At 44.4% G+C, this 67,308-nt stretch overlaps 1 protein-coding gene across 1 annotated transcript; it reads left to right on the top strand.

Moving 5' to 3' along the window:
- The first annotated feature begins 13,205 nt into the window (after positions 1 to 13,205).
- On the top strand, positions 13,206 to 38,223 carry LOC146175997 (uncharacterized). Its single transcript, XM_084581235.1, has 5 exons — positions 13,206 to 13,446; positions 18,687 to 18,820; positions 18,886 to 18,989; positions 23,847 to 23,936; positions 38,075 to 38,223. Exons 1-5 carry the CDS (start codon positions 13,339 to 13,341, stop codon positions 38,221 to 38,223), a joined length of 585 nt encoding a protein of 194 aa, XP_084437361.1. The 5' UTR covers positions 13,206 to 13,338.
- The last annotated feature ends 29,085 nt before the right edge of the window (positions 38,224 to 67,308 follow it).

Genomic DNA, 67,308 nt, shown 5'->3' with positions numbered 1-67,308 from the left:
GCGTGCGTCGCTAACTTCTGGGGAGGGACGCCGTAAACTTACTGCAAATCCAATTCGTCTCTGTCTACCAGGCACCCAACTACAGGAAAGTCCGAGTGTAAAAGTTCTGGGCTTAACGATTTACCAATCAGGATCAGCGACTGCTTCCATTTCTCAGGCAAAAAAGCAAGCTATTCAGACTATGGAATTGCTTAAAAGATGTGCGCCTAACTGTTGCACGCCAGTTGGTGAGGGCGGTGCTGCTGCCACGTATTGTTTATCAAGCCCAGTTCCAAAATATTACAAGAGCACAATGGGATCGCCTTGAATCCGTGAACCGAGAAGCTATGAGAAGGATTATGTCTTCCACGAATCACTCCGGTCATAGCATTACAGGAGAATGCGCAGCTCAACACAGTCGATGAGCTGGTGCAGCAGAGCCGTGATGCGCGCAGGCTTAACTCCTTATCACATTCCATGCAAGCATTGAGGGCGTATGCAACTTCGCATATTATTCTTCATCCACCTGCGCCAGTTCTCTCTCCCTGGAAGTTTGTAGAGTTAGGTGACAACAAGCCAACAGATAACCACCGTCCAACGTCTGGCAACTAGGCATCGTCCCTTTGCCAGAGATTTGAATAGCAAGATGCTCACTTGCCTCAAGGATCCATTGTAGTGTACGTGGATGCAAGCATACAAGGCTGTGAAGAAAATACAGCAATCTACTGTCCGTGGAGACCTAGCCGGAATCCGACCTCTGCATTTAAACTTTCGGAACAACCTACATCTTTCTGCGCTGAGCTCGGGGCAGTTCAAGAGGCGCTCTGCTCCATGGCCACCATTACTACGCTCCCTACAGCCCAAGTTATCATCCACACTGACGCACTTCAAGCGTTACGTTTGCTTCGACGTGTCAGCCGTTTGCCCAGAAATATGTCAAGACATTCACCAGCTTGCGGTGCGTATCCCGCAGTCAGTACGTATTGAGTGGGTCCCACGGGACCTTCTGTCTTCCCAAAGTCACGCAGATTTAGCGACGCGCCTCGTTAACCAAAACTCGTCAATACCACGGCTCCTTGATGCGGACGACGCTATCCTTATTTTATCAAGAAAGAAACCCCTCCCGCGCCGCACACGTGCTCTAATCCCTCCGTGTGCGTTATCCCTCCCCCGCGGTCTCACCCGTACAGAGGAGGTTGCGCGTAGGGGGATCCTTGTCGGGGTGGCCCTAATACCAGCTGTCACTTGGACGTGGTCTCACTTCCGATACTTATAACCTCGCCCATGGTGTCCGATATGTAAGACGAAAATGTTGAAGCCGACATTCACCATTTGCTGCGGGTCTGCCCAGCTCTGAAACCAACATGAATCCGGCACTTAACGATAGCTGGCCTTTCAGCAAGCAATCCTGACTCGTATCTCGCTTGGACGCAGAAACCACATCATTGCTCTCTCTTGGAGTTTATGTAATCAGCCAGCCTTTTTCCATTCATTTAATCAATACCTAATTCTTCATCTCCTACCCTACCGATGCCCTGAGGCAATAAATATCATTAAAAAAATAAACACAGCTTTTTTTCTCATTTCGAAGGCACGAGATCGTCGTTTGGGATGTTTATGGGCCCGTGTAGATTTCTTCTCTAGTAGCAAATATTTTTCAGTTGCTTATGCGTAATTTCCCAGCTGCACCAATTTCCTGACCCGCCAAAGCACGGTGTTTCTCCCTGGCCTTCTAGTGAACGCGAGATTTTCAGATTAGCAATGCAAGGCCTTCTTACCTCGGAGAAATTTCAAATATATCTAACGCTGTAAACCGGATTTAAAGGCACTCGAACAAGATCTGTTTTTTGTTCAACACTTATGGCTTAACTGATTAGAGAAGCCGAAACTCTTTCGCTGGCGCTACTCGCTGCGGCAGTTTTTGTTATTAGACATTTCACTAACTCTTACACCTTGAATCCCGCAGAATGGGCGAATCGACGACAAAACATGTGACAGACAAAGGATATTTCCTCTTCTAATATTTTTTGGATGAATGAAGAGCCAACCATTTCTTTGTCTGACCAGTATATTACTCATAGCTCACAGCACGCCTGGTTGGATAATGTGGGGAGTGTTTGTACACATCAACCGGATTCATGTGGCGGGTGATGCAAGCAGCACTACTGCGTCTAGTGATACGAACGGAAGAGCAAAGCCATGTTTCTGAAGCTCTAAACATAGTGCAACTCTAACAGCGCACAACAGAATTTTTCCGTCCCTCTTATGGTTGATTATTATCCCAGCGCGCTCGATAGCACAAAGACGACCTATTGTAACCCAAAAACATAAAAATGAACTCAAGGAAGCTGCATCCTAAGCATGTGCAGTATGATTGGCATCATGCGTAGATTGATTTGTATCTTGAGATGTACTCAAACAAAAGAGCCTGGTTTTTTAAAGCACTTTCTACAAACATACTTATATCCATAATCAGCTAGCCTTGCAACACCATAAGATTGTGTCTCTCAAAAGTAGGAAGGCGTCTTTTCCTTTTATTACACGTCGCACCACACTTCAGCGCAGTTTATTCTTTTGAAACATGCTAAGGTCGAATTCCGGCATGCTCAAGCAAAGTATCTGTTATTTATTTTAGTCTACTTACGCACCTAGTCGCTCACAACGTTGGCATCACAAGGATGAACAATGAAAGTGATATATGCGCGTCTATTGATTTCTTAATGATAAGAGCATTTTACGTAGAAAAGTAAGCAAAACTTCAATATCGTTGCATTGTAGGCTTGAACAAGTATGTTGTTGACAACACTCCCGACGCATTGTTCTAGCTTATTCATGGTAAAGTAAATATCAAAACCACGTGAGGGCCGAAATATGCGCACAGTTGTGTGTGGAACATGAGTGACGGAAAGTGCCCACGGTGTCGTGAAAGTAGACGGGAATGAACGCAAGGGTCAGTGCAGGGATTTTACTCTCCCTGGTAACACTTCACCGCTTAGTGTAGTGCACTAATAGATAGATACAATAATGAGTGTGTTCAGGTAATAACGATAATTGAGGAGTTCAGCCTTCAAAGAATACTCTGCGAAAAACAACGGCCCCAATTGAGAGACCCAAACCAACGTGGATTTTATAACGTAGGGGCGATGGTGAAAGTGCCTTCTTAGAAAAAAGGTTACGAACAATTTTTTTTCTACATATTCCTAGCAACAACATTTGCGTTTTCAAGTGGTGTGTGTATGAAAGAACAGAGCACGACTAAAGAGCATGAGTCAAAACAACACACAAACAGAGGTGATGTGAGAAAAGAAAACATAGAAAAATGTAGCACAGTGTTAAAACAATGCAATGAAACGACAAGAAAGTCCAAAGATAAACATGACAGAGTATTTAAATACTTTGCAGCGTTGCTTCAAGAGTGGGTATGACAGAGAAAGTAGCTATACAGTCGTCACGTGGTTGACTTTCGAGGTGAAAGCCTTTATAGGCTCATGAGTGTGGACAGGACTTTTGCGTCCGCGGATGGTGTCACATCGTCATTGTCGAGAAATGCTTTGATTGATCAGTACAAGAATAGCTGTTTGAGGTAGACGGTGAAATATGTGTCTGTGTGCAAACGATGGTTCATGTGGAGCTATTAGTAGAGCCAGAAACTTCAATTCGACGTAAAAATAGCCAAGGACGTCAATATAGTGCGCAGATGTCAAAACATCCGTGGGCTATGCAATTGGGAAAAATACGTCAAATATTTGCAACAAAAAAGCGCAAAAACGTTATTAGGCTAAGGCCTTGTCATTGTGTTGCATTGCGTTACAACATCTAAAACCGTCAATCAAGAGCGAAAGAGGAAACAGTAAGCAGTAAAGGGGAAAAAAGAGAAACACGAGGGAGAGAGAAAGTAGGAAGAGTAAAAAGAAAAAAGAAACAAATGAGTGGAATGCGGCAAATGAGTGAAAAGAGCCGCAGGAAAGGCTTTCGCCTTACTACACATAAGAGAGATATAAGTGCATCCAACAAATTTTGGATTCTCGTTTTGCCAGTGCCTTAGGAGCAGTTCCTGCACAGTCGGCAAAAAAAAGCAATGAGAACGGCTCAACGCTGCTGAACCGAATGTGAAGCGAGGAATTAGCTACGGGTGACCGAGTGCTCTTCTTCCTTTTCTCCTCCTTCGTCGTCGTCTTCTTCTTCGTCGTCTTCTTTTTCATCATCTTCTTCTTATTATTCGTCTTCTTCTTCATCTCCTCCTTCTTCATCATCTTCTTCGTCTTCTTACTTGTCGTCGCCGCCCTATTCGCGGCTGTTCAAGGTCATTCTTGGCCGCGGTCACGGCATACGCGACAAGCTCAAAACCTGTGTAATGTTGCTTTCGCAGCTATTGAACCTGTAGTCCACCTACGTTTATATATATGTTGCAATTTCGCTGCTCCACCGGTCATATTTCGTAAATATTTTTATTTTAACCACATGACAAATTGTTTGCTATTATCGAAGCCTCGACATCATTTTGAATTCTCATATTTTGCTAGTCAGAAGCACCATTCAGACTATTACAGATTCAAGAAAAACAAGTACATGACGGAACAAAACTGTGGTTTTCTATGAGCTGTGCTCTAACGCCTAACATTAAAGCATGCAACCTCGAATGCACTCCCAATATCGCTTACGTATAGGTGGTGTTATACCATATTTAACTAGTACTGTGCCTCTTCCGCAGCGCTGCATGAAAGAGGGTAGCTCTGTTTTTTTCCTCGGCTGCTATGCCTTGGGCTCTTTATTCTTTGGGCTGCTAGTCGCCGCGCCGTTTCTTGTGCGTTGTTCTGAAGTGTGTGGATTTGTGATGTGCTACCTCATCACAAATCTGTGAAGATTGCTGGAAAACGTATCAACAACCTTAGATATGCGGATGATACCACTTTAATGGCAGAAAGTGAAGTGGAACTCAAGAGACTTCTGATGCGCGTACAAGAAGAGAGTGAGAAGTTTGGGCTTAAACTGAACATTAAAAAGACAAAGATCATGGCGTCTTGCTCTATCAAGTCCTGGAGCATCAAGGGACAAGAAGTGGAAGCTGTGACAGATTTTCTCTTCTTGGGCTCCAAGATTACCTCGGAAGGAGACTGCAGCCATGAAATTAGGAGACGCCTGCTTCTGGGAAAGAGAGCAATGGTTAGCCTTGACCGCCTAGTAAAGAGCAGAGACATTAGTCTGCCAACCAAGATCCGTATAACTCGTGCTATGGTCTTTCCAGTTGTGATGTATGGATGCGAGAGTTAGACTGTGAAAAAGACTGACCGCCGAAGAATTGACGCGTTTGAATTGTGGTGCTGGCGAAGACTCTTGAGAGTTCCTTGGACTGCCAGAAGATCAAATCAGTCAATATTGTCGACCATAAACCCTGACTGTTCATTGGAGGGTCAAATTCTAAAGTTAAAGCTCAGCTACTTTGGTCATCTGATGAGAAGAGAGGAGTCGCTGGAGAAAGATTTGATGTTGGGAAAGGTTGAGGGTCGTCGGAGAAGGGGTAGGCAGCGAACGCGATGGTTAGATGGCATCCTCGAGGCACTGCAGATGAAGTTATGTGATGTCAGAAAGATAGTGAGAGACCGGAAAGCGTGGCGTGACATGATCAATAGGGTCACGAAGAGTCGGACACGACTGAACGACTGAACTGAACTGAACCTCATCATACCCCCGAAGTAGCAGGGTAATAAAGAGCTGCGAAATTATAATTGACGAAAATCTAGCCGAAAGCGTTGATGCTCCGCACGTTGGTAACATTGAATACCATAGGCCACATTCTATAAATATCCGTTGCCTACTTTCCAGTTCTGGTTCATTTCATCTTCTTTCATTTGGCTGTATGGTGCTCATAACATAACAAAGGGGCGCAAGCGTTCATGGGAAACGAAAAGTATATCGCATCAGAAGGCCATCTTGTGTGTTGCGAAAGGTGAAGGCTACCTCGGATGGGGAGGAGGGGGAGGGCGCACATATTCTCGTTTCCGTGATTTGTGCCTTGCTGTGGTCATGTGAAACTGCCGTACCGCTAATGCCAAAATCAAAGAAATGGAACATGGGTATCCCAGTGTAAAAGGTGTTCTTAAAGAAAACGTTTCTAGCTGCCGCTCTACCGCAGAGGCACGCACCACTTAGACAGTATGTGTGGGTGCTTTTGCACGCAATTATGCACAGTCCCCTGTAAAGTAATCAATACATGCATTAGGTCTTATATCGCATACTCACCCACTATATATTAATATGATGCACTTAGGACTAACGTGCCTGTGATTTTACTAGTAACTTGTTCTTACTGGCGTCTCAACACCACACAAACACCGAGTGCTTTTGAGAATTCACCAGACAGTAGAGCGCTGTACTCACGGCAGACATTCTGATGCTTTCAATGAAGCAAAAACAACTTAAAGCATGGGGTTCCGATGGCCCTTTTGTGTGGGCTGTAATAGTGACACGTTCGTGACTAAGTACCCACAGTACAATACACACTAGGATCAGAAATTGCGCGAGCTTTAAGTGCCGCAATATATGATAAAACCGTGCCTACCTCAATATTTTACCACCGTGCAGGATTGCACAAAGAGGGCAGATTGGATGTTTTAGCTTAAACAAGTAATAAAATGAAATTGTATCATAACAATGTACTATATGAATCCTTGATTTGTTGTGTGATGTGTAGCATGAGGTGAGCACTGACTTAAGCACACGTTTTCTAGTGCACTTTCCACACCAACTCATGTAGCTGCTTTAACTGCATTTATGAAATGGAGAAGGAAGCTTTCTTTTGCGGTACTCGTTTTCACACATAAGTATGGCTCATTGTTTTTAATGATTCTTATGCTGCAATGTTTACTTGCTCGTGAGAAACATTTTTGTTTGGTTTAGAATAAACTTTCGCGCAGTCGCTCAGAAATTCCTTGTCACAGGGAGCTATATATAAATGAAATATGCGCTTATTGACCTCTTGGCAACTGTTATTTTCTGCATGCGTAGGCAAGTAAAGCATCATTATGAGTGATCTGTAGAGTAGAATTGGCTTTCTGTTGACAGTAGTCAAGACAAAATTTAGTTTTTGATGCTGAAGCACGTGTCGAGACAACATGAGACATGAGCTATGCGCAGCTGGGATGCAAGAGGGATAAATGAACACAATGGCGTCAAAGTGAATGGCAACGACCGTGTCGATCCTTACGAAAAGCTTGCTGTACCTTGTAACGGTTTACTACGTAGCAGTGTGTATAACTTGATATATATGGAAGAATCCAAGTTTTGCCAAGAACAATAGATGCATTTTGATTTGTTTCGTTTTTTTCTGTCGACGTGCAACAGTGCTGCAGTCAGGTTCCGCGAGAAACAGAAGCAAAGTCAAACAAAAATGTAACCAGTGCCGCTAGTGGCATTCGAACGCACGTCTTCTGGATTTTGCATTCGATGCCCTTGACTACTCGGCTACAGCGAAGCTTTCTTTTTTTCTTTATTGCATGGGAAAACTTCCGTAAAAGAAAAAAGAAAGACTCCGTTATCAATGTCTTACATTCTTCGATATTTATACTGCTTGCTGCTGAACGTTGCCAGTATTCACTTCAGCTAGCTTCCAGAATATCGGTGGGCATAAGAAGCCCCATATTATTAGCAGCTTCACATAGTACACATTTCAACAGGGATGGCGCGTGCAGTGTGATAACTGCGTTAGGCTATAAATCGGCTTAGGTCTGGCGTAACTGAGGCCCTGCAAGATATTAGTAACGCAAAGGTGAGTAAAATGACAGGCTCGTTGTGATGTATATAAAATTGGAGCCATCCGTCAGGAACGTCGAGAAAAGCGAGGGGTTCATATTTCTAATTTTTTTCTGTTTATATAGAGTAGTACTTTATTTAAATTATGGATTGAAGATAATAAATATAAACGAAAGATAAAGACTGCTCTCGTAATAGTGTCCCAACCAACGGCCTTTCAACTTCCCTAACGGTGCTATTACCAACAGAACTACAGCAACGACAGTTTAATTTTCCACCTTTCTGCGTATTCACGTTGCTTGTAATTGAACCTTGGGTTGTAATTGAACCTCGGCGGTGATGCAGGCATAGCGAAATCAGGGGGTAGACGAGCCGTACGTGAAAGTGCTGGAAGATATATATAGTGGCTGCACAGCAACCATAGTTCTGCATAAAGAAAGTAACAAAATTCTGATAAAGAAAGGTGTTAGGCAAGGAGACACAATCTCCCCAGTACTATTCACAGCTTGCTTATAGGAAGTATTCAGAGACTTGGAATGGGAGCAGTTAGGGATAAGGGTAGATGGAGAATACCTCAATAATCTGCGATTTGCTGATTTATTGCCTTGCTAAGCAACTCGGGGGATGAACTGCAAATAATGATTGATGACCTATACAGGAAAAGTAGAAAGGTAGACTTGAAAATCAATATGCAGAAGACTAAGGTAATGTTCAACAGCCTCGGGAAGAAACAGCAGTTTACGTTAGGTAGCGAAGTACTGGAAGTAGTAGGCGAATATGTCCACTTAGGACAGGTAGTAACCGCAGATCCGTACCATGAAAAGGAAATAACAAGAAGAATAAGATTGGAATGGAGCGCATTTGGCAAGCACTCGCAGATTACGACTAGCAGCTTAGCGGTATCGCTCAAGAGGAAAGTATACAGCAGTTGCATCTTGCTGTACTTACCTATGGGGCTGAAACGTGGAGGCTAACCGAGAGAGTTCTACTTAAGTTGAGGACAGCCCAGAGGGCTATGGAACAAAAAATGGTAGGGGTAACATTAAGAGATAGAAAGCGTGCAGAGTGGGTCAGAGAAATAACTCAAGTTACCGACATTCTAATGGAAATTAAGAAGAAGAAATGGACATGGGCAGGATATGTAGTGCGAAGAGAGGATAACCGATGGTCGCTGATGGTAACAAACTGGATTCCAAGGGAAGGAAAGCGTAGCAGGGGGCGGCAGAAAGTTAGGTGGGCGGATGAGATTAAGTTTGCAGGGGTCAAGTGGATGCAGCTAGCACAGAACCGGGTTAAGTGGAGAAATATGGGAGAGGCCTCCGCCCTGCAGTGGGTATAATCAGGCTGATGATGATGATGATGATGATGATGATGATGATGATGATGATGATGATGATGATGATGATGATGATGATGATGATGGTGATGAAGGTTGGGAGTGTTCAATATTTTTATTTCTTATTTACCAAGTACTGCAGGCCCTAATTATGTCCCAGCAGGACGGGCGAAAAGAATTCAATGCAGTGAAATATTAATTCATCAAAAGTAACACAAGTGACAAGAAAATTACAATGAAATATGTTCAACCCTAACAAGAAAACATACACTAATATAAAACACGACTATGGTTAACACGCCAGTGATTTATCAATAAATTCAATTGACATTATTACATCACAGGGCAGCTTGTTTCATTCTTCAGTAGTACGTGGAAAAAAAGAATACTTAAATGCATTGATTTTGGCTTGATGCGGGGTTAAAGATTATGCATGATGATGTCTTTTTGGACGTGTTGTAAGGGGCGTCAGGTAAGGTTCAGGGCTCATAGGAAGTTTGCTGTTTTTTAGCAAAAATAAATATTTTAGTCTAAATTTTTCTACGTATTTGCAGTTGTGAAATGGAGTTTTCATTCATTAAAATGGAGGGACTTTGAAAACAGGAAGCGTACGGCTTTCCGTTGGATAGCCTCCAATGCTACAATATTCTTCTTGGTGTAAGGATCCCAGATTGTGCAAGCATACTCTAGTTTGGGTCTGATAAGCCTGTAGTATGCTAAGTGCTTTACCTTGGAAGAAGCATTAAGTTCGTGGCGAAGAAGGACAAGTTTTGTGTAGGAGGATGAGCATGTATTGGCAATATGACTGTTCCAACTTAGATTGTTAGTTATGGTAACACCAAGGTATTTATATTCTGTAACTTTTACACGAGGATGCTGTGGTAGCGTGTATGGAAATGAATGTACTAGTTTGTTGATGGTTATTTTTATAAAAACAGATTTTGTGGCATTAAGCTGCATATCCAAATTACTGCACCATGTGTGAATTTTGTGAAGGTTAGAGTTGAGGAGAATGTGGTCTTTAGGGCCGTTCATTTTGTTAAACAAAATGCAATCATCAGCAAACAGCCTGATTTTGACTGGTTTGGATTAACAGTAAAGATATAATTTACATATATGAGAAATGACAACGGCCCTGGTATACTTCCCTGTGGAACGCCTGAAGTAACTTGTAATGAATTTGAATGATAACCATCAATGTTAACAAACTGTACACTGTTGGTAAGATATGACGAAACCCATGTGGCTACAAAGTTTAGAAGGCCAATTAGTTCAAGTTTATATTGCCACGTGCCTAGCGCCGCGCGACAGCCGTGTTTGGTGCCGACGACGACGAAGCGGTTTGTTGTTGGCACGAGCGGCGCGCTGGTGCTGGACTCTGCGACCGGAACGACAAGCCGACCTTATTCTCTGGTCCTCGGCTACGTGTACCTTCACGGCTCCCTGTGACTTCAGTCGTGACAATATATTAGTTTTGCATGTGGTACAAAATCAAAAGCTTTTTGAAAATCGAAACAAATGGCACCGACCTGCCATGAGCGGTTAAGCACTGTTGCAAAGCTGTGGATAACCAATATATTAGTTGGGTCACCGTGGTTAAACCATCCCTAAAACCACGTTGAACAGAAGAGAGTACACCATTGTCAAGAAATATGGTTATATAATGGCCTACTAGACATCCAATGCACCACTACCTGCGAGGAACGGGTACGAGCGCCAGAACCTTGAAGACGCGCCCTCCATTCCCCGCAACACGTCACACTGACTATAATGGCCGTCGCCAGGCGCGTGCAGAAGCACTGCAGCAGCGATGTCATCCTCCTGATTGAGGAACCAGGTTTTGGCGACGTCGGCCAAGTAAAAGACGGCGTTCAGCAGTTTGTGAGCGTCATCCCAGCGGTTAAAAGTATTGAACCTGTTGTAGTTGTCGAGCCAGTCATCGACATCTTCACCGCGAAGGCCGGCAAAGATCTGGGGATCGCGCTGGCGGCTGGTGACTGTCCAGGCAGGGGCAGCCGCAGTGGGAGCAGGAGGCGCTGGGGGTGAGCGAACACCGTTTCCCTCATCCATAGCACAGGGCCGTTGACGCAAGCGAAGGCCTGAACGGAGCTCCAGGGAGAACGGCAGGTGGGTCTAAAGCGAGAGGTGGGGATACCCCACACCTCCACCACTTGTAAGGTAGCACGTGCACGAACGTCTGTTCTTTTCTAGCACCAGCGGGCACACAGCGCGCGACGCTCCGAGCAGCAGTCAGTGATGATGATGATGATGATGATACTGATGATGATGATGGATCTATACAGATGAAAGAGGTGAAAGTTCACGCACTGCGTTCACAATATATATATATATCCTTCCACTCACAGAGAGATACCCGCACAGGAACAGTGCACAGAACACATGCACACGCGCATACACACTTAACATAGGCAGTTTAGAACGTACCTGTCTGTTGAATTCTTCTCTGCTATCTCTGAAGCCTGTTGATCCTCTGGACGCAGACTTGCTCTCTAATAGTGAGAAGGTCCCCACATTAACTTATGAGGCGTGAATCGCCGTCTAGCTCGTCGCACAGCCATTGCGGTGACAATTTCTGCAGGCGAAATGACGCATAGCTTTACATCGGTGCAATGATTTTCCGTGCCAACAAAGGTCAATTATGCGGCCACTGCCACCAAGCCTGTCCCGAATTAGACTGTGGCAGGACGCAGTCTTCTGCATAAAATACAACTGGCGCTTAATGCAGGGCCACACCTTAGATGTTTCCCACGTGTTCTGCCTGATTTACAGCCTCTATACTTGAGCCTAGATCCCCTCTAAGTTGGCCCCCTACAAAACGTGTGTCACGCTGGGCAGTGGCGTCAAACATTGCACACATTTTGCAATCGCCACATTCTTTGCTCATCTCCATAGCTTCATGTCATTAAAGATAATGAGGCCAAACTGTCAAATGAAGCTTTAATAATGCTCTATGTTATTCTCTTTGCCTATTTAAATGAAAACAAAACTTCCCAGGAGAGTGCATCGCATATGACCTTTCTGCCTTCGATTTGCTCTCTACTATGTTTGGAAGATGGTAGTTTGCAGATCACACCATCGGTACTAATAGAACGACTATTAACGTGACTTCATAAGATCACATGACATGTCCGAGTAATCTAGACCTGCTAACTCGAGTAGCTTCTCTGATAATGTAATTGGGCTCGGTAGCCTTAGATGCCAAGTCAGGTGCATTACGTTTAGGTCATGCTCACACGTTCTATATATAGATTGTTATTAAAGTGTGGCTTCATGTTTGTATCATGGGCTTTATATTTGAAAATATTGTAGTAGCTTGCGGTTGGTATGCTAAAAAGTATTAATGAGGAAAGAAAGCTACTTATAGTTAAGCCATTAGCGGAGTGCACCAACGCGAACAAGAATACACATGGAAAGCTGAAGGTTCAAAAGCTAAAGTTACGCAAATTTAAAAATGACAGAACTCGCTAGCGTGTCTGTCAAATTTCCTTTTTCTATATAAATTAGGAGCCATTTTTTGTTCTCGCTATATTTGCCATCTAAACAACATAGCACATGTTAAAATAAACGTCGAGTCGTGCATGGGAGAAAGGCATCTAAATTGACTTGAGATATACTGCAAGAAATTATTTAAGCTTTGTTGTCGTTTTGTTATGTTCTTGTGTCGCTATCACACGGGTAATTGTCAACGGCAAAAAAATTACAATAGACTACGTGTAAACATATAGTGCAGAAAAGGAGCCGAAAATAATGAACGAGCGCTTTACTTCTATTATAATTGTTCATTGTCTCCCTGTGAAAAAAAAAAATAATTCGCAAAGTGGTTACTGATTAAAAATGCATAATTCATAATTTCCGGAAATTTTAAATGGTACATTCAATGCACTTCACGATTATTCGGGTGCTTTTTTGAGCTTTGCAAAGACAAAACTGTACCGAAGTATCACTTTTCGCATATTCAATTTAATTGACAAGTCCTTGAACGATGGTGTTCAGTTGCTCTCCTTCGGCATTTTTATTGTTTTGATTCTGAGAATCTGCTGTGAAGAAGCATTTTCTAGCGTATAAAACATTCATGAGCTTGATGTGACAACCTACCTTAAAACGTCAATGCATAATATGCTCGCCGTCTCGTTTGTACACGTCAGTGAGTGCTTGTCGCAAACATTCTATCTGTTCGAACCTACTCTATGGAAGTATAAAAGAAGACAGCATCAGAAAAAGCGAGTAGTAGTGGTCCTAAACGAAAGAACACAATGGCGGTACAGCTGATGGTCCTCGGGTGCCTGTTCGTTTCGTTGTACACAACGGTGAAGTCAAGTGATGATGTAACACAACAAAACCGGGATCCTGATTTAAAGGAGGTAATGTTTGCTTTGCTTTGTTGTGGCTGAGTGGTACACATTATCTACATTCGGCATACAGCATCCTGCTTGCATTGTTTTGGCTCAGCAGTACAAATACTCTACGTTCAGCATTCAGCGTCCTGAAGCACCTTTTAGGCATGGTGAGGGTTTTTTTTCCGGCTGTTACAAGTTCAGCTTTTGGACACTGGTGAACAACATATAAACTAAAGAGTCGCTGACATTGCTGTATGCGGCTTTGTATGAGAGGCGTATTGTTTGAAGGCTTTATTGAGGGTGATAGTTCGAGAAGGGACGCGGGCTCTAATTCTGCCATTTTGCCATTCAGCAGCTCCCGGAAGTAGCTTTGCACATGTGGCCAATCAGAATTCCTCGAAGCTTTCCTGCATTTAGCTATTAAAGTGTCAAATAATGAGCTATAGTAAACAATTTGTGGATTTACATATTTGCTTTCTATGAAGTAAACGATGCACGCAAAATCTCGCCAAAACATTTGTTTAATTTTATGTTCGATTGCTGTGGGAATAATCACGACCGGCAGCGGTGTATTACTAATCAGCAGAATCCCTGAATAGTTTTCAAAATAAATTGGAACAATTCTTGTTTATTATAGGACAGCCAGATCAGGGAATGGTGTCCGTAAAAACGTTGAATGGTAAGCCGCACACGTAAAGTCGAAATTACCCTATCACGCAGACGATTGTTAAGCGCTACTCCTCGGTAAATGTTTAGTTCAACTCCGGCTTCGTATTTATCACATAATCAGCGCACTCATATACCCTTTGCTCTAGAAGAGCACTGATATCTGTGCTGGTGTCATGTGCGTGAATTTCAGTGGAGCATCGGGGATGAATTGCAGTAATATATGGCAGTGAAGTAGCCAGTCGGCGCAACATGTTGATCGCATCGCCACCTGCAGAAAACCATCCAGACAGATCGTTGCCGCTGCAAAGGATCTATACAGGATCTAAGGATATAAGGAGGGGAAGAGAAAACCTTTTTGGCATAATCAGCGTCGACCATTGGGACTTGCCAGTAAAGATGAGAAGATTCGGCACCCTGCAAACAGGTAATGGTGTCGTTGTTTCGGAGAAAGATATAGACATCCTTGCGGGTGATTTTATTTAGACGTGGTAGTATGTGGTAGGAAAATAATGGCCCGTTTAAGAGAGCGATAAAAGTCAACGCTAGCTCACATTTGTATGTTCATAGGAGGTATAATCATCCGATGGCATGTTAGAAGAGCTTTTCTTTTAAGACGGAAGATGCCCTTGCAAAGCCGGAATATACGCTCACTGCAAAACGAACCTGGCGTGGCCTTCATGTAGATCATTACGAATTAAACTCATTCACCAGTGGGACAACAGCCAATGTTTCGATCTCTTCACTCGCAGCTTGGAAAAGATTTCATGCTGTATAATGCAATGCTTCAGTAAGTGGGTCTGTTATGAACCCATAAGAAAGCTTTTTGGCGAGAAACAGTTCATTTTTATTTTCATAGGCAGGCTCCACTTTTCGAACGAACCGTTAGCCTTTTCATCTCTCATCTCATACTTCATAACAGGCAAGGAGACCAGCTTTCTTGAACAAATACCTACTAAATCCAAGTCTTTTTATTTTTTTGTGCAAATGCATCCACTGAGAGAGCGCGTGCGTCCGGCGCCACGCTCTCCTCCTAATGCCCGTTTGGGCTGCAGACCGCGTACGCTCGCGTGCGCATGCGTACTACTGCTGCTCCCGCCGCCGCCGCCGCCTAAAGTCCCTTGATAATTATCGAGGGGCTTACCGCCGCCTGGCCGGCAGCGTCCGCCGCGCGTTTCTCTCCCCAGTAGCGTTGACGGCTCACCACCAGGAGAGGCACGGTGCTGGCGTCGCGCGCCGAAACTTGAACTTGGGTTCCCTATAGGATTAGGAATTCATGAAAAAAATTTTGCTTTTGTTAGAGAACCACGTTTTCTACCAAACGAAAGGTTCTCATTTATGCCAGATCATCTTTTGACCGCTTTATTATCTCTTCAATTTAAGTATGCTGCCATTGCAAATTTATTTATTTTTTTATTTTATAGAGTACCTACAGCGCCCTCACTGAGCACAAGAAACTGCATAAATAAAAACAGATATAGAATACAGAATACGTTAGGCGAATGATGCGATTTACAATGTACACAGAAAACCCGAGAAAATCCATGCACTGTGGCAAACACACTCACACAAAATAAGAACAATTTACAATAAAGCACTGCTTTAACAATAAAGCTTTGAAAATATTCAACTTAGGGAAAATTTCTATATAGCTACAAGAAAAAAACAACCAAGCCAAAAGATATTACGCTCATATTGTGATGTGGTGAGCGCCGTGATATCACAAATTTTAAATCACGTAAGCTTGTATTCAATTTGCAAATAATAAACCATAATAAACAACGCTGAAGTAAAACAGCGAATACTTTATTTTTGCATGCCACAGCAAAAAAGTACGTGTGGCGATCGCTTAGTCTCTAGCCTGTTCAACCATCGCAAACATTGATTTTTGTGTTGTACGAATGAAGACGGTTTCTTAGATGAAAAGGTAAAGCTCGTCATTAACGTGCACGTTTTGCTGCAGTGCGATTGACCTGAACACCTTCTCGTACAGGGACCTTGTTTTACACTGTGGGCCACACAGCAGATGGGTCGATTCTAGCAGTTATGCATAGTCACGTGGCGTGCGTAAACAGCTTGTTCGTGGTTATGATTATCTTGCTGCTTAGTCATTATTTTTTATTATGTTTGCGCTGAACTCGTACAGCGGACAGCTTTTTTATCCTATATATTTGCGATTCAGCACATAAAGATTCAAAAATAACACGGCGCGACGGACGAAGACAAAGAAGAAAAAATTAGTTTTTCTTTTTTTTTTTTCACTCTTATTTGCTACGTTTCTTGTTGGTCGTCATATATCACTTCTCATGCGGTTAGTAATTATTCTTTCAGGTTTTGACGGTTTGGACTAGGTAATACGCTGGTGTAGAGGTAAAAAACAATTTTATTCGGTTGTTTTCCTCCTTGATGGCCTTGATGAACATTGAATAGGATGGTTTCTTCTCGTCCTTCACGTTGGCATTTATTCTATTCATCTGATGTTCTGCATCAGCTTTTACTCCATAAGCATGCCATAGGTGGGTGGTCGAATGTTTGATACGGCTTGGTTGACTACAAAAATACACATTTATTGCGAAATAATATTTAGTAGTTTGTGGCGCTAGTCCTGTCGTTTGGGTGCCTCTGCGTCCCCGTACGTCGCGCCGTATTATTTTTGAATCAATATATATCAACTAGCCCAAGCAAGAGTTCTACAGGAGAGAAAGGGATAACAAATTCTTTACAAATTGATACAAACAACGCATCAATCCTGACACATCTGCCTCTTGCACTTAGCCGCAGGAGAATTGGCCAGGATGGCATAAAACAAAATAAGTAGTGCACAAATGGAAATATCTGACATTATAGGGAGGTCAAATCATTGAACAAACTTAGATTTTCTCGCTCTCCATTATTTTTTGGGTACAGTTTCTTTCCTCCCTAGCAGGAAATCATATATTCCTGATTTTGCATCATTGATAGATACGGCATTTCAAACAGCTGGATAGAACGACGTGAGAATATCACAGCCACCTGGTTCCCGAATATGGTGGTGTTAATATCGCGAGCACAGAAGCGCAATGTAATGTGCTCTTAGGAATAGAGGCACTTACTTCAATGACGACTTTAGAAAAGGAGAGAAAACGTTTAAAAATGAGCCACCGTTATTTCAACACCTACTAATAAGGCACGGTTCAGAGTGAATAACTTCATTACATGCAAGAGTAAGTTAAAACGCTTAGCCCTCGCCCTCTTCATCGTAGCATAAAACATGAAGTACGACATACAAAATAAAACATTATAATATTGTACAAAAAATGTAGCCCTTACACTCTTATCGACATTTATTTGTATATTACCGATCCAATTAGCCGGAGCCTCATGACATTTGTACTGAATGTTTTATTAGTTCATTTTCTGAAAAAACGTTTAGCTGATTTGATACGGAAAGCACAACGTCAGATAAATTGTTGGGGTAAGGCTGCTTGGGGTTAGAGGATAGTTATCAAATATGAAAAAGAGATCTTAGATTGTACTTGGATAAGTGCTACTACCATCCTTTCCTCAACACTATTCTCAAACCACTCACCGCACCGCTGACCGCACAAACAATGGGAAGGCTGTCTACCTTTTCCCTGCCCGGACATCTGCACATTTATCATCCTTCCTTGTTAAGTGAGCACAGAATTGGAATGATCTGCCAAATGCAATTGTGGACGAAAACGACCCATGTTTAAAAATGTGATCTTCTGAGATTCATTCTTGCTGTGTGTCACATGAAATGGTTTCACGTAGTGTTATGATTTGTTTTCCATTCCCCTCCTGCTTGGGCCAACTCTGGTCTGGAGTATTTTGAAATAAATAAATAAAATCATCAATCCAATTATCCATAAAAACTTTCATATGCTGAATGTACCACTCCGCATGTAATACCCCTTCAATGGATCGTTTAAAGTATATTCGTAAATAAATAAATAATGCTGCTTGTCATCTTAATGAAACTGACCATTCAAGACTGCCATTATAGCCGCTTGAGAATATAATAGAGCAGATTTTTCCTCCCTTTGTTATTCATATTTCAAAAACTCACTGAGCTAAACAAGAACGGCAACCAAGTTTAAGTACAGAGCCACAGGCTGAACAAGCGCTGACATTCAAAAAGCATTATTTCTGCAACATTTTTTTCGATTGGTCTGAGGTATTGCTAATGAAAAAATTTCAATTATTTTAGTTGTTGCAACAGTTCATGAGGATGAAAAGAATTCAGTGCGGCTCAGAACATCCAGCGTAGGTGAGATTAATATGACATTAGTCTCACCTCTCACAAAAAAGCACTCGAGAAGTTACAGTGCAATTTTTTTTTCTTGCAATTTCATCATCATATGGTTCTAGATATATATACTAAATGCATAAATGCTCAATACCATATTTTTACTGTTTCACGCCTTCAGTTAGAATAAAATGCCCACGAATATGCAGGTGTTTTCTCGATGTATAAAACCGATAGATAAAAAGGCAAAAAAACCCGCACTATATACTTCTTAAGCCACACAGCATTTTGCTCATTCATGTGACCGCGCTAAGCAAAACAAAAATACCATTTTAATACTCTTTTTCAGTTTCTTAGAAGGAACTCGGAAATATGGGTGTATGAAGCAACTCGTAATCCAGTCATACAATGCGTTGTCGACAAGGAGATAACTGTAAGAGAAACGGAAGCTACATTTAAAAGATATTATCGTCAAGGAACAGGGTAAGTTTTTCGCATTTATTTAAACAAGCCAGTACATCTAAAAACGGCCTTTTGGTTCCTGCTAGGTACCCTTTTTATAATCTAAGGGGAGAATTTACTACGTCGAAAATTCAAAACAACCATGAAACACAACCTCTTTTCGATGGAATGAATGTATATAAAGTCGATGGTAAGATGCCATTTTCAATTATTGTTTGAAGCACCATTGTAACAAAATATACGTAAAATACGCCTATTAAAGACGCCTAGGGAATGATGCGCCCACTAAAGAATGTGCATTAGGCAGCATACATAAACATTTTTAATGCGTAGGCTTGAGCACTAATTTCAGTAAACGCGAATAATAATAAAACGAATTTAGGACAAAATATGGTTGATATACAATGCGTTGCCAGTAAAGGTACGGTAGTTACAAAGCAGATACTAATTATGCGACCTCGTTTTAATGCGTGGACGCACAAAGTTTCTCCCTAATTTTAACGCTATAACTGCTTACCTAGCAGTCATGAAATTTAACGAAAACAACCAGAGTTCAGTGCGCGCTATGGGTTACAAATTTTGCACAACGTATTGGTCTTTGCCGGTGAGAGCTCTATGATGCTCATTGGCCATGCGGTTGCCAACTTGTCAGTGACATAATGTGAGAAATCTACTACGTTAATTGTTGACTATGTAGTCCAGCGGATGAGAATTCACATTAACAGAGGCGCGCGCTCATATTGCAGTGCTGTTGTAGACGATGTGCCCTGTTCAGAAGTCGTTTAGTCTGATCATAGCTTTCATCTTCCTATTCTCCTAACACAATAAAGTTTGGCATGGCGTACTTGCTTCGACCTTGGCTGCGAGTAACAGTTTCATGCTAGAGTACTGCTGAAAAATATCCGCAGCCGGCTTAACAGCGGCGGGCTTATTTTCCGTTTCCTTTTCCATGCACTAAAAGCCGTCGAACCACCTTTGCGCTGCACAGAGCGCAGTGGCGCTACTCAATCTGCCGCAGGAGTTACATTTAATATGGGCCGCTCCGGTTTTTTTTTTTGTTGTTTTTTCATTCCTTTAAGTGCGGAAGCTCTTCAACACAAGAGGCCAAAAGTCGAAATCGGCTGCGTATACCCTGCTTTCACTTTTAATCGCAGTTGTGGAAATTGGTTCAAAGGAATGGGAAGGCGCGGTACCTTCGCACTTCTCGGTGGACACGGGCAAAAAAGGAAGAGAGGAAGGTTGGAGTGAAAGTAGAGTGCCGTAGCGGAGGGGTGCGGATTAATTTCTATCGCCTGGGATCTCTAAAAATCACAGACATCGCACAATATAGAAGACAGCTTTGCTTTTTTGCCTCTATTGAAGCACGGCAGCCGTGGTTGGGTTCGAACCCGAATACTTTGTTTCTGTTTGACTTGGTTTTTGTGGCTTAACGTCCCAAAGCAATTGAGGCTACGAGAGACGATATAATGGAGGACTATCGAAATTTCAAACACCTGGGGATCTTTTACGTCCACTGATATCGAAAAGCGCCAAGGCGCCTATCCGTTTAGCCTCTAACGAAACGCAACCACCAGTGGTCGGGATGTTCAGTAGCCGAGCAATTATGTATTAATTCATTCGAGAGCTACTAGCGAGATCATGTATAATTTGATTGCTCAGTTAATTACTAGCGACACTTCGTGCACTGCTCGCTCAAGCAGTTAGATATGTTGACATCATTTTTGTTTTTAATGGTGCTCCCTGATCGACATGTTATCTATGACCACTGTCACATCGTTTGATAGCCATCAATATATTTTCTTCGTGAACCATGCTAAACAAAGTTACACACGGTATGACACGTTCGACCGAGTTTATATCCACCAATTATTTTAGCGAATCGCTAGTCTGTTCGCCAAAGTAGTGAATAAACCACTTCATGCTTAACCGTTTACAGTGCTAGCACGAGATTCTTCTCTTGAATTCGCCAGTGTAGAAGTCTACATTTCAGAAGCTTACTGATGAGCATGCAGTGAAATATACCGGTTAGATTGCCTTGAAATTGAATTTATATTTTCTCGATTATATTGACTGTTTGCCTTGAACTAAACTGTCCACAAATGCCCAGCGTGAATACTCGCTGTTGTTACAATGTTCGAATTTATTGTGCGCCTCCTCTGTTTACAGTGCATGCCGCCTAATGCCTGGGAGTTCTGGAATATGTGCTGCCATTGATTTCAAACTGATGCTGGGAAAACATCATACGATTATTATTTTTAATCTGCGGAATATGAATGTTTGCTCACTCTAACACCGAAGTCACACCAACCCTGTACATCGCAAAGCATACTTGAGGCGGAGGAGGGCTAGCTTCACCGAACATAAGGGACCTCTTGTCTGCTTACCGTTCGCGAGTGCCGGCGTGGCGACGGCAGTTATAAAATACAGTGCGCCCTTATTTTCACTTGTTTTCGATACGTTAAATGCACGAGGAGCCACAGCTAGCTGTCCACGTTATTGGCTCATTGGCGTGAAATTTTCAATCACTAATGAATCTGCCGAGATACGGCGGAATAAATTCACCTAACTCTTCTGTCGGAGCCGCTCACTGAAAGCTTTCGATCCTACGAGAATATCTACTCATCAATTTTACTGCCTTATGTTTATCACTCTAATGTGGCCATTAAAGGTTTCGATGAGTGTGACAAACCGGCGCTTTGACAGCCGATCGCTCACTCCGACGCCTTGGCCACTACTGAGTGTCGGGAGGTGTGTTCTGTGACGTCATATTATTTTATACAACTCTGGCGGTGGCGGTCAGTTCACTCTCAAATTCTTGCAATTTATTATTACAGAGCTAGATAGTTGTTTTGAAGTTTCACTTGGGCACGAAACGAACGGCTGTGGGGCATAGTTATGCCGAAAAAAGATGGCGAAAGCGGCCAATATGCGCGAGTGCCCAATAACCGCTTGCCGTTTCCCGAGTTTTATCCGCTGCACTTTGGGCGATGAAATATTCGTCGATGTCATGATGTCAAGAAATGGCAGCATGTTCTAGAGATGCATTTGTAGCAAAAGTAATAGGTCGCAATGCCAGCTTTTCATTTAATAAAACAGTAGCAAAAATAAGGCAAAATCTTCATTTCAATGCTGATAACCAGCCTAAAAAGTTACACTGAATATGTTTCCATGTTCCGCGTTGGATTCCATTTCTCACGACACATTTAGGAGCCTTTTCTCTGAAACGTCGTTTATAAAGCATTCAAGTGCACGGAGGCACATATGTGGTAGGTTCAAGTGGCAGTTTCCAGTCAGCCTCCATCTTGACAAGTACCAGTATGTAATATACAGCGAAAACCCATATGACCTTTAAAGCTTCAAGAAAAACGGTTGCATCATAAGTCGCATACTTAAGCTGGTGAAAGAAGCGCCAAATGGAGGTCAGCTAGCTGAGAGTATATATAGACGAATGGAATCTATTATGTGGTCTCACTTTAGAGACAGCTCGACCAAGGGGACAGTTTCATTAGCCCTATATATATCGGAAATGGCAGCGAGTGATAGCCATTATATTAAATAGTTACAAGAACATTTCCTGGATGCCCCTTCATTGATAACGGTGAAGTAAAAGCTGAGGCCCAATGGTTCTTCATTTATATGACGAAGTGCAGTTATAATAAAATCTTGAAAAAGTGGCCCAGCGCTTGCGATGAGGCATTGCTTGAAATGGCGACTGCGTGAAAGAATAGTAAAATTATATTTCCCTGGAATGACGCATGCCTTAATAACTATATACGCTAATATCTGTTTGTGGAAGTACTTAAGTTATTTTCGGGATGAACATCGTAGCCCCATGAAGTGTAAACCCCTTTAGTATTGAAAAGAGGAACTTTTCGCCGGCTGAGCCAGAAATCAATATACATATATTGTCTCGCAGACTGCATCGTTTCTATATATTTTCAACACATTTAATGTTAAGACAAAGGTCTTTATTCTCACCTTCATTGCGATTCGCTCATTTTCGTGTTACCTCGAAATTCAACTCAAATATAAAAATCAATATCAACTCAAACCTTGCCATTTCGATTGCATTTTGCAATGATGTGACCTGCGGTTCTTCCTTGAGATAGCACTATTAAGACTTTACTCACCTTTACCAGCTCGAACGAAACATAAACCCCACGAAAGAAAAGCTGTATATCATTGTGCAGAAAGGAAGGAAGCCTTCTTTGCAATGTGATTAACATAAAAACTTGTCCACATAAAAATTTCAAGGCGAGAGCTTAACAGCTTGCTTTCTGATAATTGCAAACAGCGCCATCTATGGCAGCCACTACAACTATTGTTGTTCGCGACGTGTAGAGCGGGAGCGGCACGTGCGCTCCATTGGCTAGGACATGCAGCTCTTCTGCATCTATCTTTGTACCGAGGTTGCGTCGCGGGCTTACTGATGCCACAATCTACTTCCATCAACTTAACGTATGCATAGCTTGTTTGAGAAAAGAACAAGTCGCGGAATATTTGCGTCAGAACTCCAAGACAAATGAATAACTGTTTGCTAACGTGCAGAAGGATTCCTGGTTAGGAAGTGATTATGAGCGCTACAAACAATATCTAAAGAAATTATATATATATATATATATATATATATATATATATATATATATATATATATATATATATATATATATATATATATATATATATATATCAGTTGTTATTTATATAGAGAGCAAAGCTCAATATTTAAGAAACGTGATCCATGCAAAGCGGGAGAGTGGATGTAATGTTTTGCCATCTTTATGAGGGGCTATGCTCGAAGGAATAATTTGGAAGTACAGACTCTTACCACCCTTACCTGCCCTTTTAAGCGAGCTCTTTTCAAATGGTCACTAGCTAACGCCAGGTTAGCCAGTTCAGAAGGATCCAGAAAGGTCGAGCTTATACCAGAAAGGTGGAAAAATTTAAGCCGCCTTGTTTCCGTACTCCTTGTTTTTATAGTGCAGCAAATGTCTACACGCCACATTCTTACAGCGCTTAAAATGCATATTTCTTACCTGGTTCCCAGATCCGTCACGTCGTTTTAGTGAAGAGAAAATGCTGTTTGAAGGTGAAGATGGAAAGTGCGGCGTATTTTTGGTCATGGAATACACTAACGGTAAGTTTTCTATAGAAGTTCTATTCATCAAGCATGAGTGATGCGGTAGGTATGCAATAGTTAAAAGCAAATAAGATTTTATTGCTGCATAAGTGCTCACTCATCCGAAAGGGCTTCAAATGCATGAAGCTATCAGGCACTTGTCTCTGTTGTCATTGTAACGTTTCCAGGGTAGTTGCCTGCCAGCACAATCGAAAAGCCTCAAAGCGCAAAACCCTTTGCCTAGGTTTACCTTCATTTCATTGGAGTATCGTACATAACTGCTGAAATGACTGTTTCTAAAGTATAAGGAAAGAAATCTTAAAGCACAGCTCGATTTTAATGTAAGGCTTTGAAAAGTAAAAAATCATTTCCTTTATGCTAAAAGTGTACAGGGTGCGATTATGACTTTGAGAGTGAGGGTATTTTGTTTAGTCACAAGCGTCCTTAGAAAAATACAGGCGTGTTCATTGATAAACTTATTTTAAAAAATACACATAAGAACATTTATCATCTTGAAAGTATAGCCCAGAGAATAGAAAGCGTTTGTGCAAAGCTTTCTGCTATCACCGCAAAACAGGAGCACAGCCGTTTTTCACCATCGGTTGGAAAGCTGCTTCCAAAACTTCTGACTTCATTGTGCTCCAAATCAAGAGAACATACCTTTAATTTTTTCCTTGCCGTGGAAGACCATGAGAATAAGCAGAGGCGAGGTCAGGACTGTAAAGCGGGTGATTGTGATTTTCAGGGGTCAGGAAACTCGGCTGTAGTGAGCTAAATTCGAGCGCTTTACAAGTGTTGTTAAGTACCCAATTTGCCTCATGTATGTGCCCGTTTTTTTTTTTCACGATAACATTTTCCTGACCAATATCAACAAAACATTTCTGCAGTATTTGGGGTTTACTGTCGTGGCTACAGAGCCTGGCTGAGACTGATAATTTCTCCCTGTGGTATGAAAATTTGGGCATTGTCCATGCATAGTGTCTAAGTATGCACTTCCTACAGCAAAAGCACATCTTTCCTCGTGGCTGACGTGTACACAAGATGTCATCACAACGTCTCCTTACGAAGAAAAAAACAAGTCCCCATCCGTCCGCGCAATAGTCTACCCCGACTTTCTGAAGACCAGACCAAGACAACCGCAGCACTAATAAATACAATGCTAACTATAAACTCGCAATTTTTTCGTATTTCCGCATTTAAGGAGAAAAGTACACCTCTGTAATTTTTTAAGACATCTCTCTTCAGCCATTCAATTCTATCATATCAAGACATCGGGATGGGCAGTATTATGAGGAGCCGACTGGCAGCCTCAAACCAAAAGCCGACATACATATCTGTTCTACTAAAACGGGTCATGCATTTATTTCGTTCAGTCGCTCTTAAACATAGTGACAACGCAGTTGGAAATGCCTAGCCTTTCTCTAGCACCAGGCTGCCAAACAAAACATTTTACCGGGTGTGGTACAACTAGCTTGCAGTTCAAAATGAATGCCGTTGTTACCGTTCAAACAATCATGGGGCGTGCCTTCTGGATCGAAATTCTTGTTCGTATCCTGCACTCAATTTCGGTTCTTACGAAAAACATAAGATTCGCCCGTGCTTTATGCTCATGCTTCGTAAGGCATTTGTTGTCGGCGTCAGTTGTTTTAGGGCGGGCTTTAGCGATGAGTTTCAAGGAGAGCTTCGCGCACCTTCTTCAGCGGGTTCTTTCCCGGTCAGCTGTGAGTTGTGCTTCTTGTTTTTTAGGAGTTTGCTAGTCTGTGTCAGCTTGCTTTCTCAGTTGCTTTCCGCCATTAGGTGTTGTTACGAAAGCAACACTACGCTAGTCGGTAAGTCATTTCGCGGAACTCTGGAAAGGCCAAGCTGCACATGCGCGAAGAGCGTGTGACGCCACACGCCGCGCAGCTAGCGCGCCGGGGCCGCCGCCGGAGCCACTGCCACCGCCACGCGCTCTCATCGCCTCGCCGACAGTCCGCCTCTCTCTCTCTCTTTCTGATGCGCAGTAGCGATTGCACATCGCCATGTGCGTGGTTTGTGGTGTATATATATGGCTAGCGGCGCGCAGCAATTATTAAGTAGGCAGCCATGGAGAAAAATAGTGTCGAGGCGGTTGAACGGCGTAGGAGAGCCAAAAAGCCTAAGACTTCATATCCTGAAATGATTGCTTGGCAGCAGACGGTTGAGCAAATGCAGCGCAACAAGAGAAAAGCCAAACTTTCAACGGAGACGAGAGAGCAACGTGAAATCTTCTGGCTAAACGGCGACGTCACGAAGCCGAAAGACAGGCTGGCCGGTCTTCTATACAGCCTGAAGAAGTGACCATCGAGGGTGACATCAAGGTGCAACGAATGAGTGACCATCTGATCAAACTGGGTGAAAATGTCACCGCTTTCCGGATGTTTAACACTGACTTTACCAACAACCTCTTTGGCTTCACGAGTGATGTGTATGAAAGATTGTGGCATGCAAGAAACTTTGAGTTTGGCAGCGCATGAGTGGATAAAGTGGAGCCATGGCTAGAGTTTGTACTACTATCGGGCTGTGTTTCTATCGATCGTGCGCGAGAACCAAGGTCAAAAGTAAAGAAAATGGTTCTATATTCACCATTCCTAGCCTCCTCAATGAAGTCATGAGCTTCAACAATAGTGAAACAATTAGGCCTAGCCATAGAAGCGTAGCAATGCAGATGTTGCTTTCGCGATACTCCAGGTTTAACCAAAGCTAAACAACAGCCAATTGTTTGACGGGATTGTGCAGCAGTGTTTTGTCTTATCTGCCAATTAGTTGGCAACGCGGATGTTGAGCACCATTGAGAGCAACATGATCCGAAATTTTCGCCTCCTGACCTTCGACTTGTGATAGAGAGGCTCACCAGCCTGTTTATCATGTAATTTCGTGACGTCATAATTCGCATGTTTTTATTTTTTTTTTATTTTCCTGTGGTGGTTCTGTAGACGAAGGTGCAGTATCAAAACTCGAAGGCCATCGTCAAACGTTCAGGTTATAGGTCAGCACTGATGTTACTGTAGCTTGACTTTGAAGTTTCTACCTTGAGGTTGACAAGCTCAAATCCTTGGTACGAAGTTAAACTGGGCGTTTGCTTTCAGCGTACACCTACCGCTTTAATAGTGCTCGTCAAGATTTTGCCATATCCTTGAGGACGACGTGCGCCCAGGGACGGGGGTACTATAAGGTATTCGGTTTGGTGACAGCATATCTTGTAATGAATTAGAAAGCCAATTATTGAAGTTTGGCGTAATGCACAGGTACCGATATTGACAGCAAGTTTTAATGAATAAAACGTCTTAGAGCTTACGCATGCGAGCGTTGCGGAGCCCGTCTCAGCCGATGGCTGCGCTAGACTTTTTACAGATGTAGGGTCTGCCCTGATAATAATTATTTCTTGAGGAAGCAGATGGGGTGACGTTTGAGTGGGGGCAGCTTAGAAGCTCAAATTTGAAATCAAAATCGGAGCATTTGCCGAAAGGAAATCGTTGAGCTGTTGCGATGTCATGGGACAAACTTTCGGTACCAAAGTTTCCGGCATGCAAGTAGTGTATATGCCAGTCACGACAGCGAGTATGAAGCAGCGCTGCAGGACATCTTTGATAAGTCAAGGGACGTAAGTGACATCGAACAGGCGAGAAATTGGTGAAAGAGGAAAATGTATTATTACAGGTATCCAATCTCAGCGGAGCATAAGCAGCACTTGATATGCGGGATGTCAAACCGTAGCGGCGGCTCAAAGTGAAAGCCAGTGGACCAGTTTCAGCAGGATCATGGGTTGATAGAACTTCGATACCGATTACCACAGCATAGGTACTGCATTCAATGAGAAGACCTTAGAAAAAAAGCTGATGTAACGCATGCAGTGTGTATTTGAACAACGGATGCAGCATTTCCATCACTGACACAAACGTCGGAGGACGCAGAAAGTTGACACAGGCTTGTTGGGACGAAATAGAAGGGATGAGTTGATGATAGTAACTTGGCACCCACAGGTAAGAACAATGTATCGTTCATGGACAGTGAGAAGAGAATTCTAATGACACTTTGGCAAACAAGAATTTTCACGATGTAAGTTGAGCGTCAAATGTAGTTTAGTCCGGCGACCAAGCAGAGAATATTTCTTCTCGGAAGCCTTCGCATAATCGGACTTCTATTTTGATTCAATATCATTTTTGTGCTTTTTGTGGTTGGTGTAAAGCTAGATCATAAGGGTACAAAGTGGAGCAAAGCGAAAAATTCGCTGTTTAGTGATAAACAACAGCTTGAGTGTGGAGCTGGAAACGGCCAACGCACGCTGTTTGAAGTCAACTTTAAATCTCATGAAATGAAGGACGAATACTAGAGCAACAACGTATTGAGAGAAGAACATGCACATGTTTATTTTATAGCCCAGCCGGCTAAGTGCAGCTGAAGTGAAACCATTAGGAAGGGCTCTTCCGCACGCTGTTTCCAGGAAGAAAAAAAACAGCGCTTTGGGGTCTCAGCTTCATCGGAATTAGATGGGAGGAACCATGCAAGAAATATATGGCATTTGCGACTGAGACAGTGAAACTCGTAGCAATCTCGGGTTGATCTTCGGTCATTTAGAGATTTCAAAGCGCAAAGGTGAAATACCGAAAGCCGAAACATTGCCTGGACAGGCCATATATGACGAAACGCGTCTCATTTGCTTCTGATATATATTTTTCCCACGCGTTACTTGCCGGTCAAACACAGCAGTGGCATGGAAATATAGCAGCGGGCAAAAGGGTATGACTAAAATTTCATTAGAATGAGATCATATCTCACTACCTTTTTTGGATTAGAAAGCACCGTATCACCATACACGGTTTTCGTTACGGGGTCTCTCAGCCCAAATACATATCTTGGAGAAAAATATGTGTGCTCTAAGCGCTCCTTGTTGTTTGGTGCTCAATCCGCCTTTTTTCACAAAATGTGGCGCCCTCTGGGAGTGGTTGAAAATTCGTCTCCTACTGGTTGAAAACGTCCTTGGGAGATGCAGCCGCCAGCAAAATGACGGTGTGTGCTCCTGACAGCTACCGCCATCTATTGCAAACACCTGTCACGAATATTATCTACACATTGCCACTGAGATCAGCTACGGCGGCGCCAATCGCGGAGGCCTAAAACTGCGCATCCGCAGATGGGGTTGGTAGTTTGTTTTCAACCAGGGGAGATGTGCGCATGCGCAGAGCAGCCTTGTGAGAAAGGCTGATTAAGCTTTTTTATCAAATACCGTCTGTTTCCAAATTCCATTCAAGTCCATGCAAAACAACTTTTTTTGAGTATTGCACCAGTGCTTGATAAATAAGCCCTAACGGTCCTGAAAGTGTTTCACTATATAGGCAAAGGTTACTGTTCCCGAGCGCTCTGTGTCTTATAGGTAGAAAATAAATTGAGTATTGGCATATAATTCCTCTTTGCTGTAATAATGCAGAATAACATATGTATTACATTTTCTTGTCGAAGCCGTATGTTCCACATGTAACTCACGGCATCTAAGTGTCATTTTTTAGACGAAGCGCTGGCAAAGGAACAACTGTTTTTGGGGCATCTATTTTTCAGATCTGCCGTAGTTGCGTGTCAATTAGAACGTATTGAAAAATGCAGCGATTCTTCCAAGAAAAACATGGGACGATTTATTGTAGGTATGGGGTAAAAAAGACTGGTTAGAGAGGTGTCGGTGAATAAAACAGCGGTCCGGGGGACAAAATGACTCGTGATATCAGAGCTGGGACGAAATGTATGCGTCCCGTAAGACCGCATTACGGGATAGGGTTTAAAATTGTCAGTCGTCGGCACGACAATTGTAATATAAGTTAGGTCATAGTGGTATCTTTAATAGCTTTCAGTTGGTCCTCATGTTACTGTTAAGCAAGAAGGAACAGATTGCCAGTTTTTAGAGGGCGTGTCATATAACAGGATTAAGATATGGTAGTCAGTAGCGCGTCGGTAAAACCTGACTAAAAGCAAAACAAGAAGCTGATAGCGTGGTTGGTTCAGAAGAATTGGGTTGCAAGGTGGTGCGACCAGATTTGCCGTCAAAGTTCGATAATCTGGAGGAATACCGCTTAAGTTTATTACTCGTCCTTTCCTTGCTGGCGCTACGGAGCGGGACGTTAATTACCCAGTGCATCGAACCCTTTCTTCTCTGGTAAAGTATATGAGCAATCGTAAAGCGGTGGCCGAATTTAGGATGAAGGTGGCAGGTATTGCTATGTGAGGAACATTTATTGGCTCAATAAAAGGTTTTCTTAAAGGTCAGCTGATCGTGGCACGAAGAAGTAGCAGCCGAGTTCACAAAGCGGCTGTACCGAGTCGCAGAGCAAAGCTGTCAGCCTTACTTAGACTGCTGGTATACACAAAGAAGAGATTCCATTCTTGTAGGGCCTTTAAAGAGAGATAGTTGAGGCCATCACCGATAAACTTCAGTCATGTTTTTGCATACATTCTTCTTTTTGACACTCTCTCCTGATTGCTGCATAACGTTAGGTCATTTAGGATACACCTCAGATGTCTTGGATACAAGTGCCACTCCGGCATCCACGGTCTTGCATCGAACGGAATGATAGTTCTTATCGCCAAGCTTGCTTTCTAACAGTGCACAAAACAACACCTGGACCTTCTCTTTACATTGTAGCCTTCTCGCTAAGTCGGCCTCATTTATAGAACAAAACTAACATGTGCACTTACGGGGAGTAGAAAATCACAACAGACAGTCTAACGGTCATGTCTTCTTGACACTTTACTTATTGGCGTACTCATGCGTGTGTACTTAGCTGTCGATGGTGCCACGTTGCGGTCCCAGCGTGGCCGTGTTGTCTACGTTGACGGCGGAGCAGGCGTAGCAGTCACGGAAATACCCCATCGGTCTTTATTGTGCTGACCCAGACAAATCTATGATTCTAAACATTGGTTTGTGATTTATTTATTTACAATACCTTACAGGCCTCCAGGGAGGCATTGTGCAAGGGGGGTACAAGAAGAAGTATAGATACATATAATAGTGCCTAAAAAGCAGCAAAATCGGCAGGAATGAACAGTGTTAAATACGAAAATATATTAAGCAATCATTGCAAATATAACAACCACATTGTGATTCTCGCCGCCTCCATGAACGTGTCAGGCTTAGAGCCAGAAAAGCTCTCCTTAGCTTCAGTTTTTACCTGCTTCATCGCGCCTGGTGACTGGCAAGCAATTTCATCCCTTCGCACCTAGCCTCCCCCAAAAAATTAGCAGTGGCTTAGCTTGGTTAAGCCTGGATATCGGAATTTAAAAGCTTGGAAGGACGTGGCTAAAAGCCGCTTATCAGCTTCTTTTTTACGTCGTTTAGCGAGGTGTTGCTCCCGTTCTTCGGGTGTTTCGGCCGTTCGTTTAGCTTTGAGCTTTTCATTTCTTCGCTGCATTTCAGCCAACTGCCACACTGGCACTTCAGGATTGGTAGACTTTCTTTGTCGTCTAGCAGCAGCCACACTCTATTATCCTTCCATGCCGAGTGCGCACGGCTGTTCTCTGGCAAGTGCATTTATAGCCATCCTTGCGCACGTGTAGTAACTGCGGTAAACACGCGGCTACAACGAAGGGTCAAATGGTGGCGAGGAGGTGAACGAGCAGTAGTAGCGGCGGCGCACTTGCGCCGTATACCGCGCTGCTGCGGCGAAAGATAAGGCGACGCAGTCGGCAGAATATTGCTATATATTGCCGCATCAGATGAGCAGCCCCGACGACGAAGCTGATACCGCTGACCTTGCCGCACTTCCGCCGAAAATGCCGAAAGAGACGAGCAACCCAGATAACGTTGTTAGCGCTGACCTCGCCGTTTCCATTGATGGGCTGGAGGTACATGCTCTGGTGGATACCGGGGCGGATTTTTCAATTATTAGCCAGAAACTGGCTGACACGCTGCGCAAAGTAAAAACCGAATGGACTGGGCCAGTAATAAGAAGTGCTGGAGGCCAGCTACTGGCACCGACAGGGAAGTGCACTGCCCGGATAGGAATAGGAAACGCGGTGTTTGTTGGCAGCTTCGTTATTCTCCCTGACTGTTGCAAAGATCTCATCTTGGGCATGGACTTTCTGCGTCTTCATGGGGCTGTAATCAGCATTCGTGACAGCGTCGTTGCCTTCACCATCAATCATGAAGACCTTGGTTGTGCGGAAGTACCACTGATGCCCTTACGTGTCGCCAATGAGACAGTGACATTACCTCCGCGATCATGCTCTCTTGTTGAAGTGAAGTGCGACATGGCGCATACCGGCGATGGTATCGCCGAAAGGGCAGTCGCCCTGGTACTAAGCCGAGGTGTATCCATAGCTCGAGGGCTAGTCAACTTGACCAATGGACAGACCGAAGTGCTGCTGACAAACTTCAGCGACGAGCGTCAGCAAATTCCGAAAGGCACAACTGTGGCCTTTTTCGACAGCGTCCCAAAGGCGCAGCACTGCTTCTCACTGCAACAGGAAGGATCAATGTGCAAGACGCCCGTAACCATCGTCGATGTGAGTAAAAATTTGTCTTCTTCAGAACGGGACCGTCTTTTGGATCTCATAGATCAATTTCGAGACTGCTTTGCTTCCGAATCGCGGATCGGCCAAACGCCTTTGACAAAACATCGAATCATCACGGATGACTCGATTCGCCCGATTCGACAAAATCCTTACCGTGTAGCTCCGAAAGAACGTGCAGCCATTCAGCGCCAGGTGGCCGAAATGCTTAGAGACGACGTTATCCAGCCGTCACAGAGCCCCTGGGCTTCCCCCGTGGTACTTGTTAAAAAGAAGGACGGCAGCTTACGATTTTGCATAGATTACCGCAAGCTCAACCAAGTAACTAAAAAAGACGTGTACCCTCTTCCTCGCATCGACGATTCCCTTGATCGCCTACGAAATGCACGTTACTTCTCATCAATGGACTTGAAAAGTGGATATTGGCAGATAGAAGTAGACGAGAGAGATCGGGAGAAGACAGCATTCGTCACTCCCGATGGATTGTACGAGTTTAAGGTCCTTCCGTTCGGTTTATGCTCAGCACCAGCAACATTTCAGAGGTTGATGGATACTGTGCTCTCGGGACTTAAGTGGCAAACATGCCTGGTGTATCTTGACGACGTGATTGTGTTTTCGGCCACATTTGAAGAGCATCTACGCCGTCTGCTAGCTGTATTTCAGGCCATACGATCTGCGGGCCTCACACTAAAACCCGAGAAGTGCCACTTCGGGTACGAGGAGCTGCAATTCTTAGGTCACGTCGTTAGCCAAGAAGGTGTCCGGCCTGATCCTGAAAAGCTCTCCGCAGTCGCCAAGTTCCCGACACCTACGGACAAAAAGACATTGCGGCGTTTCCTGGGTCTTTGCGCCTATTACCGCCGGTTTATTGCTGGTTTCTCACGAATTGCCTGGCCATTAACTTCGCTGACGCGTGACAATGCTGTCTTTCACTGGGGTGAAGAACAGGAACAAGCGTTTAATGAGCTGCGGAGACGTTTACAGACACCACCTGTCCTGGCGCACTTTGATGACGACGCCCCTACACTGCTTCATACGGATGCCAGCAACGTGGGCTTAGGTGCTGTGCTGGTGCAGCGCCAGGGTGGTGTAGAAAAAGTAATTGCTTACGCCAGCAGGACCCTATCTAAAGCAGAAGCGAACTACTCGGCAACCGAAAAAGAATGCCTTGCAGTGGTATGGGCGGTTATGAAGTTCCGCCCTTATTTGTACGCTCGCCCCTTTCAAGTCGTTAGCGACCATCACTCGCTCTGTTGGCTGACGAATCTAAAGGACCCTTCAGGGAGACTCGCGCGTTGGAGCCTTCGATTACAAGAATTCGACATGGCAGTTATTTACAAATCTGGGAAAAAGCACGCGGATGCTGACTGCCTTTCGCGAGCGCCGGTCGAACCTTTCACTATGACCGATGAAGACACTGCATTTTTAGGTGTCATAGATGACGCAACGCTTTCCCAACAGCAGCGAGAAGACCAGGAATTGCTCCCTCTTATTGATTTCTTGGAAAAACGAACTACCGTTGTGCCTAAGATTTTCACCCGAGTAATCTCTTCATTCTTTATTCGCAACAACGTGCTTTACAAGAAGAACTTCCGCCCTGGGGGAAACAGTCATCTACTCGTCGTCCCATCTGTTCTCCGCAGTGAAGTTCTGCAAGCGTGTCACGACGAGCCAACCGCCGGTCACCTAGGCTACACCCGCACGTTGGCTAGAGTCCAGCACGGATACTACTGGCCAAAACTGCCTGCGACAGTGAAACACTATGTACGTACGTGCATAGACTGCCAGCGCCGTAAGTCACCCCCTGTAAAACCAGCTGGCCTACTCCATCCTCTTCAAGTGCCAACAACACCTTTTAAGCAAATCGGCATGGACCTCCTGGGACCATTTCCGACGTCGACAGCCGGAAATAAATGGATAATTGTCGCCACCGATTATCTAACCCGCTACGCGGAGACCAAGGCTCTGCCAAGGGGTACCGCCGCCGAAGCAGCTCGGTTCTTCGTGGAGAACATTGTCCTGAGGCATGGCGCTCCGGCGCTCATTATAACTGACCGAGGAACTGCATTTACGGCCGAACTTTTGGAGACCGTTCTCCGCCTCAGTGGTACCAGTCACCGTAAAACTACAGCCTATCACCCCCAAACCAATGGGTTGACGGAACGCCTCAATAAAACCATTGCAGACATGCTTTGCATGTACGTTGACGTGAACCACAAGAATTGGGACGAAATTCTTCCCTACGTCACGTTCGCCTACAATACGGCACGCCAAGACACCACTCGTATGACACCATTCAGCCTCCTTCACGGGCGACCAGTAACAACTATGCTGGATGCAATGTTGCTCCCGAATGCCGACACCGACGATCTCGATCAGGACGCCGAGGAATTCGCTCAGCGTGCAGAGGAAGCCCGCCAACTAGCGCGTGTGCGGATCAAGAATCAGCAAGAGCATGATGCACGACGCTACAATCATAGACGCCGACATGTCATGTACGAACCTGGCGACAAAGTGTGGGTCTGGACGCCTATTCGTCGCCGTGGACTCTCCGAAAAACTATTGCGGCGATATTTCGGGCCATATGTTGTTCAGCGACGTTTAACCGACGTCACTTATGAGGTGGTGCCAGACGGGGTGTCGACCTCGAAGCGACGCCAGCAACAAGCCGACGTCGTCCACGTTGTACGCATGAAGCCGTACAACTCGGACTGACCTTGACCCCCTACTCCCTTTTGTGCTCATCGGGACGATGCTTCCTGAGGAGGGGGGCAAATGCCGCATAGAAGACGACGCCAAAGATGATGACTGGGCCCCACAAGCGCGAGCCTGGAAGAGAAGGAAGTTGGAGCGCAAGACTCGTCCAGGTTGATTTATTAAACCCGTCCTATCTTTGGGTCCTCCTTGGCGTTCAATCGAGACGTGACAATATGCTATATATTGAATATATGCGCAGAATATTGCTTTTGCAGCATACGGTCCACGCGAAGCTTGGCTCCGGCCCTCGTAGTGAAGCTTTTCGTTTCAAAAAAGAGTAGACCTTGCTTCACTCCCACTGAAATTTTCGACCTTTTCTCAGCGACAGTTTTGCTGCATATCGCTGTAGCCGGGGTTAAAGAGTTCGGCTGCCGCCAGAGTTGCTAACTGTCGCTTTTTCAGGAACTTCATGTTTCCCAGGGAGAAGAGTATGTCTTTTGATTTTTTGTGTCGATCCTTAAACATCTGCGCTGCTGCAGTTCAACAATTGCTGGTCATATGACCTTAGTGCTCGCAGCTGTAAGTCTGGTTTGCGGTGTTGTAAATGTGGCGATGGTCATCCATCGAAAGACAATAATCTTTCCACAGTTCATAGTCTTAAACTTACACCGCTCATAATTTGAACCATAAGCATTTTAAAGAGCTTTCTATCCATGCGTTATGAACCTATATAAGCGCCTGAAAATTATTTGTGCGAAAAATGATTTCCATAATTCTTCGTTTCCTTTCTGGGCCTTATTCGTTCAATTATCTGCGAATATTAGATAACCTTTGTTCTGGTAGCCTAAATAAGCATGTGATCTTGTATATGAACCATTATGGCTCCTGCGCGATTAATATTACATTCAGTACAATGTATAATCAAGCGTTTACAGGGGAAAATGTCCTCTTATTGGATGAAAAGCGCGCTTTCAGTAATTAACCGAACGCCCCCGGTCCAATATTATTGGCGAGAAAAGCGTATCATTTTTTTTAAACAAAGCCGATAGATTAGGAAAACATGTACTGGATGATGATGATGATGGATGTTCGATGAGGAAACTAATACTGAGTTGCTGCATCATTCGATTCTAGTTAGATTCTAAGAAGTGTGCAGAAAAGAGCCGCCCTAATTATATTTCGGCCTAATTATTTCCTGTAGACTTACAATAGATAGGTTTTTAGTTCATCGAAGCCTTTTAGCGTGGCTGCACGTTAGCGGTCGGAGGTACTCTGGACCGCCTGGTCTTCCTAATTTGTACAGCAAGCTCGGTCACGGCACACGATTTTTGCATTCTCTATTGCTGCAATGAAGCCCTATCGGACTGAGATCGCAAATCCTTGCTACAGGGCTCAGATGCCATAGCTCTTCAGTTAACAGTGCCGATAAAAAGAAATGTTTCAGATCTAATAATTTCCCCTCATTATAACGTGATTATTTGTGCTACACTTATTGAAGATTATGATATAGAGAACATTTGGGAAAATGAAAGAGCATTTAGTGTTTTCCTGAATATAGCTTAGTATGTATAGTTTGTAATTCGCTCCTTTTTCCTTTATCATTGTGCATGCCGTATGTGGCCAGAGGTCCTACATTTAGGACAATAATTTTGCCCAAGTAGTTTGGTGGACTAGTTGGTGTGACATTGTGTTTACCTAAAGACAAAAACAGTGCTAAATGTTAGACAGAACACACAGAAAGACGAACGGGACAGCGCCTGTCCCGTTCATCTTTCTGTGTGTTCTGTTTAACATTTAGCGCTGTTTTTTTTCCTTTAGTTTGGTGGAATTTGAGCCTACACAATATCAAATAATACAATGAAAGTGTCACCAGAGGACTCCTTATCCAGTACAAGCTGTAGTACCCTTTCGTTTTTGCAAATGCAATTGCTTTCCTCGCCACCAAATTGAACAAAATAAAACGCTGAATTTGTTTTGCCAAATACATATGAATTAAGGGTACGAAAGGCAACATCCAGTCATCTACATTCAGCCAGCCAAATTAAACATACGTCACTCAAGCTCGGAAATGGTTAAAGTAAATCCGGGTGTCCAGTGCTGAGTTCGCACGCGTTGCCTAAAAAAAGAAGGCTCAGTAGACCGTGCATAAGCAGCCGATTTCAATAAAAAAATACTTCCTACAGATACGATTTCTACCGCATAATTAAAATGCATGCAAGGCAGGCACAGGGTATTCCAGCTGTCAGTAGCGATCGGGATTTAATGAATACGCCTCATTTCTATTATGCTGCGCCGCCACCTTTTCAACAGCTCTGCACTGGCATTTGCTATAAAAGGGTACCTGTTCGCTCGTTTAGGTCTACAGCATGCCCTCTACCTTAGGCGTTTATATATGCCGCGTGACGAATATGTCACGCTTGAGTACCTACTTTACATCATTTCGGCCCCGATACTAGGAAGGAGTACTCGACCAAATTAAAACTTAATTGCCGGGACAAAATAGATGCGATGACGGAAATGCGGAAGGAGAAAAATCATTCACCTAAGTTGTTTGCTTTTTTATGTTGCATAACTATGCCGATCTGTGACTAGCAAACGTTCAACTGGGCCGCAATATATTTGCACATCTCCCAGCAATTGTACTACCACCTGTAAGACAGTTTCATTTGCCGGCACATCAATATTCGCTTTAATAAGTAGCCTAATTGGCTTTACTGCTTATTTTAGCAGAACTTGTTCCTAGTTGTCAAGTGTACAGGTTCTTTTAAGTAAAGTCTATTAAAACCAAACGAACTAAAATATACTGCTTGAATTGAGATCATTTTTTATCGTTGTACTACCTTTGTACTGCGTAGTTCTTCATAAGTTGCTTCATATTTTTTTCACTCTATCTTATTATCGTTTTCCTCATATTTCTAACATGCTCTTCGTGATTACTTTTTCAGATAATACAGAAAATTTCTACGACATCCGGTATAGTGGTGACACTATATCGACTCGCGAGAAAGAGGACTGTTTGACTTTCTATGAAAAAATACGCGCCGGAAAAACATCAAGACGCGTATATTACAGTAATTGTAACGTGCCGCAATGAAAGCATTAGCGGCTTTTTTTTAGCAGCGTGGCTAGTAGCTTTTTTATGCTCTAACGCTTAACATTATGAAATTATTTTCCTGTGTAAGGACCTCATGCCGTCTAAAACTTTTCTTGAGAGTGACACTCGCATGGTGGTCCTTACCATCGTTTCGCTTTTCCGCTTTTGAGAAGTACTCTGTGTCATTCATTGCACTGAACGGCCCTCAAATAAAGTTTAATGGCGTAAACACTGTTCCGTGTCCTCAAAATATAGCGAATGTTTGCGACCCTTCTTTAAAACGAAACGTTCTCAGCTGTGCTTTATACCTACTGCTGTATGTATAGCAGACGCAGTGGCGCTGGAAATGCATGCTCCAGAACTTCTCTTCCCTCCCCCTTCTCTGATCTACATACTGTCCTTTTCTTGCCCCTCGATCAGTAAACTTCATCAGTGTCGATGAATTACGGGATGTCGGGCCCCAGTGGAATCCAATTACAAAAGTGTATTGCGAAACCCTTAAATACCAACCGCGCCCCGGGGGGAACAAGTGTGCAATCCCTTGACTTGTCATTGCTCAGTCTACATAGGTTTCATATCGGCTTTGCTTGGGCTTGCACAGACCGCTTTTCTGCTTCACGATCGCAACAACGTCTTCCTATTCCTTGAAAGCAGGTCTAACCTATCACAAATCCTGAACGGGAATGATCACAAATCAAAATGCGGTCACCAAAAATAAATCGGTGTGGCTCCCACAGTAACCATAGTGGAACTGAAAAATGGGGCTTCTCAAGTGTATGCTCAAATTGATTCATTGGATACAATAGACACATGTACCTGTAAAATAATTGAGAACATTTAATGGAGGTCATTCTATGCCAACTGGTCTCGATTAGCAAACGAGAATCTTCAATTTTGTTTAAACATCCCTGGCCTGCAGTGTGAATGTGACGAGCATAATCAGAGCTACATTATGAGGAAGCGAGGGAAGAACTATTTAGTCCTACAAAAAGGCGCCCCCCCCCCTCTCCCCCTCCTCAGCGCTAAGCCCGCGGGTGCATGGCGCCAGATGCCAGCCGGGAGGTCTTGTTTGCTGGCGGCATCTATGGCCAGTTGGACGACGAGGGGCTGGAGCTGAGGACCTGGAGTTCGCAGCATGGTCTCCCAGGTTTCTTTATTATATGCCCTCGCGAGGGAATGGGGGCATTCCCAAATTATGCAAGTTATACACACCAATCTTATCTAATGTCCGGTAAAACATGATTTACCAGGAAAGGTTTTGAGAATATGTATATTTTGGACCATCTGCAGTGAACTGCTTCCGAATTACGTATTATATAATGCGGGATCTGGCGGGCGTGCTAGTCTTCTCTGTTCTCGATAATGTGTAGCAATCTCCCCAAATTTTATCATGCGTTAACGGCTGCCTTGGTCGACGAGCCTCTTGCCAGCCCGGTTCCTCGTTTCCAGAGACGGAAGCGTGAGCTGGTGTCAATATTGAATTATTTTTCTGTCAATTTACCTTCCCAAGGAATCCTAGCTGCCATAAGGGAGAGGCGTCTCTTTTAAAATTTTGGGGCGCAGACTTAGTGTTCCGTATATTATAAAACATTAGATTAAAAAGTATCTTTAACATCAAGCTCACAAATGCCAACAAAACCTAGTCGCACACCAAAAATTATAAAAATAAACATTTGAGCGCATAATCATGAATCTTTTTCCTACAACTATTATGCCCCGAGCAACTGTTATACAGGTGTGTGGGGGAGGAGGGAGGTGGACAGTAATGGTCACCCCCTAAACATGCACAACATTCACAAACGAATGCAAACATTCAGTTAGCGCATACATGAAATAATCCTATCATTAAAGGTAAAAATGTGCTGCTCAAAGCGTATTCGCAGCCTCAGATAGCACTCAAAGATATCAACAAATGTATTGAGGTCGAGATAGATGCTCCGTTTTCAGGTTTGATTCCGGTAACGATTGGCGAGAAGCGCTAAATGAAAGGAAATGTTTGTACGTGTAAAACTAGGGGCTGTACTTTGTGCTGGTGATTCAGTCGCGGTAATACTTTATTTGCTGGTGTTATGTGGGTGGCTGGATTAGATGAATGATTATGGCGAAGCTTGTGAAAGAAAAACAAGAGTTGGAGCAACCTGCATTTCTTGAGAAGTGTGTAGCTGAAGAGACAATTTTATTTGAGATGGGCTTGTTGTGCGTGAGTAGTTCCTTTTAGATGAACCATGCAGCCTTATTTTGCAGAAATTCATATTTATATTTCAGATAAGCCTAATGGTAGAATCCACATAGGCGGTCCATAGTCGAGTTTTCAACGCACGAATGCAGTGTATGAGATTAGTTTCGTACCTTGGTTGTCCAAATGTAACTTGCGCCTAACGATGGGGATAAATGAATGCCTAACTGCAGAAGCACGTTGCTATCCCTCTCGGAGTTTCCACGTGAGGCAGGCCTTGCACCCAAATGTGACCTCCCTCACCCTACCACTCCTCTTCCTTGAATGGGCCTTCGTGCCAGTTCCATTATTTATTAAAGACTACTCCCTCACTTTAGGTTGGACACAAATTCCACCTGTACGTACCTTACACTATAAGTATAAGGCATCGCTTTTATTGCGGTGTACCGCATGGCTTCTACTTTAGACACGTTGATTTCCGTTTCCCTCTTTCTACAACAATTACCAAGATTTATCAGGTGCCTCCGTAAACCGTTATCATCTGTAAGGTTACGTAAGACTCAAAACCATCATACGAGGAGTAATTCGCACGCATCCTAGCGCGACCGATTCCCCTTGTAACTGAAATCAGAGTCCTAGGAATGACTCTACTCCTATGGAGCCCATTGGGATGTAATCAAAGCAGTCCATTTTCATGCTCAACAAACTACTCGGCTCATACGTCGTGTAGCACATCGGAAAACAGGCCTTCATGAAAGAAATACACTTCGCCTCAGTCAACCACACGTTATTAGCAGAGTCGCATACGCCCTTCCGTACTTACCATTCGCTAGCAAGGAGCACGATTAAGTGAACACTTTACTCCGCAGTTGTACACAAACAGCACTGTGCCTTCCTCCCAGCACCACGACACTCCGCTTACTCAATCTTGGTGCCCATAATACGTATGAAGAAATTCGTGAAGCCACGCTGACAGCCCAGACGGTCCAGCCTTTCGCGTACATAAGCAGATAGCGCACTGCTCTCTTCTTTACACATATCCCCAATAGGACTCCCATCTGGGGGCACCCCATTACCTCCTGCAATTGCTCCAAAATTTTATCCCCCCCTGAAACTGAAATATTAGCATGTGAGCTGAAGATCCGCATTTTGTATATTTGCAGTGGAAATTCGGGTAACCCGCAGCGGCGCATTGTGAGGGCGTTGTCGTTCCACGTACGCGCCACGGGGACACGTAGGATGAGCTTGAAGGTTGAATTTATATGGTAGACAACTTCATGTCCACTACGGCCTTCACATCCTCATTTCCAGCCCACCTTCTATTCTGCGCTTGCCCTCGCATTCGCGGCCGGAGTCTGTCGACTGGTTTTTATATTGTTAAGGAAAAGTACACAGTGGTAAACGCTGGTTCACAGTTAAACGCAAACACACCAAAGAACGAACCCAGCTGCAGCCTGAGCGTCGTCTTCTCCACTACACTACACCAGCACGTCGTCGTCGCCTCGATATTTCGCTCCGTGACAATATTGCCCGCGCCGGAGAAGCACCGTCCCGGTGCGTCCTACACAGGAGAACTTGAATGATATGGTTTCAGACGGGCGACATGCGCAGGTTCTGAATGAGGGGTTGTAGAAAGATGCTTAGGCCGTACAGGGACGATCTCATAGGTCACTTCGGTGACTTGCCGCAGGACGCAGTAACGGCCCAAGTAACAAGGCAGAAGTTTCTCGCACATTCCCACACGGCTGACCGGGAGCCAAAGAAGTACGAGGGAACCAGGAGGGTAGTGGACGTCACGGTGCTGAAGGTCATAACGATGCTTTTGAGAGCGCTGAGACGCTCCAAGCCGCTCTCGAGCAATGTTGCGGGCGGCATCAGCGCAGGCGATGGCATCCGAAGCGTAGCTGCAGGAAGAGCCGTCAAGAGGCAGCAAGGTGTCGAAGGGGAGTAGAAGGTCACGGTCGACGAGTAGATAAAAGGGAGAGTATCCGGCGGTATCGTAGCGTGAGAAGATACAGGCTAGCGTGACGAAAGGTAAGGAGATGTCCCAGTCACGATGGTGATCGGACACATACATAGACAGCATGTCGGTCAGTGTGCGTTTAAGACGCTCAGTCAGACCACTCGTTTGCGGATGGTAGGCCGGGGTGAATTGGTGACGAGTAGCGCATGAGCGGAAAAGGTCGTGAACCACTTGAGAGAGGAAACAGCGGCCACGATCTGTGAGCAGCTGACGTGGAGCGCCATGATCAAGATTACGTTATGCAGAATAAAGTCAGCAACGTCGGAGGCGCAGCTGGCGGGGATATCCCTAGTTACAGCATATCGGGTTGTATAATCAGTCGCCACAGTAAACCATTTGTTTCCAGAAGTCGACGTCGCAAAAGGCCCAAGGAGATCGAGGCCAACACGAAAGAATGGCTCAGTTCGCACTGGGATTGGTTGCAGGGGCCCACTAGGTTGAAGTGAGGGTGTCTTACGGCGCTGACACAGCTCACAAGCGGTGACGTAGCGACGGACAGAGCGGTAGAGCCCAGGCCAGAAAAATCTGCGTCGCACACTGTCATACGTGCGTGATACTCCCAAGTGTCTTGCTCTAGGGACGTGATGAAGTTAGTCGAGGACACTAGAACGCAGATGACACGGAACGACCAGTAAAAGGTCCGCGCCATCTGGACGCATATTGCGTCTGTATAATGTCTCTTTATGAAGCACAAACATGCTGGCGAACGGATCGGGGTTGTTGTGCAGCTGGTCAATAATTGGTTGCAGGGCAGGATCACGACGTTGTTCGGAGCCGATATTGATAAAGTCCGAGATGGACAAAACGCAGTCGTCAGCAGTATGGTCGGACAAAGTGGGAGGATCTACGGGATGGCGGGACAAGCAGTCAGCGTCTTGGTGTAAGTGGCCGGACTTGTATACCACATAAATGCGTACTCTTGTATTTGCAAGGCCCAGCGACCTAAGCGGCCAGTGGGGTCCTTAAGTGAAGACTGCCAACACAAAGTACGATGGTCTGTCACTACGCAGAAGAACCGTCCAAACAAATAAGGGCGGAATTTTGTCAGCGTCCAAACAAGTGCAAGGCATTCCCGCTCTGTAATTGAACAATTACGCTCAGAGGACGAAACCAGGCGGTTGGCATAAGCAATGACGTTGGGGGAACCATGCTGGTACTGGGCAAGGATGGCAGCGGCGGAAGTAGGAGCAAAGGCCAAGGAAGTTTCGCACGTCCCTCGAGCTACGCGGGGTAGGCAACTCGCGCACGGCTCGAACTTTGTCAGGGTTGGGCTGGACACCATTCGCATTAAACTTATGACACAGGGCTTTGATTTGGCGCCAGCCGAAACTGCCTTTTTTGGCGTTCAGTTGAAGACCGGCGCAGCGAAAAACGGCCAGGACAGTAGAAAGTCGATCAAGGTGGGTTTCGAACATGGGGGAGAAAACGACGACGTCATCTAAGTAACACAAACTTGTCCATTTGAAGCCACGGAGGAGCGAGTCCATCATGCACTAGAATGTTGCAGAAGCGTTACAGAGACCAAATGGCATCACCTTGAATTAATAGACTCCGTCGGGGGGTGACACATCCGGTTTTCTCGCGATCCCATTCGTTGGCAGCAATTTGCCAGTAGCCTGAACGCATGTCGATAGAAGAAAAATAGCTGGCACCGTGCAAGCGGTCAAACGCGTCGTCAATTCGCGGAAGTGGATAAACATCTTTTTTTGTTATTTGATTAAGGTGGCGATAGTCGACACAAAATCTTCACCTTTGGTCTTTCTTTCTGACTAATACGAAAGGGGGCGCCCAAGGACTGCAGGAAGTCGAGCGACGATAGGGTAATCTCCGCAAATCAGGAAGCAACACAAGGTAGCAGAATACAATGCACCTTAGAACTGACCAATCTAAACTGGCAAAAGGCAGAAAAAAATATTCCTAAAAACACATCTACAGGAATAGATGGAATTCCGGTCAATCTGATTAATGAAGTCGGTCCAAAAAGTAAGGAAACGTTGTTAAAAGCTTTGGAAACAGTCATAACGAATAAGCAAATTCCGGACAGCTGGCGGCAGAGTAAAATGAATTTGATTTATAAAGGGAAAGGAGAAAGGATGCACATAAAATCCTACAGGCCGATTACCATAACATCTGTAATGTACAGGTTAGCCATGCAGGCGGTGAAATTAAAGGTGCAAGCATGGGTTGAAAGTAACAAGATACTCGGAGAACTTCAGAACGGCTTTAGAAATGGTAGGCGCTTAGATGATAGCCTGTTCGTGCTTACCCAATGCATCGAAATATCTAGAGTGGAAAATAGACCTTTGTATTTGGCCTTCCTGGACATAAACGGGGCGTACGACAACGTAAGCAGGGAACTCCTGTGGAACATATTAAAAGAAGAAGGTATCGGTTATGAGATAATAGAGTTCCTACAGGAAATATACCGGGATAACAAAGTAGAAATTACGTGGGAAGGGATAAGAAGTACGGACGATGTCAAAGTATGCAAAGGATTAAGACAAGGCTGTCCTCTATCACCGGTGCTGTTCATGCTTTATATGATAAACCTAGAACAGAGGATACAAGACAGTAACCTAGGTTTTAACCTGTCATATAGATTAGGTGGAAAGGCGGTAGAGCAGAGCCTCCCCGGTTCGATGTATACAGACGATATTGTGCTGCTAGCTGAGAGTCTGGAAGAATTGCAAACTCTAGTTAAGTATTGCGGAGACGAAGGGGACGCTCTAGGCTTCAGTTTCAGCGCAGTTAAGTCGGGTCTGATGATTTTCAACGGCTCAACTGATCAGGGTCTTAAAATACAAGACCTTGAAATACCTAGAGTAGCAGAACATAAATATTTGGGGGTATGGGTAAATGAAGGATTGGCATACATTGGATAGCATGAGCAATCACTTAAGGCCAAAGGGCGAAGGAAGGCCGGGATAATGAAGCATAAGGCATTGTGGGGATACAATAGGTATGAGGTATTGAGGGGTATTTGGAAAGGAATTATGGTGCCCGGACTTACTTTCGGAATTGCGGTTTTGTGCCTAAAATCAGAGATACAGTCGACATTAGAAACAAATCAGAGATCCGTTGGACGATTAGCACTAGGTGCCCACGGCAAAACTACAAATGAGGCGGTACAGGGAGATATGGGCTGGGCATCTTTCGAAGTACGGGAAGCTCAGAGTAAAATATTATATGAGGAACGCCTGAGGAAATTGAACAGTAACAGATGGGCAGCTAAGGTATTTAAATACCTGTACCTAAAAAGCATTGACTCACAATGGCGGAAAAGAACTAGGAAACTAACTAGTAAGTATGCTAGTAACAAGGACGGAGAAATAAAGAGCATTAAGCAACAGGTGAAAAACACAGAAGGTAAAAATTCGATAAATTCGATGGAAAAAAAAAACAGAGTGTGGAATAATACCGAAAGTGGAAAATGCAGATCAGGAAGGAAGATTTCTTTGATAACTCAAGAGGCAGTGCCCTACTTTTTGAAGCTAGATCAGGGTGCCTTAGAACACGCAGCTACAAAAAGAAGTTTAACAATGGAGATGACGCATGTGCTGTGTGTGGAAACTCCAGTGAAACAATTGACCATATTATACTCGAATGCAATGGTATCCATCCGGAAGTTGATGCAGGTGCAATCAATGTTCCTGAAGCTCTGGGGTTTAGAGATAACAGTGGCCGGGTGAATAAACCAGCGGTGGAAACTAGCAAAAAACGGCTGGAAGATTGGTGGCTTAAAATCAGAGAAGTGACATAATGTTATTAATGTAGGAGAAAAATTTAATAAATAAATGATGGTTTGGTTAACCATTCTAAATCAATAATTAAGATATATGGAGAAAAATGAGCATGATAGCTACTGCTACCCCCCCCCCCCCCCCCCCCCCGTTTCAAAGGGGACGCTCCTATATTCCATCCATCCATCCAAGGCTGAATAATGTTTTGAGCCAGCATCTTGTCAACTTCTTTCTGTATAACATGCCACTCAGTAAGAGAGACACGATAAGGCCTTCTGTGGAAGGGGCTGGCGTCACACGTATTGATGCAATGGGTCACAACGGATGTTTGGCCCAATGGTTGGTCCCCGAAATCAAATATATCGCTGTACGACAGCAAAAGGTCGGAGAGAGCTTTGGCTTGGTCATCTCGCAGATCCGCGGCTATCATGCCTGAAAAGAGGTTCGAATGAGAAGAAGGCGATAAATGCTCCGACAGATACTGAGCGGTTAGAGCCGCAACTTGGCAGTCTGCCAAAGGAAACAGATCAGCGAGTGCTATGTCACAGGGTAAAACTTGGGTCGAGCGGCTGACGTTAAGGACGAGAAGATAGGTGCGGTTAGCAGTGACAGTCACGACGGTATTAGGAAGTATGAGGTTGCGACGGAGAATATCGGTAATTGGGCAGGTGACGTATGTTCCGTCAGGAACTGCGGGGAACGGGGCCAGTCGAACATAAATAGCAGCTTCGAGTGGTAGACGAACAAATTCGGCGGATCGGAGGCGGTGGTTGACATCGGTGTTTTCGGAGCAGAAGGGAGTATCGCTTCGTGAGGGCAGCGGTCGAGTGCAGTGAAAAAAACAGGAGTAGTGCGGCCGGAAATACTCCCGCGAGCAGTGCACAGTCGCACGACGGCAGCGACGCGTCCATCGGCGACACAAACGGCGGATGAAGCGGCGGGTTTGACAAACGTTTTGAGACGGCGGAGAAAGGATGAGCTGAGGACTGAAATTTGAGAGCCAGTGTCAATGAGGGCAGTAACAGGGGCACCATCCACATAAATGCAGAGAAGGTTGCGGCAATAAGCGAGGGTCAGCAGAGGACTTTCGGGCCGGATCGTCAATGCATTGTCACCTGCGGGAGCATGCATTAGTTATTTTCCGGATGAGTGCCAAAGAAGTGGGGAGATGAGGCACGGCGGGATTGGGGCGAGCGAGACCACCGGGTTTGAGGAGACGGTGAGCGGCTGGACATGCGCGGGGCTGGCGAGTTAGTCACGAGAGCGCGTATCTCGGACATAGGTTGGGTGTGGAACATAGTCGGCGCTGCGATCAGGATAGTAGCGAGGTCGAGGTGGCGGAACCCAACGGCTGCGGCAATGGTGAGAAATGTGGCCGGCACGTGAGCACTTGAAGCAGATCTGTTGGTCATCCGAGGTTCGCCATTCGTCTGGGTTGCGGTAGCGGTAGAGGTATCGCGCCGGAAAGGGCGTGGTAGGAGCCGCTGAAGCTACGACTGGAACGTTAGTTTGGAGCGAGGGCTGCATGGAAGGCTGGCCAGATTTGAAGCCCACGTTCGCGTTGAGGCCCACATTTGCGAACTCCTGGCGAACGACAGATTGGATTAAGGTTATAGTAGGATCTGCTGGCTGAGGAGCGAGCGCAACGGGTGTCATAACTTCGATCTCTCGGCGAACAATCCTGGTCAGATTGGAGGGATGAGATGGCTACTGCAATTTTGAAGTATCTTCACACGAGGACGTAGCAGCTGTGCTTGGCAAGTGGTCGAAGCGGTGAGTAATACGGTGTTTTGCTTGCTAAAACCGCCAGCAAACTTGGATGACTGAGTCGACCGTCGGACAGTCTTTGCAAAGCAGCAGATTGTAAACATCGTCTGCAATTCCCTTTGATATGTAGCCCACCTTGTCGAAATCGGGCATGGCACTGTCCACTTTTCGGCATAGGGCTAGAATGTCTTGAATATAAGACAAGTAGTATTCCGTCGAAGACTGGGCACGGGATGCAAGGTCTTTCTGAGCGCCGAGCTTGCGCCCGATCGACTTGCCAAATAGGTCTAGAAGCTTCTCTTTGCACATATCCCACGATGTGATATCGTCTTCATGCGTCTCAAACCAGACGCGCGCCGTACCTGCCAGATAGAAGATTACGTTGGTGAGCATGACGGTCGCGTCCCAATGGTAGTGCTTGCTGACCCGCTCGTACATAGCGAGCCAGTCTTCGACGTCGACGTGGTTGGTGCCGCAAAAGGTGCCTGGAGCACGAGGCTAAGCCATGACGATGGTGGGAGCTGATGGTGCCGCTGAAGAAGGTGTCGCGTCGTTTTGCATAGTGATGGTACCGATCTTGCAACCATTACGGAGATCCAGGTTTGGCGACTTACATACTTCCAGCAATCCTCCACCAAAGGTTAAGGAAAAGTACACAGCAATAAACGCTAGTTCACTGTTACACGCACACCGCACACCACACACCAAAGAATGAACTTCTTCTTCCTTGATATTTGGCACATACCCACGAAGGGCCATCTCAGCCTGAGCGTCGTCTTCTTCCCTACATCACACCAGCACGTCGTCGTCGCCTGGATACTTCGCTCCGTAACAATATTTTTATTTGTTGCCTTCTCAATATTGGCGACTTGAACAGCAGCATGAAAGACCTCACAAACCGCAAACAAAGAAACGAAGCAGAATGAGCTAATGTTTTCACTTTTACTGCGCAAGAAGCTTGCAACACTCAAATCTGACACAATTTTGAGCAGGACGCTCAACCAACCAAAGAGGTAGCACGCAATCTTTTTCATTTCGTGTCCACTGCCGAAAACCCTCGCTGCGTATCGACACCGCCAAGCAGAAAGAAACATTTCTGTATCCTGAGGTTAAAATGTTCCACTTCATTAGGGCATCGACATTTTCTATGCTACGAACACAAAGAATAAACACTACATGTTTCATTTGCGTTACCGGGCCTTTTTAAAACATAGAGGAAACAACCCATTTATATATGTAGTACTTTCCTTGTTGCCGTTCATAACTTCATCAAAATAAGCAAGGCCCTATTCGCCGCGAGATCGACCTAGAGGTGGCGCCACCGTCACTCCGGTAGTGTGGATCGGCAGCCGGCGGCGCTCGCAGAAACGCATGATGCGTAGGTCTGCTTCCGAGTTTACGGCGGGTTTGTTGGAAACGTGTCTTCTGCAGTATTTCTGCGATATTGCAGAAAAAAATCCAAGGATTTCGCCAATGCAGTAGAAGAAGAGCGGATTTTAGGAAAACAAAGCACGCCACCACCAGACTTCTAGATTTACTTTGCACGTTTCTTGCGCTGTACCGCGCTCACGCGCCTAATGCTTGGGCCTGCCTAATGACAGCTTTGTTTTTCTTATCGAATTTTAAACAGTGTGCGCGTGTCTCATGCAAGTGAGACCGGCGAATTTAGTGTCAAGCCCACGCAGATACCTGCAGTACTTTAGATTGAATCGAGAAAGCCTGGTTCATTATATCGTACTTGACTCGAGGATTAAGCAGGTTAAATGTAGCATTGGCAGCGAGTTGCTTTAGACTGAGTGCACATCAACTCTGGCCCAGACAACCACGCACAAGTATTCCCCAAAAATTAGATCACACCGACACTATACAGGAAACCTCGCCGCAAAGGAAAGCTGATTGTTCACGTGTACAGCGCTGAGTGGATTGAATTTGCCGAGGTGCTTTTGGCGGCCACTGTCATAGAATGTGATAGTGCATTACTGCATGCGCCACTAACCGTAAATGATTTCCTGAAACCGAGGAAAGTATAAGGGATTTCTGATGTGTGTGATGTTAATATATAACGGTAACTTAGTAGTGTAATTATTTTGTTTTGCAATGCCAATCAATTTCACCGTGTGATAGAACGTTTACACACTGGACAGAATTTACAATAATCAGCGATTAATTTTCAGTAACGTTAAAGTGAAAGCTGCTACTCGCTGCGAAGACATCGTTATAAACTGCGCATGGGCACTGTCATGTTCTGGGAAGCAGTTTTACTGGCTGAAATTTTTTTTCACTAATTATTTCGCAGTGACTAAATCTTATGCGAAGTAAAATGTTAGGGTTGCTTCCAAAACAGATGCCGGATATAAAACTATTCTGAAAGAAATGGAGGTCATCTTATCGTGCGACTATAAAGATGTATTTATTCCCGAACTAAACACTGATATTTAAGCCCGCATGAAGCTGTTTTACTCCCCTTGTCAGAAACGACGAGTTTGCTCGGAAGACAGCACTTGGACGAAAAGGGATTATAATGATTATAATAGGCTACCAGTAAAGTACATTAATCTAGGTGTATTATGTAATATTTAGGCTAACAATCAGGTGCAGGGATTATGTTTCCCAAACATTCGAGCATTTCTCTAAAGCAAAATGTGCTCACTAAAACTTTTACGGATGCACAGAAGCCTCCAACAAAAAAAAAAGAAAGGAAATGCATATTGGCCCGGGTTTAACTCATGAAAGCGGCATCGGCTATGACGGATGATTGCAGAGGCTAGTTTTGGTGTCGTTTTTTTTTATTTTTTCATTATTAACACCACATTTACCACGTGGGATTGTTTATTGTGCAGTCAAATCCCACAGCAGAGGAACGCCTTTCGAAACGGTTGTGATTAAATCCCTCGTCCTCGAAATCAGCAGTCGAGCGCCCTTACCATTGAGACACCGCGACAGAGGTTTAAAAGCAAAAAAAAAATGTACTCCCACAACTCTACCGTAAATACAGAAGGCATAGTAGGCCTAGAGTGGTCTGTTCAAACTGCATTCTGCTATATAAAGCAGTCTACGGTGGCATGTTTTAGTAGCTGCGGTATTCCAAACAGAAACGGGAATATGCGATTTCTGAGCGTTTGCATTGACATTTATTGATGGCAGCAACTTGTTTTGCTTTGACGGCCGTACCACTTCGTTTGAGACATTGCATGTCAAAGGATCTCAAGCGCCGAAGACCGCGATGGATGATGTCCTTATCCAAGCATGACATGCTCGATACGGACAAGTATATTTTTTTTTTAATGAAGCGTGGTGTTATAGACTGTTCATATTTATTTTGCAAAAGGCATATAGGTAAGCAAAAGCTCACAGGAACTGCAAAACAAACAAAAACACTCCTGTACACGCCGCATGCGCGCGCGTAAATCACTGCGGGCTGGCACGCGACGCGAAAACGCATCCACACTGAGTAGGTTTCGTCTCTGAGCCGCAAGGTGGCGACTCTGCTCGATCTCGAGGCCAATAGGTTCCTGAATTTTACTCGCGATAATTGCCTGAAAAGCGTTACCGTATCAGTAGGGCATAAATAAAAATGAGGACAAACAATAACAAAATAACAATGCCAGGACAAACCTGACCCAACGTTACTAGTGCCATGCCCGACACACGAGCAGTGGGAGGCGGCCCTGACCAGCGACAACCTGGACCAGCAAGACTGGATTATCCAGCTAGTCCGCAAGTCAGCTGCTGCCAGCGGAGCCCTGGACTAGGGGCACCGACCACCCAGCTCCTGCGAATTCTTACTGATTATTATGCTCATTAAAAGTTTTCTCTCTCTCTCTCTCTCTCTCTCTCTCTCTCTCTCTCTCAGGAGAACTGTTGATACTTACAGCCGGCCATAATAACGCAACGAGGCACATCGTACTCCCATTGTATACAAAACTGAAAGCAATAAAGCAAAATACAAAACTAAAAGAAATAAAACAGCCAACTAGGGAGGGCTGGGAGGCGGCCCTGTCCAGCTCGGACCTGGAGGCCCAGCGTCGGCCAATGGCGTCCTGGAATAGGGTCTGCCACTCAGCTCCACAACGAAACTCACCTCCCTTCCCAAATCATATCATCGTAAATAAATATTTTCTCCTCCTCCATGGCTGCCATAGGCGACAAGGCATTCAGATTAGTGAGATTTGCTCTGGGCGAGTACGACGTTAAGAGCAACACCCCTGGAGTGCTTGTAGAGCTCGATAGGTGCTGTGATCGAAGTGACGCAGGACAGGCGTAACCATGAAGATGCAGAGGAAAGTTTTGAAGGCATCGTCGCGCGTTCATTAACACAACAAAAGCTCGCAACTGCTGGAAAGACGTTCTGACATTACAAGGAAGCTACGTAGATATTTGATGTAAGTAGGGTTTGAAAAGGCCGTCGCAGTACGAATATTGGCGAGGTCTGGGGATGCCTCTTTGGACAAAATATGGCCAAGAATGGTGAGCTGGACTGCAGCAAAACGAGCTCCTTTCCATCGTTTCCAAACATCATGGGGATATTTGACTTTCATTATAGAGACGCAGCAGTACAACGAACAGCAGTTACGAGATCAGGTTGTATTTGTCACATTACAAGCTCTGTACTCTTGGCGAAGAGAAAAACAGAACATTGCAGTGGTGCTGTGACTGAAAGTTAAAGATGAACATGCAGTAGCGGTTCTGATAGCTGAGAAATTAACAGTAAGTCTCCAGCGCTCTTTTGTTGGCTGCTATTACCACGCGGTTGGTATACAGCCCTGTCATGATGTGGCACCGTTTTTGCTCTTCACAACCGTGGTGTGAGGCGATCATCTAAAGCTAGTGCACCATGACATTCGAGTAGTGCAGCTACTAGGTTTACACCGACTAAGCATCAATGGCATGCACTACATAAACAACAAGCACTGTTTGTTAGAGGATTAGAGCTTCAGTGCTAAACTTACAAGCAAATAGTTTGTTAGAAATAAATGTTCTTATCAATCTTACTTTACATTAATGTCATTGAAGGGCACTGTGAAAATTAAAAGCTTGTGTATATTTTTACATGAATTACTTGCTCGGCAGACGGCATAATTGTGCCACGAAAAGCATTCGTTTCTATGTATACAGTTTTTAATGCGCAAACATTTCAAGTCTCATGAATGCCGTGGACAGGCATTGGAAACAGAACGTGTCTGCACGAACCGTCTGTAGATACAAAAGAACTGCTGCGTAAAATTACAATACACTATCGTGCCATGCAGTGAACATCGTCAACTTTATTAAGTTTCGTATTCACCTCTTCTTCATTTAACCTATGTAATTACCCAATACCCATGCGCCGTCTAGGCAAGTGCGGATGAAGTCTGCGACTGTAGTGTAGGTAAAATCCACCAGGCGGCGGGACAGAAAACGCGTTGCTTTCGCATTCATGCGCGTAAGAAGACTTGAGGGCGCTTATCTACATTTTTGTAATCTTGGTTTTTCTCCTTGCGCACCAGAACGTTTGTATCAATCCTTGAACCATTTCTCGAAGAATTCGTTTGAGTCTTTTTTGACTGGTACAGTTTTAAAGCGTGAATACCTGCACTAATGTTCGTCATTCAGAATTGCGAAATAATGCTAGCTCCGTTGTAAAACAGTGCAATTTTCAAGTATTGTGGCTCGTATTTATGTTTTTCCCACACACATAATTTGCCACACAACCAAACTACAACCTACGTCCTTATGTCTCCAAACTAGGTACGACAATCCTCTGTTGCAATTTACTTACGCGATCTGATTTCGGATTACGTATATGTACAAATGCGGAAAAAGTAAAAGCAGCTAAGTATTTTCTTAAGACATTGTTCAGGTGTGGCAATATTTAAAACGGGCAACCGTTGGACGGGCCAGTTGGTTATAAACCTCACTGCGTTTTCAGTTAGAAAAATAATGTATTCTGATATCCAATATAAAACGCAAGTTTCAAGACTTGCGGGGAAAGCGTGCTCCATTTACTTATGTTCGTGCCTGCACGTCCGCAGAAGGCACCGCAAGTGTATCCATCTGTGCGTCCAAGAAACAATGTGTCTGTCTAAGGGATGTATGAAGAATATTTCACACATACGAATGCAGATTTTTACAATCACACAAATGATTTGAGCTGTTCGTGCGTGTATAGTGTGCGCCTGCCTTTAAGAGCGAGCGGTTTTCCGAATATAGAACGTGAGATTTTATGAAGTAATTAGCTTATAATCGTATTCTTACAAGCTTCAGATCTGATTACAAGATTCTAATTCTATGACCTACCCTGGTAGACGCCAACACTTCTCCGAACCGATGTTATTCTACGTCCTACCAAAAGCGATCACAGTAATGTAATTGTAGTGGGCGATTCGGCATCTCTTCAGCCATCTAGATGCACCGACATGTTGGTAGCTAAAGCGTATCCTCAAAGAACAAATAATTTTAGGGTAGATGCAAATGATGCAGCTTCATAGCATATTAATTAGCGTGTTTTATGTAGGCGCCCTCAGCAAATTAGCAGAAGTAAGCGACACGTGGCCGCATTTCTTGTTAAACTTGCCTTCAGAAAGAAGAAAAGTGACAACTTCCTAGAGAAACCATTATTATGATTTATTTTAGAGTTAATAAGCGGGTAGTCCAATCTAATTCACCAATCAGTCAGGACGAACCGTTATAGGTTCTTTTCACTACAGCATCTCGCCGCGCAAACAGGCTGAGGGCTGTCCGCCACCGTTGTCGCTTGCGCGGCGCAGCTGTTAACGTTTGCCGCAGGAACATACGTCGCCTTCCACACAAGCGTGTTGTTTCATTGTTCTTCCGAGCAGATCTGAAGGTATTGTTAACATTTTGGCGTCATTATCTGCGCTTTGATAATGCACAGACCTGAGCCCCGCGACAGTTCGAGTGATCATGTGGTTATAAGAAGTAGGCATAAGCGATAACAACTCACTAACGCAGAGCAGTTGCTTTCGTGCGTGTTCGTTTCATCCTTTCGTTTTGCGCCAACGTACACGCGTACACATTCATACAATGCGGGCGCTTCCACTTGCCCAAACTTTTAGCTAAGGAGAATTTACAATTCCAGTCGCACTAGGTTGTGGGTTTTCCGAAGTGATTAAAGACGTCACCTTCCTGAGCCCAAATTCAGAAGGCTTTTTAAAGAGTGCTATTCTCATTCTCATTCATTGAAGTCGTGAGCTCTGCTGCGTAGGGCCACCCAAGATAGACAGGTCACGGCAGAGAGTTCTGACAAAATGTGATTCACTGGAGAAGGTAATGGCAACCCACTCCAGTATTTCCTGCCAAGAAAACCCTATGGCCAGTCACAATACCATTAATGATATGGCGCTGGAAGATGAGCCCCCCAGGTTGGAAGGCGTCCCACATGTTACTGGGGATGAACAAAGGGCGATTCCTAGTAGCTCCAGGACGAATGAAGCGGCTGGGCTAAAGCCAAAAGGACGCTCAGTTGTGGATGTGTCGGGAAGCGACCGGAAAGTCCGATGTTGTAAGGAGATATATCACATAGCAACATGGAATGTAAGATCTATGACGGAAGGTAAACTGGATGTCGTCAAGCGAGAAATGGACAGATTGAACATTGATATCTTAAGTATCAGCGAGCTCAAGTGGGCCGGAATGGGAGAATTTAACTCCGGTGACCATTATGTCTTTTATTGTGGGCACGAATCCAAGAGAAGGAATGGGGTCGCTCTCATAGTAAACACAAGAATGGGCAAAGCAGTGCTTGGGTACAACCCCAAAAACGACCGAATGATTTCACTTCGGATCCAAGGTCACCCTTTCAACATAACAGTTATCCAAGTCTATGCACCGACCACTACTGCTGAAGAAGCTGACGTTGAGATATTTTATGCGGACCTACAATGCCTTTTAGACCGCACCCCCTCATCAGACGTCATTTTTCTCATAGGAGACTGGAATGCTAAGGTCGGGAGTGAAGAAATATCCGGAATTATAGGCAAGTTCGGTCTTGGCGAGCCAAATGAAGCTGGGCAGAGGCTAGTAGAGTTTTGTCAAGAAAACAACCTGACCATAGCGAATACTCATTTTCAACAGCACAAGAGGCGTCTGTACACATGGACTTCACCGGACGGTCTGTGCAGGAATCAAATCGATTATATTCTTTGCCGGCAGAGATGGAGAAGCGCTCTACAAGCAGTAAAAACAAGGCCTGGGGCCGATTGTGGCACCGATCATCAGCTTCTTGTTGCCAAAATTAAGCATCGATTGAGGAAAACGCAGAAAACTAGAACGCCTTTCAGGTATGATCTGGATCAAATTCCGTTAGAATATGATGTGGAAGTGAGGAATCGATTTCAAGAATTAGATCTAGAAGACAGAGAGCCCGAAGAGATGTGGACTGATGTTCGTGATATAATACAAGGAGTTGCTACTAAGGTAGTTCCAAAGCAAAAGAAATGCAAGAAAGCAAACTGGTTATCTGAAGGGGCTTTGCAAATAGCTGAGGAAAGGAGGATGGCAAAAGTTATGGGGGAAAGAGAGAGATACAAGGTTCTCAATGCGGATTTTCAGAAAATACCAAGGATCGATAAGAATGCCTTCCTGAAAATACAGTGCCAAGCAGTTGAGAACAACAGCCAATTAAGGATTACAAGAGCTCTGTGTGAGACAATCAAAGATATCAAAGGAAGCTTCTGTGTTAAGCTGGGCGTGATAAAGGACAAACGAGGCAAGGACCTCACTGAAGCCTCAGAGATAAAGAATAGGTGGCAGGAATACACAGAAGAACTGTACAAGAAGGACCCGAATATGCAAACCCAACATAAGACGGTTGTGATTACTGATCTCGAGCCGGGCATCCTGAAGAGTGAAGTTGAATGGGCCTTAGCCAGCCTTGCTAAGAACAAAGCTAGCGGAATTGATGGAATTCCGGCTGAGTTGCTTCAAACCCTCAACCATGACCCTGTTAACATTCTGCATACATTATGTCAGAAGATTTGGACAACCCTGCAGTGGCCACAGGATTGGAGGAGGTCAGTTTACATCCCCATTCCAAAGAAAGGCAGTGCCAAAGATTGTTCTAACTACCGCACGATTGCGCTCATTCCGCATGCTAGCAAGGTGATGTTGAAAATCCTTCTAAGTTGGCTGCAACAGTATGTGGATCGGGAGCTTCCGGAGGTGCAATCTGGGTTTCGCAAGGGTAGAAGAACTAAAGACCAGATTGCCAACCTTCGCTGGATCATGGAAAAAGCAAGAGAGTTCCAGAAACCCATCTACTTCTGCTTTATTGATTATGCGAAAGTGTTTGACTGCGTAGATCACAGCAGATTGTGGCAAGCTCTCCAAGAGATGGGAGTTCCAATTCACCTCATCTGTCTCCTCAGGAACCTGTATGAAGGGCAAGAGGCCACAGTCAGAACTGGGCATGGTCTTACTGATTGGTTTCCGGTCGAGAAAGGAGTGAGGCAAGGCTGCATAGTGTCGCCCTGCTTATTTAACCTATATGCAGAGTGCATCATGAGGAAGGCCAGTCTGGACGAATCTTCAGCTGGAGTGAAGATTGCTGGAAAACGTATCAACAACCTTAGATATGCGGATGATACGACTTTAATGGCAGAAAGTGAAGCGGAACTCAAGAGACTTCTGATGCGCGTACAAGAAGAGAGTGAGAAGTTTGGGCTTAAACTGAACATTTAAAAGACAAAGATCATGGCGTCTTGCCCTATCAAGTTCTGGAGCATCAATGGACAAGAAGTGGAAGCTGTGACAGATTTTCTCTTCTTGGGCTCCAAGATTACCTCGGAAGGAGACTGCAGCCATGAAATTAGGAGACGCCTGCTTCTGGGAAAGAGAGCAATGGTTAGCCTTGACCGCCTAGTAAAGAGCAGAGACATTAGTCTGCCAACCAAGATCCGTATAACTCTTGCTATGGTCTTTCCAGTTGTGATGTATGGATGCGAGAGTTGGACTGTGAAAAAGGCTGACCGCCGAAGAATTGACGCGTTTTAATTGTGGTGCTGGCGAAGACTGTTGAGAGTTCCTTGGACTGCCAGAAGATCAAATCAGCCGATATTGTCGACCATAGACCCTGACTGCTCATTGGAGGGTAAAATTCTAAAGTTAAAGCTCAGCTACTTTGGTCATCTGATGAGATGAGAGGTATCGCTGGAGAAAGATTTGATGTTGGGAAAGGTTGAGGGTCGCCGGAGAAGGGGTAGGCAGCGAACGCGATGGTTAGATGGCATCCTCGAGGCACTGCAGATGAAGTTATGTGATGTTAGGAAGATAGTGAGAGACCGGAAAGCGTGGCGTGACATGGTCCATAGGGTCACGAAGAGTCGGACACGACTGAACGACTGAATTGAACTGATTCTCATTCCAGTTTCACCACTGCCCTTTTCAAATGAACGTTTAATTATTATAACGCGAACCGTGTACAGCTTCCTTGGTCGAAAAGGCGTCACCTGGTTGTCGCGGTTGTCGTCGCTATACCACAGAAGTACGAACAAGGGGCTGAAAAACACTCGCACTCAAATTCGTTTCACAACTGTCACTAAACGTTCTTTCTGCAACGTTCAGTGCATCGTACCATTTCATTTACCAATTACTGTCCATACGCTAGCCAGCTTAGTGCGTAGTTTGCAAAAGAAATACGAACGGACGACACAAGTATGTATGTCGGTCGTTGAAAGTTTAGGTGTCCACCCACAAGTCAGGAAGGTAGAGACAGTGTCTTCCTTTCCTCAAAATCCAAAACACACTTCAGGCTTTTATCACTTTGTCAAACTTTGTGCCGTCTCATACTGCAGAGACATTGTGGAATAAAAAGGTTACGTTTAGGTGCTATCGCTTCTAGCACCTAGGTCTATCCTGTAGGCGAAACATTAGGCGCAGTGCCAACTTTGTTTGTCTAATAATAAGAGAAACTGTCCAGAAAAACCTTCAGCACATACACTTCGGACAACCTACCCGTAAAAATCGAAACCTGGCTGGCGCACTACGTTGTCATAATGGCCGCTCCAATGCATTCTCCTTTGCACAAGCCACCATGTGACCCTTGTTCTTTCTGCGTTTGGACAAGAGGCCTCTGTCGAAAGAACTGCTTCTGAGTGCTTGGCAGGACAAGGGGAAGGGTGCCCAGGCAGTGCGTGCTCTTTGCTTTTTTTTGTGCGCCAGCGGACTTGATTCGCGCTTGTAAAGCAAGCTACTGTGTCTGTATATGTATTTCATATGCCTTCTCCCACATCGTCACCCATCGTGACCTTCATCATTCTCTCCTTCCCCTTCCCCAGTGCAGAGTAGCAGGCCAGATTTGAATTATTCCAGCCAACCTCTCTGCCTTTTCCCTTCAATAAATCCATCTATCTATCTTGTTCTTCCTGATTTTGTGAGGACACACTCGTCATTCCTTCTGCTCGAATGGTTCCCGCTGCGCTACCTCGCCTGGTGTATTGAGGTTTTCCGGGCATAGACCATATGATTTTATAAAATAGTTGGCTTGAAATCGCATCCTCTATACATATCTGATTTCAAGAAAGCACTTCATCATCTACACGGCGTGCTAAACCGATCTGACTCTACATCCTACCATTGGAGCAGGTACCCAATAATAGAAAAAATAACTTCAGGACAGACGTAAATGCTGCAGTTTCATAGCATGTCAAATGCAGATGTTTCAATTGTAAAACCACAACAAATTAGGAGAATTAAGTGACACGTGTGGCCAGTTTTTTTGTTCAGCGTGGTATTAAAACTTATTTTAAAAATCATACCTTCCCTCAGGAGTCACTATTACTATATTTAAAGTGTTAAATATAATCCACCAGTCACTCAAGCCAAAATTAATAAATTCTTTCTAGGTCTTTCTAACCGCGCCAGCAGTGACCGCATGGTTCGCCGCCGTTCTGGCCTCCAAGGCGCTGCTGCTTAAGTTTGCGTGGCGAACAATCGTCCTCTTCCCAGAAGCTTGATGTTCGATTGTACCTCCGAACAGCGCTGAAGGCATTGTGCACGCTTTTTGTTCAATTATTTGTGCCTCGATAGTTTACGAAGCCCCATGACAGTACGAGTGATCACTGGTTTCTAAGAATGGGGCATATAATGCGATATCAACTCGCGTACGCAGAGCTGTTACCTTCGCGCGTGTGTCTTTCGACATTTTCGTTTTAATGCCAGCGTTCTTACGTATATGTTCACCCAATGACGAGAACAGCCGAGTACAGCAGCCTTTAGAAGAGAGGTGATCATGCCACTCAGATTTGATTGTAGAGTTTACAAATTTCTCTACAAAGTTTTAGAGTTTACAAAATTCAAAAATAAAGTAGCGCTTCTAAAGAAGGCTATGTTCCCTCCTGTTCTATTCTTTTCTCTGCAAACTGAAATCTTCATTATTAAGATGCGAAGCTTATAAAGCTTTTTTCACTCGATAAGCGGTCACCGTCGTCTTCACCGTATACCATAGGTGAGAAAAACGTGGTGGAAAATATACGCACGCGAGCTCTCTAAAATGTTACGCAACCATGCCTGGTGCCGAGTTCAGAATGCCACCTTTTATTTATTGATTGACTGGGCGTCCATATGCTAGCCGTCATAGCGCCTAGTTTGCGATAGGGATCTGATATGACATGTACATACCTCCCACTATATGCCGTTAAGGATAAGTACAGATGTCCACTGAGAAAGGAGATAGATATGGCGCCTTCCTTTCCCCCCAACATACAACACATTGAATACTTTTATTACTTTGCTCATATCTGAGCAAGTCTCTAAATGCAAAAAAAAAAGAAAATTTGTGGAATTAAAAGGTTGTGTTGAAGGTGCTATCGCGTGTACCCTTTGGGAAACATTGAGCGTCATCTTAATGTTTAGTTCTAGCAAACAAACGACAAATGACACCACATTCAGAAAAAAAAACGACTGCGTCTGAGCTGGGCTAAGCCCGGTTAACCAACTTGGAGCTTTCTTAGGCTTGGTTATGTTTTGTTGCTAAGCCCGGGTATATACTCATACAGTCTTGCGCGTAATTTACAGAGCGGAAGTTTGATTAAACGTAGTAAGAAGCGGTTTTATTTCATTTAATTCCTTCATTGCTGTTTGCGAAGCTCAAGGGCACAAAAGCCGGGTCTATACGACGCGGAGGTGTCAAGAGCATTTTGAAGGGGAGGTCCCATGCACTAGACGAGCAAGATAGGCAGCGGTGGCGGTGAAGGGAAAGGGAAAGCAGGGGACTGCAAGGCTGTGTGGCATTGTGTCGGGCAAAACTGTATATTTGAAGAGATATTTACGGGTACGAATAAAGCTTTTCAGGTGCGTGAAGAAGTAGCAGCAGGTGCGCGAAGTAGAAGCGCGGAGCAACAGAAGAACAGCGAGCCGCTGGATCCGCACGCTGCACGTGCGAAGAAGCATGCTGTAGCGGCCCCCGCATCAGGTATGAGTCTAAATTTGCCTTGGCTGAATGAGGCTAGTAGAGATGTCGCTTTAAAAAAAAAATGAGAAGAGTTCAACACTGCTGAACCGAATGTGGAGTAAAAGTATTAGCTGCGGGTGACCGAGCGTTCTTCTTTGTCGTCGTCTTCTTCTTCGTTTTCTTCTTTTTTGTCTTCTTCGTCTCCTTCTTCTTCGTCGTCATCATCGTCTTCTGCTTCGTCGTCTTCTTCATCGTCGTCATCTCCGTCTTCTTTTCATAGCTACGCGTCTTCACGACTTAGCTGCGGCCACCCGAGGTCTTGAAAATCTATTGCAGCATAACTTTCGCTGCAACACGTTTAGTACAGGCACATAGGACCACCTACGTGTATGAAGGCGAAAGCCGGCTCTCTATATGCGCTGCCTTGACACCAGTCGCAATGCCTGTGGTGCAGGCCACCAGTTCAACTCAGTAGTCTTGCTGTTTCTCTGACGGCGCCCTTTATACGTATGCGTCATCGCGTTGACTCTGTCAAGACTAGGTCAAGTATTACACTAGTTGACGTCGCCTTTGTCATCACGAGACCTGTCAAGCCCATTGATAAACTGACCTCTCCCCTGCCTCAAATAAAAAACGTGTTCCGTGGCCTATTTGCATTATCTTAAAATAATATCCTATTTAGATTCATCTACCTGACCATTTGCTGCTTACATAAATTTCACTATGTGAAGAAATCTCCGGTTACTATTTAGTTCATCAATTGCTGATAGATTCGGACCACTATGGACAACACGGTGCCCCTCATCTTCCTTTACTTGGCAGCCATTCATTTGTTTTATCACTGACATCTTTACCAAGTCTCAAGAGACAATTATAATTACTTTTAAAACTTCTTGAAGATACAGGTTTCATTAACACGTTTGTAGAAATTTAATGCCTCGAAGCGTCTGTTCTTGAACTATAGGTTTATGGTAGCAATAACAAACGTATAGAATATATCAGGATGCACAACAGGGTAGTGTCACAAGCGTGATTATTTACCTTGAGGCCAACATTTCCCAGGACTGCCGACTTATATTTCCTCAGCAAGGCGTTCAAGTATGAATGGTGAAAAATATTCGCTGTTTTCGAAACCAAAAGTATTTTGCTAGTACTGGTCGACTTTTAATCAATATAGATTATAGGAAGTTTTCGTTTGCTTTAAACGAATAAATGCCTTCGACACGCTTTTCTGTGCAAAATATCAAACGAAAAAAAATCAAAATATTCGTTGCGATATTTAGGCTTAATTTTGTTTTAAACCGAACCACAAGAACTCAGTTGTGTTGTTTCTTATACATGCAAGACGTTGGAGCTGAAAAAAAAACCCGGAGTCACTTTATCCTTTTTAAATGAAATTTAACATCGACGTACATGCTTCGTTTGCATGCTATTCCATACACACTATATAATAGCATAACACTATATAATAAATAGAGGCCGTATTTTAGGTAATGAAAATGCACGTTTAGTGCCAAAATACAAGAATAAAATTTCCGGCCCCAAAGAGCTAAAGACAGACGCTATAAATTTGTTACATGTGCACATGATATTAAATCTGAACGTCCGTGCGCAATATTCGCCCCCTGCTCGTTGTAATATGTAAGCGTATTTAAATAACAAAACACCGCAAAATTAAGTTATATACCTTTACTGACAAAGGAATTCAGCTTATCTATTGAGAACATATGCGATGTTCCAACCAGGGAGGTAACGCTGAGACCGAAACGAAGTTTTCACAATTTGTGACGACGTAATCAAACTCATCACCGGAGAAATCATAGTTATTTTCTCGATAAGAGAAAATGAGCAGGGCATGGACTGGAGCTTTCAAAATTGCGGTACATAGTGTATCTTCACGAAATTTTACAAAAGACTCCTCAGAGACTGTTTGAGGCACAAGGAGTTGATGTAGGACGATAGTGAGCAATGTTCGCGAGCAGACGGTATTTGAGTTTTGGATCGACATTTCGGTCTTCGAGTGTCGCTTTAGCCTGCGGTTGCAAGATCGATGCATTTTAATTAAGAAGCCGTCGTAAGTAGCTAAAAGCCGCTTGCGCTGTCATGCATCTCGATGGAGCCTTCGTGTGGGCAGGCGCGCCGCATTGCACTTACAACTGCAAATTTCATGACAAGTTTTACCTTCCACACCGAGCGTAAATGGGGGAATTATGTACTGCAAGGCATGTGAGTGAAAACGTCGTTGATACAAATGACACCAAGGTAACTGAACATTTTTATGCGCTGATCTTGTTCAGCGCCATGGGTTCACCACACTCTCGGTTAGGACACCCTGCTCTACTCGAAACATTCTCCGCCGTCATTTATGAAAGAACACAGGGCAAATAACGTAAGTGAACAGTGACAACACGCGCGAGCCCTTTATGAAGTGTGCTGAACGAAGCTCTGACCATAAAGAATAAGTGAGGCAGAGGAGATGCATGTGTGCTGAACGGACAAAATGCATGCGGAGCGCGTAACAATCACAGGGCTAGCTGGCCTCAAGATAACGACACAGAAGCAGCTTGGCACTTATATGAGGTTGCAGTAAATATTCGATGCAACATACGATGTGAATGCTCCAGATGCGATGATTTGGCTGTTATTTACACCAGTTGCACTACAGCAGCCGCCAGTTAACTGTACGCCATCATATTCCCATGATCTACGTTCCCAGGCGCAAACCTTGTTCATTAGCCAGATTTAGCAAGTATAAATTATCTGGCAACAATCAAACAGTGTGACGATGTGGCAGTCATGCTGTCACCTTTCCAGTGCATTGGCTGAACGGGCAGGAATTCCCTATAGAGATTTCGTAATAACTCTAAAACTTCCACATAACAAATACATTGCCATTTATTTAACCCTGCATTGTACTAAGGGGCTTCGAGTGTCCCGTGCTGCACCCCATTCTAATCGGGTCTGCAGTTAGAAGGGTGAACACGCCATAAATACCAGATGTGAAGAAGTATGGCGCCAATATTCTTGAAGCAATTAGGGCCCTTTCATAGCGATAAGACGAAAGGTTTTGTGGCTGATTCTACATTTATGTTTATTTGCCAAAACCCCGACGATCACACAGCGCTTCTTCCATGCTGGATTCGATGGGAGCAGCTCCACTCGGCGGTGATGGCGCGCTCTCGTTGCGGAGCTTTGTCTTTATATCTGACGACAGGTGGCGTGCGCCACGCGCCCTCCTCCGAACAGGTTTGAAGAGGTCTTTTTTATCAACGGATCGTCGCACCCATACTTTGCCATGAAAACGGCAGGTAAGCTGGAGAAGGAAAACTAAGACATGGGTGGGATGTGCCCGGTGTAGTGCAGATAGTTAAAGCTCTTGTCTGGTGATCGGAAGAGTAGAAGTTCGATTTGGCGTGAAGGATGATTTTTTCTAAAGTTTAAAAAGAGTGTCACTCGTTGGTGGGTGATGACATCATTTGTTTGAAAGTTGAGTGTGGCCCATTCTGCTGACGGACGGACGCACACTCATCAGCCTATAAAGGGTTTCGCCTTAAAATTGAACAATTCTGCATAGGCATCCGTGTAACAGCGGATGATGCATGGTACACAAAGGTTCATCTAAAAATCAGTTTTAAAACTACGAATACTGTAGAATACAAGCACAATCGCCAGGATGGTCGGTTGCAAGGTATACCTCTTCACACTTAAAACATTATTTGCTCAATATGAAGCACGACATCAACCGATGTTACTGGAACACGCCTATACTTCGAAACATTTGATGACTTACGCTCATTTTTATCCAGGATGTTCGCCGACCAGTGCTCTTCAAATTGCCTTGAGAACTAAAAGACTCATGTTTTTCCAAGATGGACTTGCACTTGACTTCGAACTTTTCGTTCCACTTCTCTGAAAGAAAAAGCGCCAATTATTTGATGTGTATTCTAAAATAGTCCTATATTAGTAATGACGTTGCACCGCCATACTACGATTCTTTCTTTAACATTTCTTGCGAGAACAATAAAGAGATCTCGCAAGTACTCGAGGTCGTGGCATTTGTGCTAAGAAGCAGGAGATTGAGTCTTCCTGACTAAAATGTTATCGTCGCCTTAGAGATGGTTTGTGACGGCGTTCAGGTCATAAATCTAGCAGCTTTAGTCATGGATAGTAAACTTACTTTTCAAGAGGAATTGAATTACAATACCTGTCACTCGCCAAACACCGCGCAAAGCTATTCAATAATATACCAAATATTGATCCCAAAAGTATTTACGTCACATTACATGTTCAGAAAAGTAATGCGATTACTCAAAACTGAATTTTTGTGTTTCACGTCTGAAAACTAAGAAAACTTAGTGAACGAAACTGCAACCACACTTTGGAGGCCTGGCATGTCGATGTAGATTCATCTATAATAAATAATAAAGATTAATGGTTCACAGGAAGGGAAAAACACAGTAGCTGCCACACTTCTTACCGTGGACACCTGCACCGCGCAGTAATGTAAGGAAGGAAGGTGGGATTGAAAGAGGCTAGAGAAAAAGTGGAGCCACAAATCTTTAACGTGCACTGACATCGCACAGCACAAGGTCTCTCCTTTTTTTCTCCTCCATGGCAACGCAGCCGCTGGCTGTCGGAATCCAACAGGGGTATACTCCGGCACAGTATTCGGGCATCTTAACCACTTCACCATTGCGGCGGGGCACTCTTTCATCAACACGCTAAATTTTGTCCCAGACTACTATTCCCTCCCCCTGCTTTCCTATAGCACCGTGAGAACAAAACAAAGAAACCAGAATTTGGTGTAACTTTCGTCGCTTTCATGGGTTCTCAAGACAGAAACGAGTGGCGAATTCCTCCCCTCTCCTGCTCAGAGCTGTCTTTATGGTCGTTTAAAGCTGCCTAGGCGGCTATGTTTTACTTCCGTGGTCCCAGAAGTTGACTTCGGCAGCTTCCTCTCGGTAATGTTCGAGCCATGTGCATTTCTGCCGGTTCCTGCCCTTTCTCGCCTAGAGAGAGCGAGAGTAACCGTGCACCCTTTTGCATTAGCCAACAACCTAGGCAGTACCACTGAGCTCTCCTGATTAACTTTTAACTCCGTCTTGTGCCATCTGCCCCTTCATTGGACCGTCGCCAGTCTCAGGAGCTCAGTTAAACTGATTTCTGTCCTTTCTTGTTGATCTTGTACGCCACCAAAACCCTGTTACTCATCGTTCTTGCTTTCGAAGCGCCCTACCGGGTGTCAGTTGTTGTACATAAACAAAGAGTAAGTTGACATTTTTGTAAAACTAATCTTGAAATTATTTTTATTGTTGCCAAATTATTGCCAAATTAGGGCACTGAAGTGATTCATTACATCACTAAATTACTAGATCGGAAAGGCCATTCATGCATTACCAATTAGCATATAAGTATGCTAATATAGTTAGCATATAGGTAATTAAACATAAGCATAAGAGCTTAAGGTCTACGACTCGGGATGCCACTGTGGATTTTGCAACGCATTGCTGCGCGTCGACATCTGAGACTGCTCATCCCCTCGCTGGCATGGTACGAAACATTCTCCCATTCCACATGCGCCCGCTATCTTCGGATCGTTGCGCACAGACCTTGGACGTGCCGTCACCGGAAGGTCTACTGAACAATTTGGCTGGAAAGGCTATGGCTTTAATAAGAAAACCAAGTGAGTCGTTCCCATGCCGGGATTCCATCCAAGATGCCTTCGTGCCCCATCCGAGCTCGCTAACCAATATATTCCATGCCAATCTCCTACAAAAGGGTACAATTCTCTTATCAAATGTAAATGACACCGGAAGGTGTTGAGAAAAAGGACAACAGCGGCACTGGAGATAAGGAATGTAATATCAATGCCAGCATTACAGACGTCATATCAACGTCACGTGGCTCAAAGAGCAATAATGTTTGATGAAGGTAAAACCATGTACAACTTTGATAAAATAATTTTCACCGGATAAATATGTTCAAATCTTTC

Source organism: Amblyomma maculatum, chromosome 10 (genome assembly GCF_055883805.1).
Source record: "Amblyomma maculatum isolate TAMU_Amacu chromosome 10, ASM5588380v1, whole genome shotgun sequence".
Lineage (NCBI taxonomy): Eukaryota > Metazoa > Arthropoda > Arachnida > Ixodida > Ixodidae > Amblyomma > Amblyomma maculatum.
The sequence above is the reverse complement of the archived record's forward strand: the minus strand, read 5'-3'. Positions and strand labels throughout refer to the sequence as shown.

Excerpts from the sequence above, each read along its gene's own strand:
- LOC146175997 (XM_084581235.1), top strand. The coding sequence starts at position 13,339 with ATGGCGGTACAGCTGATGGTCCTCGGGTGCCTGTTCGTTTCGTTGTAC. Across the intron at positions 18,821-18,885 it reads TATTATCGTCAAGGAACAGG|GTACCCTTTTTATAATCTAA; the intron begins GTAAGTTTTTCG and ends GGTTCCTGCTAG. Across the intron at positions 23,937-38,074 it reads GGTCATGGAATACACTAACG|ATAATACAGAAAATTTCTAC; the intron begins GTAAGTTTTCTA and ends TTACTTTTTCAG.